At 35.4% G+C, this 70,103-nt stretch overlaps 6 protein-coding genes, 3 long non-coding RNA genes, 1 other non-coding gene and 1 pseudogene across 17 annotated transcripts; 4 read left to right on the top strand and 7 right to left on the bottom strand.

Annotated features, from left to right (window-relative positions):
* Positions 1 to 2,535: 2,535 nt before the first annotated feature.
* LOC140012831 (germanicol synthase-like) lies at positions 2,536 to 7,599 on the top strand. Its single transcript, XM_072061154.1, has 6 exons — positions 2,536 to 2,777; positions 3,257 to 3,442; positions 5,759 to 5,848; positions 6,373 to 6,570; positions 7,373 to 7,457; positions 7,577 to 7,599. Exons 1-6 carry the CDS (start codon positions 2,580 to 2,582, stop codon positions 7,597 to 7,599), a joined length of 780 nt encoding a protein of 259 aa, XP_071917255.1. The 5' UTR covers positions 2,536 to 2,579.
* A 660-nt stretch (positions 7,600 to 8,259) lies between these two features.
* On the bottom strand, positions 8,260 to 12,197 carry LOC140012909 (uncharacterized). Its single transcript, XR_011819876.1, has 3 exons — positions 11,153 to 12,197; positions 10,623 to 10,761; positions 8,260 to 8,609 (listed from the first exon to the last, which is right to left on the bottom strand). It is a non-coding gene; the product is annotated as an uncharacterized lncRNA (long non-coding RNA).
* A 100-nt stretch (positions 12,198 to 12,297) lies between these two features.
* Positions 12,298 to 15,684, bottom strand: LOC140012908 (uncharacterized). Its single transcript, XR_011819875.1, has 2 exons — positions 15,443 to 15,684; positions 12,298 to 15,300 (listed from the first exon to the last, which is right to left on the bottom strand). It is a non-coding gene; the product is annotated as an uncharacterized lncRNA (long non-coding RNA).
* A 208-nt stretch (positions 15,685 to 15,892) lies between these two features.
* LOC140012907 (beta-amyrin synthase-like) lies at positions 15,893 to 19,877 on the top strand. Its single transcript, XM_072061443.1, has 3 exons — positions 15,893 to 16,191; positions 16,580 to 16,663; positions 19,670 to 19,877. Exons 1-3 carry the CDS (start codon positions 16,168 to 16,170, stop codon positions 19,784 to 19,786), a joined length of 225 nt encoding a protein of 74 aa, XP_071917544.1. The 5' UTR covers positions 15,893 to 16,167; the 3' UTR covers positions 19,787 to 19,877.
* Positions 19,878 to 23,912: 4,035 nt separating this feature from the next.
* On the top strand, positions 23,913 to 28,187 carry LOC113706170 (receptor-like protein 7). The gene is made up of 2 exons (XM_027228062.2): positions 23,913 to 27,005; positions 27,960 to 28,187. Exon 1 carries the CDS (start codon positions 23,913 to 23,915, stop codon positions 26,949 to 26,951), a length of 3,039 nt encoding a protein of 1,012 aa, XP_027083863.2. The 3' UTR covers positions 26,952 to 27,005; positions 27,960 to 28,187.
* Positions 28,188 to 31,260: 3,073 nt separating this feature from the next.
* LOC113706169 (cyanogenic beta-glucosidase-like) lies at positions 31,261 to 35,212 on the bottom strand (annotated as a pseudogene).
* A 9,114-nt stretch (positions 35,213 to 44,326) lies between these two features.
* LOC113705500 (thioredoxin-like protein CITRX, chloroplastic) lies at positions 44,327 to 47,989 on the bottom strand. 2 transcript variants are annotated; one of them, XR_003451896.2, is made up of 5 exons: positions 47,441 to 47,989; positions 47,073 to 47,195; positions 46,415 to 46,512; positions 45,098 to 45,178; positions 44,659 to 44,770 (listed from the first exon to the last, which is right to left on the bottom strand). XR_003451896.2 is itself a non-coding variant. In XM_027227364.2 (4 exons), the coding sequence occupies exons 1-4, from the start codon at positions 47,672 to 47,674 to the stop codon at positions 44,654 to 44,656; spliced, it is 555 nt and encodes a 184-aa protein (XP_027083165.2). In that variant the 5' UTR covers positions 47,675 to 47,957; the 3' UTR covers positions 44,327 to 44,653. The 2 variants fall into 2 exon arrangements, 1 of the variants encoding a protein (XP_027083165.2); XM_027227364.2 differs by lacking the exon at positions 46,415 to 46,512 and having other exon boundaries at positions 44,327 to 44,770; positions 47,441 to 47,957.
* Positions 47,933 to 48,004, bottom strand: TRNAW-CCA (transfer RNA tryptophan (anticodon CCA)). The gene has a single exon. It is a non-coding gene; the product is annotated as a tRNA-Trp (tRNA).
* A 947-nt stretch (positions 48,005 to 48,951) lies between these two features.
* LOC113706961 (DNA repair endonuclease UVH1) lies at positions 48,952 to 55,306 on the bottom strand. 3 transcript variants are annotated; one of them, XM_072061627.1, is made up of 10 exons: positions 54,613 to 55,299; positions 53,715 to 54,019; positions 52,415 to 52,635; positions 52,083 to 52,162; positions 51,794 to 51,958; positions 50,591 to 51,388; positions 50,268 to 50,375; positions 49,934 to 50,194; positions 49,637 to 49,860; positions 48,952 to 49,330 (listed from the first exon to the last, which is right to left on the bottom strand). In XM_072061627.1, exons 1-10 carry the CDS (start codon positions 55,168 to 55,170, stop codon positions 49,120 to 49,122), a joined length of 2,931 nt encoding a protein of 976 aa, XP_071917728.1. In that variant the 5' UTR covers positions 55,171 to 55,299; the 3' UTR covers positions 48,952 to 49,119. The 3 variants fall into 3 exon arrangements, with proteins under 3 accessions (XP_071917728.1, XP_027084868.2, XP_071917729.1); XM_027229067.2 differs by having other exon boundaries at positions 52,083 to 52,159; positions 54,613 to 55,297; XM_072061628.1 differs by lacking the exons at positions 48,952 to 49,330; positions 49,637 to 49,860 and having other exon boundaries at positions 50,054 to 50,209; positions 54,613 to 55,306.
* A 490-nt stretch (positions 55,307 to 55,796) lies between these two features.
* Positions 55,797 to 62,628, bottom strand: LOC113706318 (uncharacterized). Of its 5 annotated transcripts, none has more exons than XM_027228199.2 (9): positions 62,478 to 62,628; positions 61,672 to 62,031; positions 60,313 to 60,474; positions 59,525 to 59,608; positions 57,972 to 58,064; positions 57,756 to 57,899; positions 56,714 to 56,821; positions 56,429 to 56,480; positions 55,797 to 56,345 (listed from the first exon to the last, which is right to left on the bottom strand). In XM_027228199.2, exons 2-9 carry the CDS (start codon positions 61,996 to 61,998, stop codon positions 56,311 to 56,313), a joined length of 1,005 nt encoding a protein of 334 aa, XP_027084000.2. In that variant the 5' UTR covers positions 61,999 to 62,031; positions 62,478 to 62,628; the 3' UTR covers positions 55,797 to 56,310. The 5 variants fall into 5 exon arrangements, with proteins under 5 accessions (XP_027084000.2, XP_027083998.2, XP_027083999.2 ...); XM_027228197.2 differs by having other exon boundaries at positions 62,384 to 62,626; XM_027228198.2 differs by having other exon boundaries at positions 61,672 to 62,045; positions 62,462 to 62,626.
* Positions 62,629 to 65,146: 2,518 nt separating this feature from the next.
* Positions 65,147 to 67,124, top strand: LOC140012518 (uncharacterized). The gene is made up of 2 exons (XR_011819675.1): positions 65,147 to 66,061; positions 66,570 to 67,124. It is a non-coding gene; the product is annotated as an uncharacterized lncRNA (long non-coding RNA).
* The last annotated feature ends 2,979 nt before the right edge of the window (positions 67,125 to 70,103 follow it).

Raw genomic sequence — 70,103 nt, 5'->3', positions numbered from 1 at the left:
CCGATCCGATTCTATGTTAGGGTTGACCATGCTAGAAAATCGGTCAAAAATCGATCCAACCGTGATACCGTCGAAACCGGATTGAACTGGTTTTTCCCGATTTTCGAGTTTTTTTTTCTTTTACATTTTGCAAAATGTAGCTTTCAAGATTTGAACTCATAACGTTTGTAATAGAAAACCAATATAGTAACCGCTGCACTATCACATCTTATTAATTTTTTTTATAACTTATTTATATAAAACAAACACTCATATTTTTTTTTTCCATTTTTCTTACAAAATCTCATCCTCTCATGGCTCTTTCTTTTTAATCTTCAACTCTCTTTCTCTCTCTCTCTCTCTCTCTATCCTCTTTTCTTTTGTCACTCCATTTTTAATCAAACATCTTTATTTTTAATTTATTGATGTTTTCTTATATCTTTTAATTTTATTTTTGTCCATTAAATTAAAAAAGTTAAAAAAGAATTATTTTTTTAACTCAAATTATTTAATACCACAACCACTTACTTTTATCTCATTTTTTGTTTCTTATCAAGTTTGCATTTCTATTTTCGATTCTCTTGACTTCTTTCTAACTTCAAACTTTTTTTTTTTAAATTGCAATATCTAAATCCCAAAACGTAAATTAAAATTTAAGTTCACAATGTCTAAATTCTCATAGACGTGAATTTTATATAATTTCAAAATATTGTGATATTTTTGGGTTGGATTTAAGATTTTTTGATAGATATACTTGAAATTGAGATGAAATTTATTTTTTTTAACTTATAATTCAAAAATAAATAATTTGTTTTTAAAAATCCAAATTATTCAAAAATAGTAAACTTTTCATCATGTAAAGTATTAAATTATTCAATTACATGTCTTATTTTGTGCATATATATATTTATATAAATTATTTTTAAAAAAAATTCATTGAACCAAGGTTGAACCGGTCCGACCGCTTGAACCTCGACCCTTTCACTTCAACGATTCAATTAACGGTCTGGTTTTTAAAACATTGGTCCTCTTCTAACTATTGGATCAATCCCAATGATTTATACTCGACGCCACCATTTCTTTCATGTACATTAATATCCTGCCAAAATTTGCCAACTCTACCTGATCAATAAAAACCCCTGTATTAAGTTCATAAAAGGTCTTTTATCAGCCATTTGATCATCTAAACACATATACCTTCTGCTGCACGCCTTATTCCATTTTTTTTTCAGTGGATTTAAAACCTCAGGTTTCATGTTTGGTCAAATAGCTACTAACCAACTCAGTCCAACTGAGTCGGCCACCAGAGAAAGACTTAAAGCTTTCTCGGACGATGCATGCGCAAAGACCATATACGAAATTATTTTGCAATCTAGAAACTAGGATTCAATTTAAACATGTATCTCACAAGTCAATCTGTTTTTCCTCTAGCTAAGCCAAGCAAATTAGTTGCACCGTCGAAGCCCATATAATCATATCTAAACTAGCGCAAGTTAGTTAAATGGACTAATTCTACCTTGCATTTCTGAACTTGTATTACTTTTTATTTTGCATCATAAATTTCAATTTTGAACATTTTACATTATAAAGTCTTAATTTCAGATGCCTTGCACCATAAAATCTCAAGTTTGTCCAATTAATGACTATGTTCGCAAAATTAATGAGATAAAGAGTGGTGAAAATTAATGATAATGTATCATTTTATTCTAATAGCGATCCCTTAAAATTTTTGACCACTTGTATTACATTATCCTGAATTTATAAGGTCTCAATTACTAATATTATTAACAAAATTAACGAGATAAAAGATGGTATAAATTAATGACAATGTATTGTTTTATTTTTTTTATTATACCTTGACACTTTTTGACTACATTCGACATATAATCAATGATTTGTTGGATTCTCTATGCTGTTAACTTTGATAAAGTTGTCATTTATTGGACTTAAATAGAGCAAGCTTGAGAGTTTAGGGTGTAAAGTGTCTAAAATTAAGATTTTAAAATGCAAAGTGACTAAAAATTAAAGTTTAGGGTGCAAAGTAGAAAAGTGATATAAGTTCCGAGGTGCAAAATGTAGTTTTGCCCCAGTTAAATTTCACTGCCAATATATTTCTTCTCAGCTTCTTTGCTGTATAATCCTTGCTTTCCAACATATATTATCAAGGTAGCTTCTCTGTGGTTAAAGTGCATCAGTTGTCCGGCCGTTAACTATAAATTTTGATTTTAAAAATTATTTTGCTAAAAACAAAATCCCTGGATTTTATTGTTGCTATCCTCGAATCTCACCTCTATTTTCCGTGCTTAAAAATTCAATTTTCTTTTTGAAAAGTCTAAACGCTAAACCTTTCTGCATCAGATCTCTCACTTTCATAGCTTCGCACAAATCACTAACATTATGCAAAATTTCCAGAAAGGAAAAAAAAAGTCCAAGTCATTTATTCACCATGATATTGACAATGAAGTTGATCTACATGTTTAAACAATGCCATGTTGCTTATATAAGTGCAGTTGGATGGTAGTAAATTGTACCTTTCAAATTGGCCTAGTTAGTTTTTCTCCCAAGTTTTGGCTTAGGATAAACAAGATACCATCTCAGAAATGTGGAAGCTTAAGGTTGCCGAAGGCCATGGACCGTGGTTGTTTAGCACCAACAACTTTCTTGGTAGACAAATATGGGAGTTTGACCCTGACCTCGGCACCCCAGAAGAACGAGCACAAGTTGAAAAAGCTAGAACGGATTACCAGAAAAATCGATTTCAAGCAAAGCCCTCTGGCGACATCCTTAAGCAAATGCAGGTAAAGATATACTAGTAGCTTTGTTCCCGTGTTGCCCAAAAAACGAGAAAAAGAATTAATAGACACCTGAGATTTTGAGGTTTCTGTTCATTCAATAGAATCTATAACCGGACGGTTCCCCCCTATGTCGACCTATTAAATAAAAAGCGAGCCTTGATTTAAAGAGTTGGTGAAACAGAAGAATTACTAAACAATGAAACGGTGAATTAATTAACTGGTCTTTTTTTTTTTTTTCTTGTGTTGCTTGATCAAATTCAAGTTTAGTTTTTCTCATACAAGCATAATGGACCTGTTCCTTTTCTGTTCCTTCCTTCCAACCCGTCGCCGCCAAACAAAATGTTGCAATACCTAAATTTTGTAATCAGGTAGAACCAATCGAAGTATCAAACTGGACTACCTTAATTGCAGAGAAAGCAATTTGCACTAGACTACCTTAATCTTCCTAAAGTCGCTGTTTTTTTTTCATGTATGTGTACCAGCTTATCAAAGAAAACCAGGCAGATCTAAGCTTGCCAAACATACGGTTTGAGAGAATAGAAGGAATCACCAGTGAAATGGTTACAAGTGCTTTAAGGAAAGCCGTGAGATTCACCTCAGCTGTCCAAGCACAAGATGGACACTGGCCTGCTGAAATGTCTGGGCCATTGTTTTACCTGCCTCCTCTGGTAAGCGTCTAACTAAGAGTCCTCTATGGTTGTGTTCACGATTACAGCTTTGATTCAAGGATAAGATCTTGCTGTAGTTGATGTAAACTCATATGAGCGATTCAAATCTATTGTTCAAAATTCAATAAAAAAGGAATTTATAGTTTGAAATTAACAATTTTAATGATCAAGCCAAGTCAATAGCAATCCAATCTAGATCACTAATTGTTTAATGTGTTACACTTGCAATTGCAGACAACCGCTTATACTCAGGCTCTGTTTGATAATATAATTCAGCACTTAAGTTTAATGGATTCATATCTTAACATGTTCGAACGTGTTTGATAACAAAAAATTGAACAACTGAATTAATTAAATGGTACTAAATTTCTTGGGTAAAACTTGTTTCAAAAAAATAAATGATAAATCATTCACTTATCACTTAATGTGATATACACTCAAATGTTTCATATTTAGTACTTAATAAATTAATAAATTTAGATTCCAAGTTTCAATTTTCAAATCTCAATTTTATGTGACGCATCTTAAGTAGTTTTTGGACAAAAAACTGTGTAGATAAACTCGTAAGCCAAGTGGCGCAGGAAACTTCCACGTCATCGAAGTAATTGAGATTGAAATACTCAGAATTCCTTTGCCTAGCTAGGAACGCTCTGCACTTTGGTCATTTTCTCAATTTTTTCTTTTCGTTTCGAAATACAAGTATTAGTACAATTCAAAATCCTATTGCAACAATCTTCCAGATTAGGTTTCCTTTTGCCTTATTCCACAAGCTCTGTCTCACCCTTCTTGTAAGATCTCCAAACCAATCTCCTTCCCCACTATAATCTTCTTTTTATTTTGGGTAAAATACAAAAAAGTTACCTGTGATAAACCTAATATACAGAAAAGCTTCTCGTGGTTTCAAAATATACAACACGACACCTCGTACTTTGAACTAAATTGTAAAGGTGACGGAATCCGTTAAACTTAACGGAAATGACTTATTGGAATCTAAAAAATTTTTTTATACCTAATTTCTAACAACTATACCTGTTCTACCCCTTAACCCTCAATTCTCTCTATCCAGAGAATAGAACAAATAATTTTTTTAGTTGTCTTTTGCTTAATTATATCAGGGCATTTTGGTCATTTCTTTCATTTCCGTTAAGTTTAACGGATTCCGTCACCTTTACAATTTAGTTCAAAGTGCGCGGTGTCGTGTTGTATATTTTGAAACCACGAGAAGCTTTTCTGTATATTAGGTTTATCACAGGGGATTTTTTTTGTTTTTTACCCTTTCATTTTTTGTAATTTCTGGTGTAATGTTGGGTTAACATTTGGGGTTTTCTTCAAAATTTATTAGTTGAACCAAAAAAAATATTAAAACCATGATCTTAATTTTGTGAAAAGAGGGAAAGAAGTCATGGCAAAAGAGATCTATTGGGATTGATTGATAATAGTGATGGTGGTGGTGGTGATACCTCAGGTGGGAAATGGGGGAGGGGGCTAAGAGGAGGGATCTATTGGGATTGATGTCTACAAGTGAGTCCGTAGATTGAGTCTATACAAGTTCTTGCCTAGTTTTAGATGCTCCGTGATAGATTTGCAAAGTCCCTACCGCAACTAATTACATCTCTTATTTTCATATTCTTAATTTTTATACCTAATTTCTAACAACTATACCTGTTCTACCCCTTAACCCTCAATTCTCTCTATCCAGAGAATAGAACAAATAATTTTTTTAGTTGTCTTTTGCTTAATTATATCAGGGCATTTTGGTCATTTCTTTCATTTCCGTTAAGTTTAACGGATTCCGTCACCTTTACAATTTAGTTCAAAGTGCGCGGTGTCGTGTTGTATATTTTGAAACCACGAGAAGCTTTTCTGTATATTAGGTTTATCACAGGGGATTTTTTTTGTTTTTTACCCTTTCATTTTTTGTAATTTCTGGTGTAATGTTGGGTTAACATTTGGGGTTTTCTTCAAAATTTATTAGTTGAACCAAAAAAAATATTAAAACCATGATCTTAATTTTGTGAAAAGAGGGAAAGAAGTCATGGCAAAAGAGATCTATTGGGATTGATTGATAATAGTGATGGTGGTGGTGGTGATACCTCAGGTGGGAAATGGGGGAGGGGGCTAAGAGGAGGGATCTATTGGGATTGATGTCTACAAGTGAGTCCGTAGATTGAGTCTATACAAGTTCTTGCCTAGTTTTAGATGCTCCGTGATAGATTTGCAAAGTCCCTACCGCAACTAATTACATCTCTTATTTTCATATTCTTAATCATTCAATACGACATGATGTCAATGAACTTTACCTCTTGCTACATGCAGACCATGCTCCTGTACACTAGCGGAACCATGAATGTGGTTCTATCAGCAGAGCACAAGAAGGAGATTATGCGCTATATTTACAATCACCAGGTACTCAGAAAATTGGTTGTGTACAGATTGTGTTGGTTCCATAATTCTCCGACAAAGCTAATTTAGTTCCGTAGGTTATCAATTTAACCCCGTCGATGTACATTTGACAATGTTTGACTCAGTTTCACCAGGTTTTTGAGATGTCCCTAATTGGTAGAAATTTAAAAAAAAAAAAATCATAAAGAGACTAGCTTAGTTATTTTTCAAATGTTACACACCAAATTAGTCCACATGCATTTGGATGATAGCTGACTAAACAATTTCATAATATTCGTTTTTCTTCCTCTTGTTCTTTTGTGTGTGTGTGTGTGTGTGTGTTTTTTTTTTTTTTTTTGCTTCCAGAAATAAATAGAAAAGGTTAGCAAAACATTTGTAGACTTTTTAATTGCTAGTAAAGAATTTTTATTTTATGCATCACATCACGATAAAAATTCTTAATTTTGCACTTATTTGTGGCGAAGGTTCAAATCCCTCGTAAAACTTTTCGCTTCTTTGTTAAACACTCGCTGTGCTCAAATCCGCAGAATGAAGATGGAGGATGGGGATTTCACATAGAAGATCACAGCACCATGTTTGGGACAGCAAATAACTATGTCGCTCTTCGTTTGCTTGGCGAAAACGTCGATGGCCCGAATGGTAATGCTCTTTCAAAAGCCCAGAATTGGATATTAAATCACGGAGGCTTAACAATGATACCATCCTGGGGAAAGATGGGTCTCTCGGTAAATTCCTATCCAAATTTGTCCCGGATATAATTTCCGATAAGTCCACAATTGGCTTAAATGTTTATAATGCCGTCCTTAATTTTACCACGTACACAGCTTATCACAAACTATACAAAATTTTTATTGGAGGAGGAGGAGGATCTTGACATTCGTCAAAAAAGAGAGGAAATAGGTCGAAGAATCGAGAAAGGAGTTTTAGCAGGGAAAGAGAGAGAAAAAGAGAGGTCATGCGTTCGAATTTTTCCCTAGACTTGAACCCCTCTATCTAATTTGGGTGCGTCGTGGGGGGCTACAGCATATTTCTCGATTTGGTGTGTCGGCTAGAGTTCTAAGTGGCTCGAGTCGGAGCATGTTCTGCGTTATCAAAAGATAAAAAAAAAGAAGAGAAAAAGAGAAGAGGTGCAGAAAACAGAGAGACTAGAGAGAGACAACCAAAAGAGAGAACATATTCTTCATTAACAAACTTTTGAGCTCAATTCCATACACATCAACTGATTAATAACCGTCTTTTCTAACTAATCGCTAGTAAAATGATGCTGTTTTAGTAATACTTGACTCTAATTGCAATACAATTATGATTTACACTGAAACGACATTAACAACATACAAAAACGACAATTTATAACGGGAGTTGCTTGCTGACACTGTAATGCATGTGTTTATGAAATTTGCACTGATATATGGACGGACACAGCAGCTAGATCGCAGGTTTGGACGGCTTAACTCCAAAGTAGAATGACACTTTCCTCATTGTCTTGATTTCCTTATATATTTAACGAAATTTCACTCTCTTAATTAGCTGATCGGACTGTACGACTGGTCAGGCTGCAATCCCATTCCTCCAGAGTTATTTCTTTTACCTTCCTGTCTGCCAATACACCCAGGTACTAATTACTTGTAGCTTGCCATCACTATTAAATTACATTTTGCTGATTTTTTTTTTCTTTCTACCAAATATCAATTTCTGAGTATTCATTCTTTATTTGTATGGATTGCACACCAGTTTCTCACACGGAGACAGTATAAAATTATTTATTCATTTGAAAAACTCAACATTCCTGCTGCTAAAGATTAATTATCTATCTAGAACGTTAATCATTAATTTACTGGCATTAAAAAAATTTAGAGGGACTAATTTACCTGCTAATTTGCTTTTCCCGGTAAGCATGAGCTGAGCATGTTACTACTCAGACCACGTTATCATTGTTTATATTAACATTAAACGGACTGTAGAATTTCCTTATGATTTATGGTGTAGAAGTCTTCTTTTGAGGGTAAGCATCTGCACGTAGGCTAAACCGTGGAATTGCAACCTCCTTTTGATCCACGAATTCGTGCAAGCGCACAGGGTCAATCGTAATAATAAATAACCTGGAGTATTCCAGGATCGAACCTACAGAGACGAGTTAATTTTTGCTATTTTAATTATTCTAACAAAATAACAAAATTTAAATTCAAAGAATTGTATTTTTTAACTAAGCAATAAAATAATAATCAATTCAAATAAAGTAGTGGTGAGTCTAGGGTTTTAGATTTTAATCCAGAATTTGAATCAAATAGATGTTGCATTTTATTATCGAGGACCTGTAAATTTGTATTATTTACTTTTTTACCCCTTCCTCACATTTAAGACAACATTATTTTCAATGTTGGAGATAAAATAAAGAAATAATAACAAAAAAAGAGTTGAAAATGAAACTCCCTTGTGCTAAAAGTCAAGTGGGGTGAGAGAAGTTGCTAGTTACTATCCAATAGTCAAGTTCAAGAAGCCATCCTACCAAACTATAAAAAGACTAGAAAATACTACAAATAGGAGTTAAATACACCACTAAAACCCAAACTAGAAAACAATAAAATTGTAAGGAAATATACACTGCCATTAATCCCAAACAAAAGGAAAATATTAAATAAATTAAAAAGAAAGTCGGGTTGCCTCCCGATAAGCACTAAATTTTATGTCTTCAACCGAACAAGGATAGATAAGGTCATGGAGGATGAAATCGTTCAGACTTTTGCATATCCTTTAATTTATGTGCCTGCAGTATTGCATAACTGTTCGCATCAGCATTGCGTTTCCAGACCGCGAACGAAGAATATGAGTGATGATCATGCAAAGGCATTAATCCTATGTCCTGTTCTAAAACATATTTTTTATCATACAACTTATCAGTAGCAGCAATAAAAGAACAAGACTCCTCATACAAAGGGTATTTAAAGGGTTCAAAAACATTAAATTTTTCTTTCTCTTTACCAACCCTTAAAGTTAATTTTCTTTCAAATAAATCTATATTAGCACCTCCTATAGCTAAGAATCTTCTACCAAAGATAAAAGGTACAGAAATATCTTCCTCCATATCAAGAACAAGAAAATCAGTAGAAAAATAAAATTTACCAATTTTAACCAATAAATTCTCTACAATGCCTATTAGATATCAAACTGAATGCTTAGCCAATTGTAGAATCACTTGAGTAGGCAGTAGGTTGGCAAATTTCAATTTCTTGAAAAATGATAAGGGTATCAAATTAACACTAGATCCAAGATCACATAAACACTTCTCAACAAGAATATGTTCAAATTGACAAGGCACTGGTAAAACTCCCTGGATCTTTCATCTTAATTGGAGACAATTTTGAAGCACTGCACCATATTCCTTAGTAAGAGACACCTCTGTAAAGTCCTTTAACTTCTTTTTATTAGACACTATCTTCTTTAAGAACTTTGCATAAGTAGGGATATTTGCCAAAATTTCGGAAAAGGCACAATGACTTATAACTTCCTAAACATATCCACGAACTTCTGATATAGCGTATCAGTTGCCTTTTCTTAACCCTTTGCAGGAAAGGAATATGCGGCACATAAGCTTTAACTTCAAGCAATTTTATACATTGATTATCTTCATGACCATGTTTGCCCAAACCATCATGCTCATCCTCAATTTTTTTACTTTCATCATCCACTTTAACCTTATTTTTCTTCTCAAGTACTGGCTTTACTTTAACTCCTGGATCATCCAACACTTTGTTATTGCCATTGTAGCTTTTTTAGGATTCACTTCAGTGGTGCTAGGCAGTTTATCTTGCCTCCTTTCAATTATTGCCTTCGCCAGTTGGCCTACTTGTCTCTCCAAACTTTGAATAGAAGCTTGTTGAAATTGAGCTATTTGCTCCAGTTTCTGCATATATTGCAACATCATGTTTTCAACACTTGGCTTCTTTTCTTGAGTAGGTGGAGGTAGATATTGAGATCCTTGTGGCTGATCTGGGAACCCAGATTGTCCAATAGGGGTGACCCCTTAATTTCTTCATGATAAATTAGGGAGATTTCTCCACCCCTCATTATACGTATTAGAAAAGAGATCATTCATTTGAGAACATAGCCATGAAAACTGAGTTTCGTCTTTTAGCAATAATTGGATCCGATGCATCTGACGACTGAATTTGGCCACTTGTGAACCAAAATCCTTAGAAGTAGACACTTTATGTACACTTATTCTTTTACCTCAATTTGCTTTTTGTTGAGAGTTATTAGCAAGTAACTCGTACATTGCAACCAATTCTTCCGAAATTTTATCACTAATATACCCTCCTGCTGCAAAATCTATCATATTTTGAGTCGTGAAATCCATCATAGAAAAACTACATTGTAGAGCCAATGGATACTGGTGATGAAGACATTGACTAGTTAGTAACTTAAATCGTTCCCAAACTTTGTGAATGGACTCTCCTTCCATTTGAGCAAAGTAGCAAATCTTGTTCCTTAGATCAATAGTTTTTTGTGGAGAGTAGTGCTTGGTCATAAAGATATTGTAAATATCTTCCCACGTTCTTAAGGATCCCGCAAGTAAGTTTAGCAGCCAAAATTTAGCACGGTCCTTGAGTCAGTAGGGAAAACACCTCATCTACAGATCATCTTTTAATATCCTACTCAATGGAAAAGTCTACACCACCGAATAAAATTTTCGGATAAAAGATAGCAGTTCTTCATTAGTTAAACCACGAAAAGCAAGAAGCATATTAAAATGCAATGTCTTGGACTTGTAATTCCTAACCTTATCATTTAGCCGGATATAATGTGGAGGAAGCTGTTATCACAGAACGTTAGATGTCCCTCAGATGAAGTCTAGCAGGTGGAGCTGGTGGTGGATTCTGATTGGTAGGAATGTCCAAAGCCATCATAAACTAAGGTACCTGAGCAAGAAAAATAAAAATAAAAATAAAAGTGAAGAAAAACTTAGTGTCGTCCTCAGCAATGGCGCCAAAAACTTGATCGACGAATTCTAACATACTCTTGTGATTAGGTTAAGTATGTTTATCTATCTAGTACATTGTTTTATATCTCTTCTTAATTTAATACAAACCCTAAGAGTATGTCTATGGTGGCCAAACATAAACACGTAATTAAAATTGATATAGATAAATTATAGCAAAAGGCAAAAAGTTAAATTAGAAAAATTAATCAAATTCCTTTATAAAAACCCTAAGTCTAGCAACAATTTAGTTCAACATGATTAGAAAATTAAGACCACGAATTCAAAGAGTTACTACAAAGATAAGAAAAAGAGTAAGAAAACTTCTTAGCTGCTTGTTTCAATCTTCTCCTTGTGCGTTCCTTGATTCACCTCTATTTGATCTCGATCTCTCAAGATTAAACTATGAAAAGATGTTAAAACTAGTTTAGATTAATGTTTTCCACCCTAAAATGACCTAAAGAATCCCTATTTATAGCTTCTTGAACATGTATTCCAAACAAGATAGGAATAGGCTTTATTGAATTTGAAAAATCACATTTTTGCACATTTTTCTGATTAAGACCAGCCCAATGTCTGGCGTCGGTCTTGGATCCGTCTGCGGATCAATAGGGATCTACACGTGGATCAATTTTGAAGCCCAAAACTCCACCAAATATGTCGAATCAGTTCTTACTCAAAACATAAAAGTTGTAGCTCTTTGAATAACCTTTCCAACTCTATAAGAACCAAGTCATTTGAAGGTTTGAACATTGAAATATGCCTAAAATACTGAGACGTGGTTGTAAGAGAATTGCAGCGCAACTATACTTTAGTAATTTAGATTTTTGACCATGAAAACGTAAGAACCAAACTTTGATGTCTTCATAATTGCAACTCGAATCAAGAATCATCTCAATCTGTTTTGTGTAGCTCAAATTATCACCAAAATATTGAAACATGTCAATCCTATCAAACCTATTTCTCTTGACTTTTTCCTCTTTTATTGCTTCTTCACCCACTTTTTTAGTCCATTTTCCCTCTAATTGGGTTTTTCACCTATTAGAATAATATAAGAGTAAAATTAAGTAGTTCCACTTAAGATAAATATCAAATAATATAATTGATTAGCAACTTATGCATATAAATGTACTACAATTGACGCCCTATTACCTTTCTTCTTTCAATATAGGAAATTTGTGGTGCTATTTACGGGAAACATATATGCCCCTTGCATATTTGTATGGGAGGAAATATGTTGGGCCAATCACCGATCTGATACTGTCACTGAGAAATGAGCTCTACAATGAACCTTATGATACAATCAATTGGAATGCAACACGACATTCGTGCCTAAAGGTAATTAAGTTGCGACAATGAATAACCCACCCACACCACCCCCCCCCCCCCCCACCAACAACCCCACACCCCGGGCCCCCTTTTTCTCTGGGCAAAAGAAATATGCTGTTGTTGATTTGTGCAAAATAACTTCACAAAGTCTCTGTAATTTCTCCCATGCACACTCAGAAAAAGTGCATTGGAAGAATAGATGCTAAATCGTTTCATTTTCTTGATTGCACAGAACACAAACTACAGAGAAATTAGCTACTCTCTATCTAGCAAGTCTGTCATTGGTCAACAGTTTGTGTTGTAGTGCTAACCTCAGCAGTCAGCACAAATCTAACTTTAGTATATTACAATTCCCCCAGAGAAGCTTGAACCAAGATACCTGCGCTCCTGCGCGGAACAGTTTTTCCATAGCAGACTTAACAGAAAATACTCCATTAGCAGCTGCTGCCCATCAAACACAATCCTGCATATAAGATTGCAGTAAAGTAGGAACACTGCATTTAAGCTCTTGCTCCTTAGCATTAAAACGTCTTCCGGTAGGCCAATTCCGTTCTCCATTCTCCATTCACAATTCCATTCTTTGCTTGCTTCAATACTAGCTAGCAAGCAAGAAATTCCACACTAGAACGTTCATTCCATCGTTCGAGATTCAATTTGGGCATTTAGGTGCCTTCTAAGTTTCCTCAAGCTCCTTATTAAGTTGTCCTTCTGAATTAATTATTTTGCATGCATGAACAAGACATGAAATGTAACAATTCTCAAATGCAGGACGATCTCACCAGCCCTCAACCTTTTATGCAAGATACAGTTTGGGACATCCTCCATCACGTTGGAGAGCCAGTTTTAAAGCTCTGGCCCTTCTCCAAGCTAAGAGAAAATGCTTTGCGAAAACTAATGGCACACATTCATTATGAAGATGAAAACAGTCGATATGTTAACATAGCATGTGTACAGAAGGTAAATCCAGAAACCTTGGCCCTTATCTCACCATTAGAATCGATGTGCTTCATTTACATTTTCCAATAGCTAACGACTATTAATTATCGTTTTCGTTCTGATAAAACTTTTATTGCACATTGAGTTTTAGACATGATAGACAATATGAAAAGATGGTAATATATGGTTCAGATTTCACGTTTTTATCGCAGAAATTCTTTACCAATAACGCCAACTGATGCATTTGAACTCGAAAATTTTTCTTATTACTATTATTTTTTCAGTTTTTATAGTTCAAAGGAGACTCCAAGGCATACAAGAGGAAGGAGAAATGAGAAGGGTTTAAGAGTCGAACTAAACACTTTACAGCCACCTAACAGATGGATCTGATGTGCAAAAGACTTCATTCTCCTTGATTTGAAATTTATGTTCCAATATGGCTTGTCATTCTGTCAACAATCAAGACAACATATTGATTCGACAATTTTCATAGATAAATTCCGTTTAAAAAAAGGTATCATATACACCATAAGATAAATTGTCTAATCTTTGCAAGCTTATTTAAACAGGTACTCCACATGATGGCCTGTTGGGCAGAAGATCCAAATCCAAACTCAACCTTTTTCAAATGTCATCTTGCCCGAGTTCCTGATTACTTGTGGATTGCCGAAGATGGGATGAAAATGCGGGTCTAATTTTTTATTTGAAAGATCTCATTACTGAATTTGACTTGAATTCGATTAATTCGAAATTGGATCTTTCGATTTCCATTCTGAATTATTGAACTATTCAATTGAAAATTCTGGATTCAATTCGGATTTGAGCGGTAAATCGGAGTTTTTGGATTTCTACATTTCTAGCGGGTAGTTTGGTGTCACATATTTGCGTTGTCAAAATGTGATGAACTGTGTCAGGTTTTTGTGTGCAATTTGATAAGCGATTGTGTTAGAAAGTTAGATTTCTAAGGCTAACAGCATAAGTCCAGGGAATTGGCCACAACTAAGCAAAAAGTTTAGGTGAAAACCATGCAATGCTCAAACTATTACCACTTGCAATAAAGAGATAATTATCAACATGTATGGTGTTAAGAAATCTAGTAGAACAAGAAAACAAAGATGCAACAATGAGTAAATAAAGGTTAGGTAAAAAAACATTAGGCCTCCAAATTCAATCAATTGGCATGACAGTTGATAATAACCAATAGCATGGCTAATCATCAAACTGTCAAAAAAGAACACCAACGGGAAAGAAAACTTCTTACCTGACAATATAAATTAGTAGACAATATAAAATAGAGGAACTTGAGCTCAGCAGCAAGGACCAAAGACAGACTGGTAACTTCTTATTTTCAATTACCGTCTCTATCGAAGTACAGCAAGGAGAAGAGAAGGAATGATGCCCTTCACTATCAAAAAGATTAGCGAAGCAAAGGAAAACGGTAAGTGGCAAACAAACATTTGAGTTTTGTAGTCTCAGTCCTACAAAAGCTTAATAACTTCAATAAGAAAGTTTACCTTGTTCAATTATATAAGCAAATACAGGTCATCAACAAAGAAAATGAAATTTTACTTACATAATATGCAGCGGCTGCAAGTCAAAATTTGATAGATGTTCCTTCCTATTATACTTTAATTTCCATTCAATAATTCAACTATTTGAAATATTTGACGAAAATGATTAAAAAAAGGTGGCCAAAGTTTGAAGAAATTGAAAGACCTCCCCATAGATAGCTTTATGGATTCATCACCCTCACATGACAGACAAAAAATTATGGGAAGAGCTTGTTTGTGAAGAAGGTTTTGACCGCAACATGCTTTCAGGAAACACATTCAGAAGAAAGAAAACAAGTGCTAAAAATGCAAATAATCAGAAAAAGCAAATCAGAAAAAGCAAAATAAAGTTGCTACAGAAAAAGGAAGAATTACAACATGACTAATCTACTTCAAAATTTGTCAAAAACTTATATAATACAAGAATAATCAAAAGAAAACATACCAATTAGGAATGGAAGAATAGGAGGATTTGTGATCAGAAAGCTTTGTGGAGAATGAATTGGGTGATGACCTTTAAAGAGCCATGGTTTGTGTGTGACGGATCAATGGATAATTCGATTGTAGCAATCTCATTTCTCAGCGCAAGCTCTGTCCGATAGTTAGCAGCTAATTTGGGGCTTAGAAAACTTGTATGCGTTTTTAGTGACGCGCATCAATGATTCCTGGAGATGAAATGTTAGAGATAACAGTAACGGCCTCTTCATAATTTTCGCAGTTAACAAACAATAAACTACGGCATTAGCTAACTCAAACTGAAAGAAAACATGCGTAAAAAGTACAAGAGCACAAGAATGAAGGACTAACTCTTGCAGCTACTAACGAACGCGGGCGTGGACTAAAGAATCCATAGCAAGCTTTGTATAGAATGGCCGCAAGAAAAACAAACGATAGAATAATGTGGCGTGAAAAGAGAACACGACACGTAGTTCATAAACCTTGCATATCATGCACGTAGCTGTACAGGTGTACTACAAATAAAAACACCTGGCTGAAGTCCATGCAAACAGCGAACAGCAGCTAACGCACCACCTACATCGCTAAGAATCATCGAGCACAAAGCCACCGGGCGGACAGCAGCGAACAAAAGCCATGGAGACAGCTGATGGCAGCCAACGCATCACCCACAACAAAGCCACGCAGACAACATCGAATTTCCAAAAGCCATGCAGATAGCTGATAGCAACAAACTCACCGCTCACAACAAAACCACGCAGACAGCATCGAATTTCCAGGGCCATGCAGACAGCTGATAGCAACAAACTCACCGCCCACCACAAAGCCAAGCAGCAAATTTCCAGCAAAGCCACTACCACTTAATGACAAAAGACCAACCTGCCCCTCAAAGTCACCACAATCGCATGATAACCAGCCCAAATTCACTGTAGCAATCCGAACTCCCACCTTTAGTATAGTAAAGATTCATATATAGTGAGAACTTCTGGGCTTATATTTCAAGATATTATTGTTACCAGGAATACACAAATTTTGATGGTGAAACATCTCATTTGGTACAAACATCATGGGCTCTGATGGCACTTATACATGCTGGACAGGTTCGCTATCCTTAACCTCGAGATGATATGTGGCATTTTTTACTGTATTTTTCGGCTCACAAGCTAAGCAGTACGACCTAAATGGTGCTTACAAAACCATCGTAAAACTAGTACAATGGAGTATACGTTTCATGTAAGAGGCAAAAGTAATATTTAACAATGAACTAAGTCACCCCTTGAATTTGAATTTCAAAAAATTAATGACTTTATTGTTTTGATTTGATCCAATTTGTGACTTGCTATCCAACCAAAGTAAAGTGAATAACTCATTTCTTAAACACATTTCATATGTTTGTCCTTATTACGCATTCATGGATGTTTTCCACAACAGAACTATTCATATAAAATGGCATTGTAGTATACAATTAAATGTCGTATTGTTTAACAGGCAAAGAGAGATCCGATACCTTTGCATAAAGCTGCAATGCTACTAGTCAATTCACAGATGGATGACGGATCTTTTCCTCAGCAGGTACATTTATTGAGAAAGTTGTCAATAAAATTAGTTTCAATTACTTGTAATCCATGAATATTAATTACATCATCCAGGGTACGTTTGATAAAATTGAAATTTGAATTTATTAAATTATTAAATTGTTAAGTATTAAATCTAATACATTTGAGTGTATATCATCACATTAAGTGATTAGTGAGTAACTTATCACTTATTTTTTGAATTAAGTTTTGCCTAAAATATTCAGTACCATTTCATTAATTTAAATACTTTATTTTTAGTTATCAAACATGTCTGAACATGTTAAGATCTGAATCCATTAAATTTAAGTGCTGAATTAGTTTATCAAACAAGATCTAAGTAAATGTCCATAATCTGTATAAACTGATTTAGTTTCTTTATTAGTATATCTTGGTTTTTTATTAGACTATCACACAATGATCGGGGAGAAATGCAGTTTTTGTTCCCAATGATTGGTCTAAGTGCCAAATTGGTCCTTAATATTTTGGCCAAAATAAATTTTGTTCCCAAAGTTTGTGATTTTAGATAGATTTAGAACAACTAAAGGAAATGAAACAATGACTAACGGTCAATATCAAATTGCTCTTAGTCAACAACTTTGACTTTGCACTTTTGATCTGCAAAGTTTGTGATTTTTGGCTTTTTTATGGCAACTAATGGAAAATATTCATAGCTAACGATCAACAACAAATGGCCCCTAAAGTTTGTGAATTAAATTAAATATTTGACAAATATGATCCTAAATTTCTATAAAATTTCATAAAACACTTTATATTGGCACAACATGAACGTAGCCTAAATAGTATATATATATATATATATATCTTTGTTAATTAAGTTATAAGTGGATTATAATATACCAAGAATAAAGAAAACATAATATAGTGGAAGAAAAAGAGAATTTTAGTTTTATAATTTAAGTTTACTATAGTTACTACTACAAAAATTGTTGCATGTCTTGTGCATTAGGTTTCAAATTCTTGTAACTAACCATTGTACTTATAAAACTTGTGATGGTAAGTATCAATGTGAAGTAATTATAGGAATTCCTAAGAAAATTATTTTTATGTTTTGTTGTCTTTCTTACCAATTAAAATCTAATGTTCCAGTATTGTAGTTTTAAAGTATTTATTTTAATGTTTATGTACCTTGATAATCATTTAATGGTTAATACAATATGCATAGAATACCAACTTCATTTCAAACTCAATTGACAACCTGTTAAAATACCAAAAAAAAATGATCAACTTAATTTAGAAAGAGTATAAATTTGTTAAATTTTAAAGTAATATTTAATTAAGTTTTTAAATTATCATAAGAAATAAAAATAATAAAACTCATAATTAATTAATTATTAATAGTGAGAAACAATAATATATACATATATATGTTATGCTGAATTTGAGACTAACTATGCAAAAGAAAAGAAATATGTGATATATTATTAGCATAAATAAATGAAATAAAAATAAAAAGAGAAGACAAAAAGTTTAATTAGAATTCTTATTGCCTATTTAATACAATTTCATTCTATTTTGCATCTCAATTCATGTTAAAGCCATTAATATCGCTATTTAAAATTTAGAAAAATATAATGATTTAATATCAAAACCTTGGGGATCAAAAGTGTAAATTCAAAGTTGTTAACTAATGGCAACTTAATGTTGACGGTTAGTCATCGTTGCATTTCCGTTAGTTGTTCTAAATCTGCCTAAGATCTTAAATCTTGGAAACTAGATCTGTTTTGACCAAAATATTGAGGATCAATTTGGCACACAGACCAAATATTAAGGATCAAAGCTGCAATTCTCCCCAATGCTTGACCATTATGTTTTTTGCATCTATTTTGAAAATTTACCCCATAATTCTTTTAATGCTTCTCTTGTTGATTTATCTCAGCGGTCGGAAAGGTCATAATATTGGGTAAGTTAATAAAGCAACCGCTATCTTATTATTACAAAAGAAAACACACGTATCACTATAATATCAGGGAGGGTTTTGTTTAAAAAAGATTTAACAAATTAAAAGAGGAAAGAGAGCTATCAAGGAGAGACTTAAGACGTGAATGCAATTTTGATACAGCGAATTGGACCATAATTAGTAGGTGCAAGAATTCATTCAAATCAAGTAACAAGACTTCAGCGCTCTCACCCGTGAATCTTGAGGTCACAAGTTCGAGTCTCCGCTCCGCTGGATTCCTCCGCGCACTTAACGCGTTTGGGCCGGGTTGGGGCGTCGGGCCCGGGCCGCAGGGAATTAGTCGGGCCCTGTAAGGATTGACCCGGACACTCTTGTGTCGACAAAAAAAAAAAAAAGTAACAAGACTTGGGTCAAGTGACTATTGTGTCATTCAATGAATTGACACCATAGACCAACCAATTGATCACCATTTAGCTTACTCTCTCTCTCTCTCTTTCTACTGTTGTTTCACCTATGTATTCTTTGTTATGACAGTGTATGTAGTTCATACTATCCTTTCTATCATCGAGAACTTCCATTGCACATTTAAAAAAGAAGGGATATTCTTTTTTGACCTATTGCTGTATTGGTAAAGTGATTATATTATAACAAAAACATAGAGATACACATGCTTTGGAAATTATGGTATTTTAGCTAGGCGTTATAATTTTGTTATCTTGCAGAGATGTGCGTCCTCTAATTCTTTGTATCAATGTAAATCGTATGTAAATATATTCCATTTTATGTTGTGCCAAAAGAACAGTCACTTAGTTTAGCGAAAACTTCTAACTTTCAATTTATTGCTCAAAAACACTGTGATTGGAAATGTTTCCAAATGCTTCCCATACATCAACAATTTTCACAATAGAAAATCGAATTACAAAGACTATATTTATATTTTTTAGCAAAATATTGTCATACGAATTGGATTGTTTTTTTTGTTGAATCAAGAGATTATTGTTCCCATAGCGCTGTTATGAGACAACTACTTGCTTTGTGCGTAAGAATTTTTGATATCACAATCTTTTATATATGTTGCTGCAGGAAATGACCGGAGCATCCATGGGAAATTGCATATTACACTATGCTGCACATAGGAATATTTTTCCATTATGGGCACTGGCAGAATATCGAAAAAATGTTGTACCCTATCTAGCTTGATGACTTTTAATTGGTTTTATCTTGAAAATACTTGATATGTTATGTACCCTCTTGACAATTAATATTTGCAGCCTTCTTGAGGATGACTGTAGAGGCCTGTTGTTGCTTCATTTTGTAACTAATTTTAGCACCAAAAAAAAGTTGTTTTTTAGATATAATACGTTTGGCTACGGGTGGTTGTGGCCGTCGTATGAATTTAGTTTGTGAATTTTCCCCTGTAATACTAGAGGGAAAGATTTCTCAATTTTGTTGAGAGTCACCAACTCACTGCTTGATGGGAAAAAAAATTGCAAAAAAGCAATATACCAAGACATAACAGTGGCTTATACCAACATATATATGGACAGAAACAAATCGTATAAACTCTCTATAAGGACAATCTTGAAAAAGGAAAAAATATATGATCGCATTGAAATTTTTTTTTTTTTAACTCTCAATAGCACTTAGACTATGTATCCACTATAAGGGCAGACAGAACTCAACCGGATTGAAATAGGGATTACAAGAAGAGGCCTATTTGGGTGCGGTGATATACCCTCCGAAGATTTTTAACTACTGGATGCGGAGTTTGATAGTATTGATAAAGATAGATTATTGCCTCTCCATGCTAATATCTTGTATTGTCTCAGCTGCTGTTGCATCCCCTTTGGAAAGGAAACAGAGAACGTGATCGCATACAGGTTTTCATGCTCTAGGATGCCAAATTGGTGGATATTAAATTCAGTTAGCATCCGCTTAAATTGATGGATTTGTATTTGGTGAAGGATTTTATTTGAATGAATTTGGTATTTTAGTTAATTTCGAATATGGTCTCAATTTTGAATTTTCTGTTTTTAGTTAATTCAGATCTCAGAATTGGTTTCGTATTTAATTGGCGCAGATACAATTTACTCTTTAAGTACTAAGCATCATTAAGTGCGAAAACTACTGCATCATCTTCTTTTTACAAGACAGACAAATTAGGGAGCACCATCAACTATAGCCCTTTCCTCTTGCAAACAATCCGCACAACCCGGAGGACCGTACTTGCTTTTCTCGGGGAAGAAAACACCACCGCTGCCAACAACGGCCCTTCTCTCAAATGCACCTAAAAAAACTCATGACTATGGTTAGCTGTCCATTGTGTCTTGTCCACAAGTCATTGTGCTTATCATGACTATGGTGTTGTGATGGAGGGACTGTTAGTTGTCCATTGTGTCACGTCCATAAGTCATGCCCAATTGCAGGGACCTTAGTCCTCTTATGCTATGAAGACTTGGAAAACTTCCTCCATAACTTCCAAGCTAGACTTGGAAGTCCATGCAAAGCATTCCAATTCACACTCATCAACGTGTGCCATGTCTTGCAGACAATTTAACAAATGTTAAGTGGGATTTGGATTGATGGGTCTTTTTTCTGTAAACCTAACACATTGACTTGGAAGTCTATGCAAATTTAAGTATTCCAATTCGGACTCATCAACTTGTCATGTCTTGCAAACAATTTAGCAAATGTTGAGTGGAATTTGGATTGATGGGTCTTCCACGGATTTGCATTAATTGGTCATTTGCTTGCAAACAAAGTCACGCTAGAATCTATCTGTTTCTGGATTAACTTATTCTAAAAGGACAAAGAAAAGTTAGAAGCAACAAAAATTTAACTTTCTGCTCTCACACGTAATAATAAAATAGTAGAATTAACATTAAAAGTCTTACTGCATTTAGTGTGATTGTTACTATATTTAGTGTAAACTCATATAGTTTTTGTTAGTGCAAAAATTCACACAGCGGAAATAACATTAAAATCTTACAAACAAAATAATATAAGAAATGCATGGGAGTAAACAAAATATTTTACTTCAATTCGCTAATTTCCCTCAACTACGAACTTAGGACTCAAAGTTCTTAAATAGAGACAACCATAAATTCTATTCTAATTATAATACCAAAATATAACTCAATCTATTTCCTAAATCAATTTTGACATCAATTCTAATCTAGTTACCAAATAAAAAATATAATTCTAAAACTACTAAACTTGTAAAAAGTCTTGGTTTAATTTTTTTAGTTAATAATGGCTCCCTTAAACCAAACTCTTGATGTTGTCTTTTCTAATGCCATCACGAGATTCAATCGTCATTGCAGCCTTTGTAACAGTATAACTCACAAGTAACTCCAGTTTATTTTTTAATTAGGAGTAGGACATGCTCGTACTTTGCACGCAATTCAGCAGCCAATTTTACTTGATCAAAAAATTTATCCATATTGACCCATTCACCATTAGAGCCTCCATATCTTTTTGGACAATAATAATTCACACTACCTTCAAGCAATAAATCATGCCTTTTTTGTTGCAAACAATTGCCAATGGATTCATCCACCCCACAATTACAATAATTTCTTTTATTGACAAATTCTTCTTTATCAAATCATCCCAAACAAAGTATACAAATCATAATTTTCAAGCACATCAAAAATTTCAAAAGCCTCTTTATCAACAAATATATTTTTTTCCAAATTAACTTCCCATGTTAAACCACGTTTTGACTTACGATCAGACTCATAGTCAAACTCTATCAAAAATATAAAGAGTTTCAATAATATTCTTCGGATTTCTGCATAATCCTGATAAAAAACTTTTGGTAAACAGTAGAAAGAATTTACTTTAAGAATGTCACTCAAACCACACCTTGTGAGATATTTCTCCATTATGTTCTCCCATTCTCGTCTTTCTTCAATAGTACTCAATGTATGCAAATTTTTTAATTTTTTAACATTAACAAATTCTCTCTCCATGGCAATTTCAAACAATTTACGTACCTTAACAAAAATTTTTCCTCCCTGGCTTTAGGTTTGATCAAACTCCATGGTAAACAATCAACAATTTGGTAGAACCTTTTTTTTTTTATCATTGCACAACACCAACAATCTTAATAGAATACCTCTTTTTAGATCTTTGTTCATATTCTTTTACTTTGCAATTATTCTTTTTTATTCCATTCCTATTCTACTTTTTCATAAAAGGGAATTTTAACCCGAATTTCCACCGGTATCATAGAATTACTAGGTACCGAAAAAAAAAGGAGAGAGAGGGATTCGAACCCTCGATAATTCTTTGTTCAAAACTATTCCGGTTTTCAAGACCGAAGCTATCAACCATTCAGCCATCTCTCTGAGGGTCGCTTTTCCCTAATTCCAATCAATGATGGAATACTCCAAAACCAACCTTGTGGTCCAATTCTTCAATATATGATTACTCTATCACAACCTCTATACCTTTCTATAGCACATGCTCCTCTACCACAAATTCTGCACACCCTTCAGACACTACAGATACCCCAACATCAAACTCTTGAATCTAGGGCTTTAATACCATTTGTTAGCACAAAAAATCACCCAACGGAAGTAACATTGAAATCTTGCAAACAATAATATAAGAAAAGCACAGGAGGAAACAAAATATTCTCAACTACAAACTTAGAACTCAAAATCCTTAAATAGAGAAACATAATCACAAATCCTATTCTCATTATAATACCAAAACATGACTCAAACGTATTTCCTAAATTAACTTTGACACCAATTCTAATCTAGTTAACAAATAAAAAATATAATTATAAAGCAACTAAACTTCTAAAAAGACTTGGTTTAATTTTTTTTGTCTAACAGTTTTCTAGTTTACAGCAAAAAAGTTGTAAGAATTACGTCAACTGTTTTAATTAGATATAACTCAACTTAGAGACCCTATTCCCATGTCTTCTCAGCTTTTAAAATATGCTTCTCATAAATTTCTCTAATACGGAGAACAGGAGCAAGCATGTTAAGTCTTCCTCCAATGCGTCATGGAAGACCTGAAGGAAGCCATGTCAAAGACTCTGCAAGAAATTTAAGTCAAGTAATTTTGTCACTATTCGTTTAGTCAAGTCTTCCAAGTTAATATTCCATCCACAAATTTTCCCAAGTTGAGGGGTAAATTACTAATTGGGTTTGGAGCATGGTGTCATATCTTTCAAAAGTAGGTGATGGATAAGAATTTTTGGTCATTGCAAGCAGAAGAGTGAATTCGTATACTAATTGGTTGAAAGTTGAAACTCAAGCTCTATAAAAGACTCATTTTCGCCCTTCTAAATTTTATCAAACAAACCCAAATGGAGAAGCAAAATTGGCGTTGTATAATATCAGTTCACCTTCTCATACTGCATATTGCAATTGCATCCTCTTTTTCGGTGCATCATTTCTGCCACTATGATGAAGCTCTTGCATTACTTCAGTTTAAGGAGCAATTCAAGATTAGCGCATCCAATGAATTTTCTTCCGACTGTAGTTACTTTGGTCAGCATCCTTATCCAAAGATCACATCTTGGAACGAGAGTACAGATTGCTGCACCTGGGATGGAGTCACATGCCATGAGATCACTGGTCATATAATTCAATTGGACCTCAGCTGCAGCCAAATTGAAGGAGTCATCAGTCCTAATAGTAGCCTCTTCGGCCTTTCTCAACTCCAGAAACTAAACTTGGCATACAATGATTTCCAGCAATCGCGAATTTCGCGCCAGTTCAGTGGATTAACACACCTGACACACCTCAACCTCTCAACTTCAAATTTCAACGGCCAAATTGCATCAGAAATATCTCACTTGTCAAAGTTAGTTTTGCTTGATTTCTCTCTACATCCCCCAAGCTCCGCAATTTTAAGACTTCAAAAACATGATTTTCAAATGCTTCTACGAAATTTAACCAAGATAAGTGTGCTTTGTCTGTCTGCTGTACACATAGCATCTGAGGTTCCATTAAATTTTTCTTCATCCTTAACATATCTAGATCTTAGCAGTACAGGAATGCATGGTAAGCTCCCAGATCATGTTTTTGAGATACCGAACATGCAGGCGCTTGTATTAGGTAGCAATGAGAACCTCACCGGTATTTTACCTAAGTTCAACTCCAGCATATCTTCTTTGGAAGTCTTGGATCTCAGTTCTACCAACTTGTTTGGTGAACTTCCTGTTTCAATCGGCTGCTTGAAATCCTTAAACTCCTTGATATTATTTGGCTGTCAATTCTCTGGTTCTTTACCCGAATCCATTGGCAACCTTTCAAAACTCACTGACTTGGTACTGGGTTCCAACAATTTTGTGGGACAAATCCCAAGGAGTATTTCAAATTTTGTGTCGTTGAAGACATTAGACCTTTCAGGCAATGGATTTCAAGGTCCAATTCCAGATTCTTTCAACAATCTCCAAAAACTAACCTCTCTATCACTTTCTTATAACAGTCTAGCTGGTCCATTGCCACCTTCAGTTGTCAACCTTACAGCGCTTGTAGACGTAGACATCAGATTCACTTTGCTATCTGGTCCACTTCCTGCGAATGCATCTGGGCTCCAAGAACTCATAAGTTTAAAGATAACCCATAATTTGCTCAACGGCACACTTCCACCATGGTTGCTTCACCTTCCAGCAGTGATTTTCTTAGATCTTGCATTTAATCATTTCACTGGACAATTGCCAGATTTCACAGGAAATTCTTCATTGACTTTTGTCTTTTTGGATCATAATAAATTGCAAGGTCCAATTCCCAAGTCAATATCTACACTTAGGAACCTAATATGGCTTGACCTTTCATCAAACAATTTAAGTGGCATTGTTGATTTGATTATGTTCTTGAATATGAAAAACCTTGTTTACCTTTATCTTTCCTCCAATAGATTAGCATGTAGGATCGACAACGATGTCTCACTTCTCAACCTTGGACAGTTGGGATTGTCATCTTGTGGGTTAAAAGAATTTCCAGGTTTCATTCAAAACTCTAAGAGTTTGTCATATTTAGACCTCTCCAGCAACAACATTCGTCAAATTCCCAGTTGGTTGACTTCCACGGCTTGGGATTCACTAACTTACCTAAATCTGTCTTATAATGCTATATCTACTCCTTTCATACCACCTTGGAAGAGTATTACTGTATTGGATGTTCGATCAAATCAGCTTCAAGGTCCGCTGCCAATTTCAATATGCAATTTAGAAGTCCTCTTCTTTCTTGACATGTCTGAAAACAAATTCAGCGGTGAAATTCCACGTTGTTTCGGAAACTTCAGTAGCGGACTGGCTGTGCTCAATCTGAAAAATAATCGCCTTCAAGGAAGCATTGGTATGATCTTTGCACCGAAAAATGGTTTGAGATATCTTGGATTGCAGGGCAACCTTTTTGAAGGGCAGTTGCCAAGATCTTTGGTGAAGTGTGAAAAACTGGAAGTCTTTGATGTAGGGAATAACAGAATAAATGACACATTCCCTACGTGGGTGGAAAATCTCAAGGAGCTCAAAGTTTTGGTTCTGAAATCGAATCGATTCTTTGGAACCATAGACAATAATTTCAAAACAAAAAGCAAATTCAAGAAGTTGCAAATTATGGATCTATCCAACAACGAGTTCACCGGTGTTGTACCTATCAGGCTTCTAACAAGCTTGAGAGCAATGATGAATTCAGACAGAACTGAATCAAGGGCAATGTACTTGGACGCTGGCTATATCTTTTATGACAATGATTACAGATATTCGTTAAGCATATCTGTGAAAGGGCTATCAATGGAATTGCCCCAAATCATAACAACTCTCACAGCCATTGATTTATCAAGCAACAGATTCAGTGGAGAGATTGACGACGTCATCGGTGACCTGGTTGACCTCAAAGTTCTGAACTTATCCAATAACAGATTCTCTGGCTATATTCCCTCCTCCTTTGGGAATTTGAGTTCCCTTGAATCACTGGACATCTCTTGCAATCAAATTGATGGAGAGGTCCCACAGCAACTTACAATGATGACCTCGCTTGAATTCTTAAACCTCTCACAGAATCATCTTGTGGGACGCATTCCTCAAGGTAACCAATTCAATACATTTTCCAATGATTCATACAAGGGGAACGTGGGACTGTGTGGACTCCCACTAACAAAGAAGTGCAGCGAATCTGATTTTGAGGTGCCACCACCACTTCCTATAGATCAAGAAGAAGAGCAATCAGATTTCTTCAGTGGATTTACATGGAAACCGGTGATTATAGGGTATGGTTTTGGAGTTGTCCTTGGACTCGCTTTGGGATGGCTAATGTTTGCAACAGGAAAGCCACAATGGGTCGTAAAGTTTGTTGAAGAAGCGAGGTATCAACGGAGAAAACAGAAAACTCGTTAAAGATCCAATCCAACTACAGTAATGGAGCAAAGCCTTTCTGTATGTGCGTATCAGGTATTGCACAATCCGCATCTGGCCATAATTTTATTTAACTAGAATAATAGTACTCACTTGGAGCTAGTAAAAGGGTTTTGGTCCGATCATCTAATTAATTCTGCATGTCTCTTTCATTTTGAAAATAATTTAATCTCAAAACTGTTTAAGTTATTTGTTTCACCAAAATATTGGTAAAAGGATGTGAAACAATCATCTAGAAAAGTTATCAAGAAATATAACATATATTAGTACTAACGTTGATTAAAAAAATAGAAAATTCATCTTGAATCGACAATGGATAAACCTTATTTTCTTTTTTTTTTCTTATTTCCTTTTGAGAAATTTAATCGTTTCTCATTTATTATTTTTTTTTTTTAAACTCTTTCTCGTCTTTTCTTATTTCCCCATCTCTATGAAACAAACACAATGATACTAGAAATAGGGAATGCATATTGTAAAAGTACTCAATAAGCTAAACTGTTGAAGTTATTTTGAGGTCAATTTGATTAAATTCCATTAAGCAAGTTCACATACATTTTTAGATATGACTATACACTTTCCTAAGGAAAAGAAGTAGAATTTCCACACTAGTTGATATTTGTTGACAATGTCAGGCCATTATGTGTCTTTTTAAGGTTTTTTTTTTTTTTGAGCATCTTTTCAAATTTTAATAAAGGAAATAAATACGAGTTATTCATGTGAACCCTATGACTTTCAAAAGTATTTAAAATCCATGAAGATTTGGCCGTTTCTCATGTAATGGATGGTGACATGGAGAACTTGGATGGTGTAGTTGCCATTGGAGTAAAAGGAAAGAGAATTTTCCTGAAGTCCCTTTTGATAGAGAATTGCTCTAGCAGATGTACTATTTGAAGTCCATGAATATGCATAATCCACAGCTCTTTCATGAAATGGGGAAAATTTTGAATATTGGCTTACTCGAGATCTTAAAGCCGTGCTGGTTTCTTGCAGGAATGGCTCAGGATAAAGGAGAATTGGAGCTAGCTTGCTGTTGAATGGGGCATAGAGTTTTAAGTGTGTTAGTAGTGGTATAATATCGTTTTTCCTTTTGTGTTCGATTTGTTGGCTTTATAGTTGATTGATGTACTTAGAAGTGGTCTACGTCCGTGTGTAAACTCTCTGTTCTTATCAATAAAAGTGCTAAGAAGTTGCCACCAAAAAAAAAAAATTGGCGTTCAATTCTTTTTTTTTTTTTTTTTTTTGGGTGGGGGATGGGGTTTTGGGTTGGCTTGGGGGTTTGCACATTCCTTGTGAACGAGATAAAAAGGTTTCATTGATAGTTTTAACTTGCAATGCCTATGTTTTTGGATAAATTACTGATTGCCTCCTAAGGTTTCATCTATTAATACAAGACCGCCACTTTTACATTTTAAAATATCTGTCGAACATACTTAAAATTTTATGTAAAGTGAAATTTTGATAAAAAGTAGTCTCCACAATGTTATTAGTTAAAATTTCAATCTTACCCTTACTACGTATTGAATATAACAGGGTTGGCCGCTTTTGTATAAAATCATATGAGGATTAGATGGATTAAGTGAACATCGTCATTTTAGTACACTAACTTATGTGCACGTCTAGTTTCCTTTTTACATAAATTCATAGATGGATTATGCAGTAATATGCGAAACCACAGTGGATAAATAATAATTTGATCCTTTTTCTTTTCTTTTCTTTACTTTTTCTTTTTATATTTTCCAGTAGGGTAGGAGGTTGGGGATGGGTAGTTGAACACTTCACTTCATTTTCTCCCTTTCATATTCTAGGGATCAAAGTGGGACATATTTTATACTTTAAAAATTGAAGTATCCCACTTTGAAACACAAGAATCCAAGTGAGAATTTAAGTATAATAGAAAAGTGTAAAGTATAATAAACCCAAAAAATATATGAAAATAACTTCAGCATCATGCAGACCTCTCATGAGCAGGGGATATAAGTAACTTTTTTTTTTTTTTTTTTTTGGGATTTAAGGAGAAACTCTAAGCTTTATAATGAAAAAGAGAAAATAGGAGGATTTGAGAGTCAAACCAAGAATAATCTCTACTTACCAACTAAATTGCGCCTGCCCCAAAACAAATAACTTTCATGAAAAAGGAAATCCTGCTCTTGAATCAATGCGACTTCTCTTTGTTAACGTGAAGAATAAAAGTACAAAGACTGCAGGTTACTACACGAATTGCATGCAAACTCAGTTTTAACCAGTTGAAGGTACGTAGTACTATGACTGAACATCATTAAGTGATAAGTGAATATTTTACATGTGTTTCATATGATTACATGTAAAAGCTTTTCGTGTTTTTAGGTGTTCATAGCCACGTCTAAGCCCTTTTTGGTGTAAAATTGCTTCAAGTGTTACTTAGTGAGCCAAATGTGCAAAATAAGTGGATTAATGCATAAATATGTGATATTTTGTAGGTTATTGGTGCATGAAACACTCACTTAACTTGAAGAAGATGCAATGTGTATCTTGGAGGATAACGCATAAGTGAGACCAGAAGAGAAAGTTGCACGACAAAGGAAGGAAATTGAAACTGGAAACAGGGGAATTGGATCCGACCTCGGATTGGAGTAGAAAACCAAGGATCCAACCTCGGATAAAACTTCTGTAATCAGAGGCTGTATCCGAGGCCATGATCCGAGCTTGGATCCCTTCAATAGAGGCCTCGGACCTTGCATGCAAAATATGTGAAAATTTGAAGAAACCTTACATCCGAGCTCGGATTAGCTTGGTACCCCTTGAATCCAAGGGTTCAGATATTTCTCTCTCCTCAGCAATTTGTAGAACAATTTGTATACATTTCACACTTACTTTTTTTACTCTTGTTTCACAACAAATTTCGATTGAAAAGTTGGCAAAGCATCTTGTACACTTGAAGAAGGAATATTGGAGATTCCAATGAAGGGCATTTTTGGAAGAAGAAGAAAAAAACGAGTAGAAAAACACATTATAAAAAAGAGAGAAGGGAGATAGGAGGGGATAGAGAAGGGAAGATATAGAACTTTTCTGTCTTTTCTCTCTAGCTTAACTTAGTGATAATTTTAGATCAAGTTTTCATTTCTATTGAAGAACTTAAAAAACTCTTTATGTAATCATGTATTTTTTATAGCAATGAAAATGATGGAACTTGAAGATCATGTTTCTTCATTTGAATGAGCATTTCTTCTCCTTTACTCTCTTTACTTGTTTCACTAATACTTTGTTACATGGAAGACATGAGCTTTATTGTTAAATTTACTATGTCTAACTAAATCTTCTTGTTCTAGGGATAGATGAAACTATTTGTGCCTTAACTATGGTTGAATAAAGTTAATTATTGCTATATCTTGCATTTGCTAGTTCATTTGTTCATGCTTTAATACTTGTAAATGCTTGATCACTATTTACTAGCCACTTTAGTTGTTGTTAATATATGAAAATAGTTGACAATAATGAAAAATGAATGAAGGAGTAGACACACGAAAGTAGAGGTACATTTAGGTGGATATTTATGACATTTTTTGTCCTTGATATAGTTTAAACTAGAGATTTCACCACGAAAGTAGGGAAATTCTAGTATAGACTAAGTTTGGTTCATTGGCAAAAGCGAGTTCCAATGGTTTGAGTGAAATGCATCCTTAGCAAGACAAGATCATGAGTGATATTTAGTTAATTTATCCATGATTAGGTACATTTAGTGGATTCTATACCCTAGGACACTTGTGTTGAGTTACTTCAAGTTGTTAACTTGCATTATATTACTTTTTGCATTTTGCATGATTAAATTAGTTAAAATTCTTGATAAATTTAGATAATAGAGTGAGTTAGAAACCTTGGTAGTTGCAAGTGATTCCTCGTGAGATCAATCCTAATTCCTGAGTACTACTAACTACGACCTGTACACTTGCAGTGCACGAGGGATTTAGGTCAAAATTTAGAGTGTAGGTTTGGGCCTCATCATTAAGCAATATAAAGAAAGATAAGGATTTTTTAGATGATTAAACACGTTATTAAAGAAATCTACACTGGGTGTAAAACCAACAAATATACACATATGCACGCGCACTTAGAAATAATCAAAGGTTTGACAAAGGCCTTATTAATTCATGACTGAATACTTGCATGCACCAATGAAGAATACAGCACAAATGGTCTTCTGTGTAATCAATTCGAATTGTATCATTTATGGACTCCTCTTTGGTTAGTGTGTCATTAGTGCATACACCTGCAAACAGGCGACCGAAATTGATGAACATATGATCAATAAATTACCTCATGAGTCATAAGATGTAGAATCAACATTGATCTGAAGAACAGGGCATATATGAGTGATTGGTTGATTACCATTCTCCGTGATGTAGATTGTTGGGTTATCATAAACCACTTTCGTGTAGTTCAGAAGGTCTCTGATTCCAGGAGGATATACTTGAAGCCAAAACACACCAGCCTACTAGATTTTTTGAGAGTTAATTGATCATTTGATTTAGAATCAAACTCAAAAATCACAAAATAAAAAAATATACTAAGTTAAGATTTGGTGAAACACGTTGAAATTCTAAAATTTATTTCATTAAGAGAAGAAAACACACACTAGTATTCCTTTGTTCACTCTAATTTAAAAAGGCTATTAGCTTACATCTCTAATAATAATTGGATGGGCATTGTGGCTGTCAAAAAATACAGTAGAAAAGATATAACAATTTTTTGCATGAAACCCATTGACTATGTGATAAATGCATAACTTACCGGTCCAAGACCAAAGGGATTGCCCTCACTATCAGTTTCTGAAAAATAAGAGAAGGAAGTTAATCCATAGACAGGAAATGATATGTCATTCAATATACACGCAGACCAATATAGTGATCGCAGCATTTTTTTTTTTTTTTATATTTCTGCTATTTTTAATTTTGACACATTTAGCAATTTCCAAAGCACAAGGTCATTTGTATGTTTCAATGTCAAAATCAGCCAACGTGTTATGTGTATATATTCGTACTTTCACCATGCCCTTAGTCCCTCAAAGGGTGGAATCTCAAAGACAAAATATAGAGGGAAAAATCATCGTAGTGAGGGAACAAATTGAGGGACTCCAAATCATATATATATAAAAAAAAAATTCTACTATTTAGGCTATGAAACTACACATGAATACATGATGTAGGTTCTTTTTATATTTTTTTGTTCTTTCGGTTACTAAAGAATAAATTGGAATTCACCTGTTGCATTAACTCCAGAATCTGTGAGGTAGCTTGGATATGGTGGTACATAACCTTCGTCAAGGAAGTGGGTGAATGATCCAGTGTAATAATTCAAACCAAGAAAGTCGTACGAACCCTTTAGCTTTCTACTCTCCACTAGAGTAAAACTTGGTAATCTTTCGCCTACTCTTTCCTTCATGGTGTCTGGATAGTCACCAAATGTGACTGGACGCATAAACCTGTGATGATCGGCACGAACTGTAAATTTGTTTCATCTTTTAAAATATGTAAAGCCCATCTGATGTTCAATATCAAGAGCCAAGAGGTCAGCTAGTGATAGCTATCTAAAATATATCTCTTACCATCCAAACGTGAAATCGAGTGTTATTTCTGCTGCTTTCAGGTCATCTTCATTTCCATCCCTAAATGGTAGAAACCATTGGCTATTGAGTGTGATTCCTATAATCCCACCTTGGAGTTCCTGCAGAATAAACAACATCAGCTAATATATTAATTTCTCCTCCTAATAGAACCTTTTAGGCTTCTTGTTTGCTAAATTTTCAATTCAAAACTTGTAGAAGCCATGATGAAGACCACACATGCAACTTATATCAATGGTGTGACCTGATATTTTTGCCTATACAAGTCAACAGCAGCTGCATGGGAAAGAAGTTGGTGGTGTGTCACCAAATACGGTTCTATTCCATCGTCTCCACCTGTGCAATCAACGTTTCCCCATATAGTGCATCGACCAGGTGCCAGATATGGCAAAGTATGTCCACTTTCACTTAAAGACAATGGTTCGTTGAGTGTGATCCAAAACTTAACCCGATCGCCAAAATTCTTGAACAGGATGTCAACATAGTTTCGATAATTAATCCTCCCTATTTAAGAAATTAATTATGAGGAAATCAAAACTGGAAGGATACCCTAAGCCTTAGGACCACATAATAATTAACATCGAAGAATTAATTAATATAGACAAGAACTTGGGCTACTTACACTATTCGGGGACTCAGGAATCCACCATATAGAGATTGTAGAGCTTGGGGAACATCCCAATGAAAAGTAGTCACACAAGGGTCAATTCCTACACGATGGGAATAAAAGGCACATTTACCATATATATCATGCGCTTTTAGGAACTTGAATTTAGTGAAGGGGAAAAAAAAGAATTCAAAAAAATCAATTAACTGTGAAGGGGAATAAATAAAAAAGAGACCAAATTAAATAAAGAATGAGTTGTTCAATAGTATACGAAACTGTTTTCCATTATTTAAACTTTCAATTACATTTGAAAGTTTTAAATATACAAGGAAATGGGAGAAAACTAATTATCATTCATGTTTGTCTTTCTATATTGTATCTTGTAAACCTTTTGCTATGAGAGCATTGATGAAAATTATTGTAGTAGTCAATTCCAGCTTGATTCACACCATCTTTTAACTGTCCACCTGTCCAGTAGTAAGAATGAGTGCATAGAGAGCGTTAGAAGTTCGAATGTGAGAAATCAAAACCTTAAAATTGAAATTACTACTGCATTTAGCAAGTAATGATCACCATTAACTTAATGAATTTTAGCTTTTTCCACTACCAAATTAATCCATTTCACTGAAAAGCTCTGATGTACATATGTTTTGTGTGCATGTGTACGTGTGTGTGTGCCCTGGGAGCTTTTTAATTGTAATTTTAAGTAGAAATTCTCGTAGAAATATGTAGTGCATAAACACAGGAAACTAACTTGGCAATATTCTGCTCCATGCGATTGAGAATCGATAAACATCAAGACCAAGATCAGCGATGATGTTTACATCACCCTGCATTATAAATTAATTAGAAAGTTGTGACTGTATATAATACTTATGTAGTCCCAACCACATATAAAACCAGAAAAAAAGGGCAATTGATTTTTTTCTATACCTGGTAAAGATCATAAGCATTAGTAGCAATGTCCCCATTTTTTCCATCAAAAATCTTGCCTGCAATTTCAAAGTAAAAAAAGAACCAAAAAAAAAAAAAGGGACTGCATGGCACTTGCAATTTCCTTTTCATTTTTTTCTTCTAATTGCTAGACGAACTAATTTGTTACTTGCTATTCCCTTTTCATCTGTTACTGCAGTATTTGTTGGAAAAAAAAAAGCCATATAGAAAATACTAATGCAGTGTTTTTTTCTTTTTTACTAAAAGCTAATGTACTGTTTGAGGATGAAATTTAAGTATCTTGTTCACAACATTCATCTATAGTTACTGCCAGAAGAGGGCAATGTTAATAGTGCTGAAGCAGATTTCTAGTTTGTTCAAATCTATAATCAGCTGATGATCCGAGGGTATCAAATTGTATCGTTTTCGAACAAATAGAGAGATCAAATGCAGACCTGGATAGAGATGAGTATGTGTGTCCCAGATACTTGGTCCTTTACCGTCACGATTCCATGCACCTTCAATCTGGAAACAAAAGAGAGAACTCATAACGTGCAATCATCTTCCGCCAAGATTTTTGGCAAAAGTAAACCGAATATTACTATAGAAACTCAAAATAGAGGTTAGTTAGCCAGCTAGTGGCTGACTGATTTTGCTTGATTAAGATGCAAATGAAAGCAAATTCTTTGAACTTTGCATTGATCTCTCCACATCCTTCACGATGCATGCATGCGCAAAATAACTTGAACATCTTATTTTGAGGTACCAAAAATCTTTATTAACTTATTTAGGAATTTTATGTCCCTCTAGTGTATGTACTTATGTGCTATGGGTTTGAGGGGAAGGAGAACACTTCAGAAACTGGTAAGAAAGTTGATCTTTCCCATTATCAGTAGGCAGCTTCGCCAATGAAGGCAACTGATTTCCATCAATCTTATTTGCAGATAATGCTACCTGATAGGCAGAGCTTGCTGCCCCGAACACGAAATCGCTCGGGAAGCTTTCACGCTTCACTGCACTGCAGTTACACTTGTAATCTGAAGTATCAGCAAAGGCAGAATGAGAAAAAGCCAGAAAACAAAAGAGGAGAAAAAACTTGGTTGCCATGATTTCTAAGTCGAGATGGTGCAGAACAACTGCCCTAGCTTGGGCTTATATATGGCAGAGGTGTGGCAGGAAGTTTCGTTGAAGGTTGCATTACCATGTAGGCGGTTGTTGCTTTTCATCAATCTTATCTCCAAAGAATCAGATATGTAAAGCAGAAGCAGCAGCTTTTTTCAAAATCCCCAGTAGTTGATTTTTGTAGGGGAGCTTCAGCAGTCATTTACGTGTCAGGACCATGCAATTGTTCTGCGAAGTCTGATGTAAGTTCAAGTCAAAGGTGTAAAAATGCAGATTAAAAGTGCATGATCTCGAATGTATCTAACACCTCTAGCATATGCAGGTACGTCTATACTCTTCCTATGTACATTCTACCTCTACAACTATACAATGTCAATCTGCCACAGTTTTAAGTTTCCAAATGCATGCGAGGAATTGCAGTTTCCTTCGTGGATGTCCAATAGGAACTTCTTCAATTGGTTAAGTGCATTTTTGCTAATGATTGTTTAAATCATGTCCTAAGTAGACGTCTAAAGTTCCATAGAAATCATTAGATTTCCTTTAACTTTAAATTTGAAAATTGTCCCTGAGGCCGAAGTTTAAGGGTCAAGTTTGAAATCCCACAATTTAGAACTTCTGTGTTCAACTTCCATTATGTTTATGTGAGTCATTAAATATAACTATACGTTTAGTATTTGTCCTACCATTTATGAGTTAGTTTGTAATTTTACTCATTTCTAAATCAATTTATATTGGTCCCCTGGGCTTGTTGTAATCTTTCTAAAAAAGAAAAAAGAAAGAAATTTAGACAATTAAGCCAATTAAGTCAAACTCACCAGTAATTGACGAGAGAATAACACAGTTTTTTTTGCCCCTTTCCTAGCCTATTCTTTAAGAGGTATGCAGATTGAAAATGTGTAGTTATCAATGGTTTCTAGATAAAACCCAGATGATATACGAGGTGATTATTTCCATCCCAAAGTTATGAATTTATATCCATGCGCAATTTGATCGGGTTTTCTTTCCATGCTTATAGCTTGATTAAACCTGTGTTTTGAAACTCGGACTGGGTAATGACTCGATAGAGTTTAGGGGTTAGGGGTCAATGGGCTCGACTGGTTAAGTTTGGGGGTCGAACCGAATGATGTTATAAATATATATATATTTTTTAATTATATAAAAAATAAAAAGAATAAATATGTACTCATAGTAATTTTCAATCTTTCCCCATATGTCCTGTATATTAAGAGGCGAAATGAATGATAAAGTATACAAAGTACTTTGATGAAACTTTTTTAAGTAAGATATAATAACATTAATGAGTCTCTAATTCCATAAGATGATGAATCCAGAATGAAAATATACAATCATTGTAAAAATGCAAAAAGTAAGGTTGCAAATGAGTAATAAAAGAATTCCATGTGTGTAATTATGATTATTTAAAATATTGAGGGGTCAAAGTATAATATGAGAAAAGTTTTTTAACTTGTAAAGGATTCTTCTTGTTTCTTCCTCTCGTTGCTTCTTCTTTGCCAGTCCACCGTCAAAGCTTTTCGCCTTCCAGTCCCGCATCACAATGTCCAGATCATGTGTTTGCTTTGTGCTTTTTTTTTTCCTTTTTCTAATGGTTTCTTTTTATTTCTTTTAAACTCTCTTCCTCTTCTCTTTCGCTTATATTCCCTTCTACCATTTTTTATTTTAGATCTTTTCAGCATTTCTCATGTGAGATTTCTTGATCTCTTCTTCTTTTCTTCTCATCCTTTCATACATGTTTTCTTTTATTTTTTGTTTGATTTTAGATTTGTTAAAAAGAGTTGTTGTGTTGCTATTAGTCATTTAGGAAAATATAAAAAGGTCTAAGAAAAAAATTAAAATTCAACAAAAATAGAGAATAGCAAAAAACCCGAGTTTTTTTGGGTTTTACCTGTTCATGGTCAAACCGGTCTTTTGACCGGTTTTGACCAAGTTTTCTTTCGTCTGGTGGTTTTGTATACCAACTCGGACCGAAGAATTATCCGGTTCTTAGTTCAATCGGTCGAACCGGCCGGTCCGATCCTAATTTAAAAACAAAGGATTAAACCCAATTCAAAAGTCAAGAAACAGCATATGATTTCCACAAAACTAGTTAAAGCACCAAATTGGTCCATGATAGAAATGTTGGGGAAGCTATTGTGCTAAATTAGTCCTGCGTGCTGATCTTTTACCGGCTCATGTAACAAGAACTTCAAAGAGCCACGAAGGACTTAGATTATTTCAATACATTACAACTCAAGAAAAAAACACTCCCGTGCATAGAGTTGAAATATGAACTAAAACTACTTAATACTCAAATTGAATTCAATTCAATTAGAGATAATAGACTTTAGTTTGCTAACTAATCAAACTAAATTTAAACAACGTTTTATATTTGATAAACTCTCAAGCTTGGCATGAGTTTGATGTAATTACCATAAAGTTAGAATTTATAGATAAGAAATTCAAACCACTCGAGTTCGATTTGAGTTTCACTTCGATAAAAATTTGTTAAGAGTTCGATTCAAGAAATAAACAAGTCAAAATTAACTAAGATATCAAGTTCATTAAAATAATCAAATAAAGCTGAACACTAGAATAATGATTTAATTAGACTTGTTTACACTCCTACTTGTCTAGAAGAATCTTGTACTCCAAAGGGTTTCTTATTTTGACAAGAGGAAGTGGGGAAAGCTGATATCTCCCTTTAAAGTTTGGTAAGCTAAAATCCAAATTTAACTTAGAACCCTATATTTTTTTCATTGTCCAAAAACCAGGAAAAAAAAAAAGTGCCAGTACAGTTGCATTATCTTAGAATCGTAGTTCATTGACCAATCTTCGGTAATATACGGTACTTTATCATATCACTTCGGAAATTTGCATCCATAATGAAATAATTTTATATACACTATACATTATCAGAGTTTAGATAAATAGCGACTATGTATATACATTATCAAGTATAAATTAGTAGTGGAGCCAGCACAATTTGCACTGCATGCATAGTTGCCTAGCTCTATGAATATTGATTAAAAACGAAAATTGTGAGATTCATGTTGCATGTAATACCTATTATTTAACAACTAACATACTGAGATGTAGGAAAACTATTAATGCCCTACAACTCGTTAAAATGAAAAAACGAACTTGTTTATCAAAATACTCACCACCAATCTAGCTCTTTAAAATACCAAGGTTATGATCGCATCGCCTTACCACAATCTGGTGAAACAGATTAGGAGCATGGAGAGCAGAGATTGGTCTTGCAAGCTGCAACATATCTGGAGGGAAGGAAATCGATGTGCAGACTGGCTAGCCAAGGAAGCAATCCGTTTACAGTCAACAGGCGGAAGATTAGAAGAGCCACCGGAAGGACTAAGGGAGTTAATAGGAGCAGATATGATTGGGGTCACAACCCCACGTTTAATACCATGTTAGAAGGCAGTGGCCTCTCCTTTGTATTCAAAAAAAAATACCAAGGTTATACTTGTAATCATCAATTACAGCGATATAATACATATACTACTTGTTTTTTAATTAACAGTTGTAGTCAATTTTCTTCTGTGTCAACAAATAATCCCAGAAAAAGTAAAATTTTTCTAAAACTGAAAACCTACAAAAGAACATTTTAATTTGGTCAGTAGGGACACAACTGTAAATTGCTAGGGTACAAGTAAATTTTTGAAACAAATTTATACCCAAAATTGGAATTTTCCTTTGGCTGGTGAGAACAGGTGCCCCCACTGACCAAATGGCAGCTCCACCCCTATTTAGATATGCATGACAATTAACCTTTTAAATTTGAGATTTAATTTTTATTTGTAACACAAAATTCAAGAAAATATTAAAAAAAAAAAAAAAAAAAACCATCTCGGTCAATGGGTTTCCAGCTGCCCCGGTGGCCATGGCCAAGATACGATCACGTACTTTAACTTAGCTTTTGCATGTCCGGTTCGGATGTTGATAGACGTATAAGTTACATTTGGCATCTGGTTCCTTACTGATAAGAAAGTTATCCCAATCAAACCCGGTTGATGCTCCTGCACAAGTGAAAAACAAGATCATGATCATTGTTATGGTTTTTAACCTGCTGTTGTTTCTTGACAATTCTTTTCAAAAGGAAAAAAAAAGCTATGCTTTCTGTTTCAATTATTTGTTGACCCAATTTTTGACACCATATTTTAGGAGTTCTTTTTTTTTCCTAAAATGTTTTTATTTGTCAAGCCTTGTATATATAGCCATGCCCTTTCACTTAAAGGGGAAAAAAAGGATGGAACGATTCGACAATTCAAATATTTGGGGTTAGAGTACAATGGAAATAGCCCCTAAAACTGATAGATCGATATTTTGTCGTCAATTCTATAATTATTTCCCTCTCTTATCCTACCAAATGTTGCGTTAATTGGCAGATTCTATTTTATTTACTTTTGCTAATTTGTGCTGATCGCAAGGAGTTGGAACAAAAAGTGATAAAAAAGTACAAATTTTTCACTACACTTGCTATTCGGCGTGGTGGCATCATGCTCAAGGTTCAGCATGTTCAGAAAGCTCAAGAATGATGCATGACATCCAGTGTTGCAAATTGAGGTCACAAATCTGCTAGCCAATGGAATTACCGACTCTATATTTTCGGTTAATATAGGATTCACCAAATCAATTTATTTGGCAATTAGTAGGAGAGTTTTAGTAGTAGTAGGAAACAAGAGACCAATTGGGCAAGTTTTTCTAATCTATTTTTGAACAAAAAAGTCGTCAGACTAGTGGGAATGACCGAGGATCTTCTTTTTCTTATTCTTGGGAGTTTTTTTTGGGAGAAGGCGGCAATCATCAGGGACGGCTCGTTGGTTTTCTTTTTCTTTTCTTTCTTTTCGGATTATTGTAGTCTCTAATTGAGAATGCCTTCAACCATTAATTCTGCAATTTCGCGTGGGGTTATTTTCAACAGAAATGAACTAAATCTCTTTTTCTAGTCAAGAAACAACGGAGGATTTGGTTCAATTTAAATTGTGAGATCAAATTGATTTTACTTATTCCTATTATTTTCTGGTATTTATATAATTCCTGCCTTATGTTCCTATTGTATAGTTGTTCCTGCCTTATGTTTTAGACTAATTCAATAATCTAAAACTAATTAGAGGAATTAAATCAGTAATTATTTAATTATTCTTAATTAGTGGTAACTGGCATGATTAGATTTGTGTCAGGGAAATATACGGGTTAATTTGAAACAACTCTCATAAAGTGTTGTTTGGTTAGAATAGGGTTTTTCTAATTCTTAAAACAATTGGAAAATTGAACTCTACGGTGGTACCTAGGATTATTTCGCAATTAGGATAATAGCTAACGGTCGTACCTTGGCTACTGATAATTTAAGGAGAAATTAACTGTCATCGCTTGTTTGGCAATTATAACCTGTTTATCAGTTTATAAGTGAAACTATTATTGCATCGATGATCAATTGAGTAAACCATTTCCAAAGTTAGTACTAGGGTTGCAAACGAATCGAGCCGCTCGCGAGCAACTCGAGTCGAGTTCGAGCTCGAACTCGAGCTCAAAATATTAAACTCGTTAGCTCACGAGCTGGTATATATATATATTTTTTTTATTTTTTTTATTTTTTATTTTAAGTATATATTTTTTTTATTTTTTATTTTTAATAGTAAAATTACATATATATTCTTAATATTTTATTATTTATTAAGAAAAAAAATATTATTTTATTTATTTTTTTAAAAATAAAATAATTATTTTTTATTTTTTCGAGCTCGAGCTCGAGCTTAAAATTGTCAGCTCGTCGAGCTCGAGCTCAAGTTCGAGTTCAATGAAATTATGTCGAGCCTCAACTCGACTCGGCTCGCTCGTTTGCAGCCCTAGTTAGTACTTGGCTAGAGCTTGTCCAATATTATTTAAATCTTAATAATTTGCTATTTAATTTTTATCTATTTATTATATTCAAGCTGTATAGTTTATTGTCATTTTTATAAAATCCCCCGTATCCTGAACTCTAGAAGAAATTAAATTCTCCCGTCCTATTTATCACTAGATTTAGAATTAGTATTCAATTTGTGCAAGTATATTTATTATTGTCCGGGCCTGACAGGTTGTCAAAGACCCAACTGAGCCGGTGAAGATTTTATCTAGGCGACGACGGTATATGTCTCGTTCAACTTGATGTAAGTCCACATTCGTCACATACCCTACAAAGTTGTTTCTGTTCAAGGAATATATGTCAGATTTGGAAAAAAATTATATAAACTGAGGGTTGGGCTGAATACATCATGTAGATAATTTCATAACTTTCCATTTTCCTCAATGGATGTATCATGGTTACACAGTGAAATCTCAAATCTTGTTTCATTGAGTGACTGCACTTGTCTCTTGGCCATGATTTTTCTAAGTAATATTTGCTGGGCTCTTCCAATCTGTGTGTTTAGGGCACAGGGAGAAGTGGATCCAATCTCTGATTGTTGCAAATGTTTTTTATTTCTAGGCTAAAGGATTCACCATTCAGGGGTAGATAAATAATATTTGGAACTTATAGTGAGCCCATTCTTCTTATTTTGTATGCTTATATTGTGTCCTTATATCACAAAATATTTTATAAAAAAACCATTTAAATTTAGTAAATAAACACAAAAAAAAAGTCATACGAAAGATCTTAAATTTACTCCTCATAATTACTATAAATATTTAGACTATGAATGCACGTACTAACAATTATTACCCTCCTTATATTTATACTTTTCCCTAATTAATTTTACTTTTTAAAAAATTTAACACCTGCCTCCTAGACACTCGTCACTTGTCACAGAGACCCTTATTTAGACTATGAATGCACGTACTAATAATTATTACCCTCCTTATATTTATACTTTTCCCTAATTAATTTTACTTTTTTAAAAATTTAACACCTGCCTCCTAGACACTCGTCACTTGTCACAGAGACCTTTTTTTTTTATTTTCAAGATAGCAAAATCACTTGCACAATTCGAGGGACTCAACCACCATACACATTTTTCAAAAGTAGGAAGAAATCCCAATGGAATATGAACACAAGACCTCTAAATCTTAAGATCTGAACCTTAACCACCAAGTAAAGATTTCCTCGACTCGCTATTTGTTTTGGATACCCAAATTATTCCAAATAATATTTCGCTTGCATCATAAACACATTTCCCAACCTACCTTTTTATATTCCCAATCACCTTTTTATCTCACATACATCATATCACAAAAAGTGCTACAGTAATTATTCCAAATAATATTTCAAATAATACACTATCCAAACAAACCCAAATTAGCAGAATGCAAATCATGAAGGTCTTTTATCTTAGTGAGAAGATGATTGGAATACTACCTTCATTGTGGTTATACACATAATCGACCCAAAATAATATAAACAAGCTAGCCGGTAAAAACTAAGCAACTTTTTTCTTTTCTTTTTCACACGAGCAATTTTCTTTTTCTCAATTTCAATATCACAGGACCTTACCACCATGGGTCTGTGAGGGAACAAAAGAACTCCTCTGCTCCAGTTGGAAAAGCTAATAGTATGAAAATAGAATCTTCTTTTAAAGTACAAAACCCCCCAAAAGTAGAATCTCTTTTAAAGTACAAAAACCCCAAGAGCAAATTTAACTTGATTCCCATATGTATACTTTTTCATGGTCCAAACAAAAAAGCAAGTAAATTTGCATTCTTCAAATTGTTGTAGTCAATTTATATCAATCTTTGAGATATACTGTGCTCTATTATTACAAAGCAATGAGAGGGACAGATCTCGTTCATGAGTTGGAACAGTTGAGCTCTCCTAAGTCAATTGCAAAATGAGTTGGAACAGTTGATGAAATTACGATTTTTTGCTTGCTATATACTAGTTACAGATTCTGTTACTAAAGTTCACATTTTCGTTGGTTTTTCTTCTTCGAATTTAATCGTCAACAGTTTGCACGTCAAAAATAAATCTAAGCAGCATTTTTGCAGTGATAAACTTGAAAAAAAAAAAATAATTGATGAATTACAAATAATTTGTACAGCTTCTAATCCATGGGGTTCCCAGCTGCCCAAGCGATCAAATATGCATTCTTTTTTTTTTTTTTGGTCATCAATATGTATTCATGACGTGTTCTCCATGGTTTCGTATGATCCAGGCCGAGTGTTATAGAAAACCCTAGTAGAAGTTGCTTTTCGGCCTTTCGGCATCTGGTTCCTTTTTGACAAGATTTACAGAAGCATATGAATGAAATAGCTTATGAAAATGACGGTGGTCTTTTGCTGAGGGCCTAAGGCCGGCAATAATGCAAGTGAATAAGCAGGACGCTTATTCTCCAAAATTCCTTCTCGGGGCAACATCTTTGCATGTTAGGCAAGATGGAGAAGGGAGAGGGGCAAGAACAGTTCTCAGTGAAATTGTTGCTAAGGGTAAATCACTTTTTAAACTTATCGTAGTTCATTGTAAATTATCTGTACAATTTCTGATGAAGATGTGAAATACATGGTTCAATTACTGCTCCATGTGTGCAAATTGCTCAAAAAGAAGCCAAAAAAAAAAAAAAAAAAAAAGGGAACATTATGTAAGCAGTTTAAGTTATAAGGGAAAGGAGATTCTACATACATACCGCAAATCTCATGCTAAAATTATATCACTACGAATAAAAAATTTCAAGGTATGTTAGCCTCGATTCGAAATTTTGGGCTTAAATTCAAATTTGAGCTCAGATTCTATACGAACTCAAAATCTAAACTCGAACACGATTCAAGAGCTCGAAACTTTATTTAATTCTTGAATTTTAATATTAGATTATCACTACTACATATATAATATCTCTATATAATAAAATAAGAAATATATAAATTTATATAAAATATTAACATATATTTTAAATACAAAAATTAAAAATTATTAGAATTAAATCGAGTTTTAACGAGCCGAATATCTATAAGTTCGAACTCAATTCGATACTATAAATAAATTATAATTCCCATTCGAATTCAAGCTCAAATTCATTGAAAATCGAACTCAAATCGAGCCCTTAACGAATCGAGCCTGAACTCTTCGTTAAGTGCTCGATTCATTTACAGTTCCGCGAAACAATCATAGCAGTAGACTTATAGTAATATCCCCTTGCACTAAATTTCCCGGGAAAGCCTAATCCACAAGACTTCCTCAACACAGTTGAAAATCACAATAATACAAAAGACCTGGCGTATTGGCCATTTTCCAGTACACAGTTAACAGCTGCAAACAGCAGGGTTCTTCAAGACCACTAGCAGCATAGCACATCAAGCTCTAGATGATTTTGAACTATACGTGGCTACAAAATTTTACTACAGCACGATGACAACAATACTAATGGAGCAGTTTAACAATGTTTCTAGAAGCCATTGACGCTTCTTTAGACTACATCATCCAGCAGGTCCTTAATTAACCTGCATTCAAATTTCGTTCTCAATAATATCCCGCATCATCTGTATAGGGATGAGCCCCTCAGTTCTTATTGCATCTTTGCGCGGATCTGGACTGATGAAATATAATGTCGGTAACCCACGAACCTGACATCACATTATAAATCCGTAATAATTTTGTTAAACTAAAAGACTTGACATGAAAAAATGGAAAATTGTAAACTATTCCTAGAGCAACTTCACAACCAAACCAGGTATGGTGGCATGCACTAAGCTTCAAAGCTCTGGAAAGGACCAGTTGCAATGAAATGTAAAGCAACCAAGATCTCACTATAGAAATAGTAAAAGAATGCAGCACAGGAAAACAGCAAGCACTTTCCATATTGTAGCTTATATTATGTATTTAAACAATAAAAGGAGCTCATGAAAAGCAGATAAAAGTGAAGAATCCGAAACAGAAAGCCTCGAAATTACCTGCATGTCACGGGCAAATTCATATTCATTATCTGTATCGACCTTCACAATCAGCACATTGTTTTCATATTCTACGGCAAGCTGCAGCACGACAATACAATAGAGCTCATTAATTATACTACTAGTTGACTGAGGCCACCCAGACTTTGTATGTGAAAGGTAAAGCAGAATTGGTGGAGATTGATTAATGCTATGGTTAGCCACAAATCTAATGGTACATCCTTTGGAAAACATGCATGAAAGGAACCCAAGGGAACCAACTTGCAGAATTGAAATTTCACCACAGCCACAAATCTAATGGTACAGCCTTTGGAAAACATGCATGAAAGGAATCCAAGGGAACCAACTTGCAGAATTGAAATTTCACCACTCATACTACGGACAGAATTGGCTATGATAGATTAATATGACGTCTAGCAATGTTTTATTGCAAAAGCTTTATAGACATCCCTTGATAGTAGATAGAATGAAAATATCGAAATAAAACAGAGTATGGATTAATAAATGTCCCCACTTTTAAACTTGATGGAAGGCAATCATACTTGCATGGTTACATAAGTACTGAACTCAATCATCAAAAGACACCAAATTCACCATTTTAAGTCTTTGAAATAAGTCTCCTAGCTTTCTTTTGACTTTCCAATTAGCACATCAAACTTAATCCAAGAGAGTTGAGCCAAGCAATAATTTACTAATGTGCTCCCTAACTCATTATCTACACTGGAGCAAAATTTAGATTATCTAACATCAAGAGTTCAACTCAACTAAGAAACAAAAATGATTACCATGTAAACTAACCCAATTAACACATAATCCAATATATTACTATATAAGCTATTAAAATACCAACATGTGCCAATCAATATGCTTTGATACACCTCCTCTCAATTCTTTCAGGAGGAGAAATCAGGTCCCAAGAAAGAATTCTTGAGAAAATTAGCTAAAACACATAAAACAAAGTTGAGAGGAAATCTATGCCACATCACACACTCTTCTCAAGCAAATATAAGTTAAGCATCTGAAAACTAAAATCACCTAAACATATTACAAATGCTTAATTTGACATCCAGTTCCAAAAAAGTTACATTTACATGTGCACCATTTGAGGGAAATGCTGATGCCTAATTTGAAGTTGCAGGATTTAATCAAAGGAGAATGATTTATTATTGGCTCCATAATAAAGCTGAAAGTTGGCTCCTTTCAGATGATTGAGTGCAAAGTTCTCACACAATAGCTTCTGGGCAGGTTTTATTTTTCTTTCTTTTTTTTTTTTTTAATCTTTTTTGCAATTTCACTGTTCTTAAAATAAGTATATACTTGTAATATAGATGCCATGGAAGTATGGTCTTTGTCAGCATTCCAGATACAGCAACATTTTGAAGAGAAGACTTTTCATAGTTGCATTTACTGGCTCCCTGCAGATGGTGAATTAATCAGAAACAATCATTATAACTGAATTTTTTTAGAAATCTTTGCCAGTAGAAGTTTTCCAGCAATTTTGTTCAGCACTAGTTTTGCACTTCTCCATTTCAAAATCTTTATTAAACCAGTCTAAAAGCAGATAAACATTCTGTAGCTTTCATAGATGCATCAGTGAAGATTAGGCTGCAATAACAGGGGAGTTTATACTAATGCTAAGTCCTCATCTGGAATTATTTCCACTCTCAAGGATAAAAACTGGACTGAATTCCATGATTTCCCTCCATATTTATCAGAAGTCATGATGTTTTCTTTTTCGTACACGTAATCATGCTGACGTTTCCAATTCTAGCAACAAATTTGAATTCATAATCTTATCATGACAAGCACAATTAAAAACATTTCCGACTTGAGTGAACTAGTTTGTGAAGAAACATTCTACTACAGATTCATCAGGATACGAATCAAGAAAGTCAAGGAGAAAATTTTAAAAAAAAAAAAAAAAAAGAAGTGGCATTGTGCTAACATATAAGTTGAATCCAATTACTATCCATACCATTTCAAGTTCTTGAGCCATCAAAATACAGGGACCACACCATGTTGCGTAGAAATCGATTATTAGTGGTACATTTCTCTCCCCCTTCACCAGATCTTGAACTTCTTTAGCAGACAATTTTTTCTACACAAAGGAAGCAAAACAAAAAACCCCCCAATAAGCCTCTGAAAAACATCGAAAAAAGCTTCCTTTTTCTCGCAGGAAAAAAAGAGAAAAATGAAAAATATACTAGAAAAAACACTTTGTAGTTGTTGCATGCTAAACAATGAATTCTTTGCACCGCCTAATCCCAAGAAACCAGCCACTAACAGAGCAGTAAAATAGCAGTACTATGTAATCAGCTACAAAAAAAGAGTACCGAATATTACCACAAGATAATCCTCTCTGACATACTTGCCAGAAGATGGTATGCAAAGCAACTTTCTTGATGGCTGTTGAGTTGAAAGCAAAGAGGGCCCGTTGGCTGTGGAGATGGGATTTCTGTTGGGGATGGGGTTGAAGAAGAAAGAGCTGGAGTAATGGGTTTGTAGTACATTCATGCCAGAGGGACCAAGACGTGGCGGAGCATGAAAGGAAGAAGAAGAAGAGAGAGCAGAGTGCATTTTTTTTGCCCGCCCGCCGTCCGTTTTCCTCCTTGCCTGGTGCTAAAGAGAGGAAGTCGGAAAAAAGGAACTGCCACCTTATCTGATGTGCGGCATTTCCAGCAGACAGGAGGGGGGGAAAATGGCGCAGAGAGACAGACGAAGAAAATATTGTTGAGATAAAACGACGTCACATAGGTGCGGAGCACAATTAGTGGCATGAATTTGACGCGTTGAAATTGAAAGGCCAAAAAGAGGATCCGTAAGGATCGGGGGTTTTGAACCCGACGTGAATCGAACACGCAACCTTCTGATCTGGAGTCAGACGCGCTACCATTGCGCCACGGATCCGTTGGTGGTGAAACTCTCTTTCCTTTTCTTCTCCGCAAATTTCTATTCCGAAATGACGCTATAATGAACTTAGAAGTTGGCATCTAGAAAATTTCCCTATGAAAATTCTGAAATCACCTAACGAATCCCAGCATAACATTTTACATGGTATTGGCTCCACTAAAGAGGGCATAGCTAATTGCAGTAAGAATAGTTCCGGATGGTATACCAAGTTTTGCACAACTTGTTCAAAATAATACACATATTAAACAATGAAAAGCAACATGAATTTGATTCCAATTGATGTTCGGAGAGCCTGAATTTTTTTTAGAGTTTTTATAGAAAAATGTATTGTAACGATTTGTTATATGTAAGAAAAAAATGATTAAAAAATATGTTCACAGAAAATATAAAAATTTTTTGAAGAAAAATGGCAATCCAAGGTGATGCTCAAACTAATAAATTTTTCTTAAAAAAATATATTGTTAAAGTAAAAAAAAATGCAAAGAAAACAAGAATTTTAAGGCTGTGGACTACAAAGGTAAGAGGGTTGGGGCATTGATTAGAAAAGTATCTCTTATCTCACAGCTCTATGATTGCCAGAAACTTCCAAGCATATTTTTCTGATGCTCTAATCTCACCTCCCTGTAGGCGAGTTAGGCGTAAAATGCAATCACAGTTACAAGTTAGAGGTTCCAACACCCCCGAGGTAGGGGGGGGGGGGGGGGGGGGGGGTGTTGGGTGGGGAAGAGAGGAGGGGAAAACTTCCTGAGCACATAGATCAAGTTAAGAAAACATACACATCAGTAAGTCAAAGCATGAGGTGCTGCTCAACAGGAAACAAAAAACAGAGAGAATTCCACTCAGACGACAAACAGAAAAAGCTAATGTGCCCAGATTTTTTTGCTACCGTAATCTATTGATTGGAGAAAGAGGAGCCGAATTATAGTTTGGTTACTTTGGTAGTATACAGCAGAAAGCAAATCTCATTGAAGGTAAGATCCCTGCATTCCAAGTTACAATGTAAAGCAATATCTTCAAGAATGAATGAATTACATGAGTTGAGAAGAATGAAAAACAATAGTTCCCGCTTGATTATTGACTCAGTATTACAGACAGTTAAATCGAACATCGCCTTAGATCAAGGTTGGATATTTAGCATCTAGAAAATCTCTCAATGATTTAGCAGCTTTGTGACCTCCCATTAAATCCACTAGCCTCTCCACCGGAACAAGGGCAAGTTCTGCCAAGCTATTACAAGCATCCATTATAGCTCTGTAGTTGGAATCTGTCACACCTGGGAGCCGCCTCAGGAACTCCACTGCTGCCGTATTGTAATTCTCAGCTCTAGTCAAGGGAAATTATCAAACCATTGATACATGTTTTGAAAAATTTAGAATAATCTTACTGAGGAAATGATCTCAAAGGAAGAAGTCTCGATCCTACAAAGTTATGGACAGCTTCTTTCAACTCGTGATATATGATGCATATGAGACTCTTAAATATAAAGCAGGATATCAGGTTTGAACAAACTGGAAAATCAGAGGTCAAAAGAAATATGCATCTATATAGTAGAGATGCGCAGGTACACGCAAACTATACGTGACTGTGTATAGATTGATTGACATCACAGTGATAGAAATTAACGCTTACCTGACATCATTTTCCACAATACCCTCTTCTGACGGTACACCAACTCTAATTGCTTTGGCCTCATCAGGTTCATCCTGATTTGCCTTCAAAGAAGCAAATATCTCTGCAGTAGCATGCAAACTGCGAGACCAGACAATGCGAAGACGAGGGAAATGGAGAGCAAGCAAAGACAGCTTAGATATGATGTTATTTGGCGTAACATCATCACCAATATCACTAGCAGACTGCAAAACAAATGTAACTAAATCAGATCCAAATCCACCTCTAACCCAAAGAAATCCAAACCTCGAGAGCTACCTGAAATGAAAAGCTTTTGTCTTGTGAAAACTCAATCAGTAGAACTGGAATCCGGTAATAGCGGGCCATCATTTCCACCTGGTGGTAAAGACGACCAGATGCAAAACTACCAAAAAGATCTTGTATGCTTTTTCTTTCAACACATATCAAGGGTGACAGGATATAATCTCCAACTTCCAGTGTCACAGGGACTATGCGCATGCCTTTTTGGTGCAATACATTGGGGAGGCTGCTCATGAATTCCCTCATATCCACTATAACCTATGGAAAACAAAACTATCCTTTCAAATTCGATTGTTGATAAGATCAACTAAAAGAGGCTTTGGGCATATACCTGAGTTTCCTTATCAACTTCCTTTCTTCCACCTGCCTTTCGAGTAATCAAATTTTGGGCAATTATAGACTGAGGCTCAGCAGAAGAATCCAGCGCTAGAGATATATCCTGATTGTAGACAGAGGAGAGCCAACAGTGCAAAACTTTATGAGTTCTGAGGCCTTAATAAGGAAATTAATTGAAATGTATTACTACAATTAGTATCCTGGTAAACATGGTAAGAGCACTACAGGGAAGACTACATTGGGCAAAAAATGAGGTGGCACAGAGGCAATACATAGAGTTAAAATCAACAAATTTGCGAACAAGATTAGGAAACTCACATGATCAACAGGAATCATCATCATTGATTTCTGCCTAATAAGGGATTCAAATGCTCCATTCTCTCTACGTATACTTGCCTCAAACTTTTGCACCTCAGTAGATTCCTCATAGAAAAGAAAATACACTTTTATTACTTTTGAGGGATTTTCAGCTTTATATATTTCAATCTGTCTGACAAAAACCATGTCAGGATGGTATACAACAATGACAGATGGCTGCAAAATGTCAAGTATATGCTGATCAGTATCTAAGGGATGGAAATGCACTGGTGGAAACTGCTTATTTTTAATCGGCTGTTCAGCATCAAACCCTTGACAATGCTTTTGAAGCAACCATTTCTTGGAAGATGTAACTTCATTAGGCTGTTCAATTAAACCACCAGCAGCTGTTGAAGTGCATTGATTTTTTTGGTCATCATCTTCAGAAGAACATGCTTCAGATTTACTCTTTCTTGCAGACTTCTTGTCACTTTTACCAGGCTTTACTAATGTTTTCTTGTTCTTTCCTTTCCGTCTTGCTCTCTTGTGTCCTTCACTACCCTCGCATGTTTGAAGTTCATCCTCAGCAGCATTATTCTTTTCGGTTTGTTTATTAATTTCAGATGCTGCTGCTAGCAGCGCCTCATGCTCCAGCCTGCTTATGCTACTAATCTCCGCTTTTTGTCCAGATGCTGAAGGAATGACTCCATCAAGTATTCCAAAACCTTTAGGTTCTTTTGCTTTCTTTTTATTGCATTTTGGTAAAGCGCGCAGCTCTACTTTGCTAAGCAAATATTTTTTCCATTCCTCCTGCATAACCTTCAAAAGAAGAAAAACCAAAGACTCAACATTCTCCAACAGAATAAATATACAAATATAATAAAAACCAAGCTCAGAAATCAGTTGCCTTGATTCAACATTTTATCTCATGGAATGCAACTAAAAAGCAAAAGTTGTATGTAAATATTTTCTTACAACTCAGATACTCGCAAAATCACAAAGTAACTGACAAAAGCCAAATTGGCTCATTCGCAGTTTATCACCCTTATAAAGGATTTGGCCATTTTTCTCCAAAAAAGAAACTGTAATTGACCCTTGCAATAAATTTACAACAGAATGAACGTCTCACTCTTCATATTTTGGGAGATCCACGAAAAAAAACATGAAGTGAGGAGATGTTCATGATATGGGCAACACAATGAAATTTAAGGCAATAGGAAGAACCTTGTGGGAGCCCTTATTGATGCAATCCTCAAGCTGCATACAAGAGTGCTCATCTTTGCATGCTACTAAAACAATTCCATTATCATACGCACAATCTTCTGTAATTAGCTCCTCCCCAGACAAAGATTTCCTCTGTCTTTCTTCTTGTATCTCTTGAAGTATGTCCTGCCAAAAAAAGTCACATGCAAGATTCTCTTCAAGTCTTGAAAACTGAGATAGGTATCTACAAAAAATGATTCAACCAATCAACTTCAAGAATTGCAAAGAAAATTGGAATCCACTCACTCACAAGCAACACCTTCCATTTTGGTGGCTCCTCCAGGACTTCCTGTAAAACAGCACCATTATCTGCACTTGCTCCCACTACTACTAAGGCACACAAAGAAGAGGCTGAGAATCATAATCCTCACAGAAAGATATTTCATTAGCCTACTATTCAAACAGCTATGCTGCACGTAGAACTTGAACTGCAAAGTATAATAGAATATATGAATGAAAAGAAGCACAAATACCTAAGGATTTGCCTAATTCAACATTCATATGTTACCTCTAGAAATTGGCAACATAAGCAAGAAGCAAACAAATATTACCCCAAGAAAAAACCATGACCACAAAACTCACCTTCTTTCTCGCTGTTGCTGTCTTCTAGCTTTCTCTTCTTGGTTGCTGTAGTCTTACTTTGCCCAACATATTTCCCACCATCTAACCTCCCAAAACGAAAAACCCGCTTTTTTGCCAAATCAAAAATCTTGTAGCTAGATTCCGCAAATATCCAAACTGACCGAAAACTCTCTGATGCTCTGAGTGAATCTAGATATTTCAAATAAGTCACAGCATCATACCTATTCAGGCCACATGCCATGTCATTTTCTATTAGAGAAAACAATGATAGAAGGAGGGAGATAAAATGGAAAAGCTTCCCATTTCTGGACCCATAAAATACTTCTCTCACCCCACATTTTTTGGGTTAAAAGATCGTAAATGGTATTACACTCTTTTCTATAAGGTGGATGGATAAACTACATCTTCATCTAGCAGTTTCAGTTAAAATAGAACAGTAAAATTGAAACTTCATGGCAGATCTAAGACAGATGAAAGAATGTTACTCATCACATGGTAGATAATAAGACACCAAAAGAAAGTTAAACAACTCTGAAACCTCAAAGTAACACAAGAATGTGTCCTAAAATGTTTTCCCTGTAAGTTTTTATATTGCGGGCAAAATGCAAATGAAAAGTACAAGAAATCTTATTCTTCGTAGAATTCTCTTCGACTACTCCACCAAAATGCATGTCTAGCACCTTTAAATTTTAGCACTACATGTCAACAAAAATCCTAATGTTGAACAGAATCTCACCAACAATGGAAATGTAAAGCCAGCCTCGAGGATACAACACTATTTTCACGAGATCTTCCAGACAATGAACTAACTCTAGATATTTAGAGGTTGAACGATGTCAATATTTACCAGCTAGCCATTAAAAGAGAAACATACCACTCTATCCATCCCAGTGCTAAAGTCATTACAAGGGATACACTTTTTGTGAAGAGATGTAACCATTATTCGCCAATGAGGTAGCTGGATCAATTTACTGCTGACTCAAAATATTAACTAATTAGGAGTGCATCAGGATCTGCAAAGATTACTTTATCAAATGCCAAAATTCATTAAGTTACTAAGATTTTTTGGTAGACTTCTTATGAGTAACTTAATTTGAGACATTAAAAAAGGGAAAACATAATATGAACAATATGACCGAGGTCAACATTCTAACTGAAACAAAATTCAGGAGCATCAATATGTAAATGGGTAGAGAACATCAAGTGATCACCATCAAATATATATGAGGTAATACACACAGAAAGTCCATAAAAGGATTAATTTCAGATCAATCACCAATAAGTTTTACTTGTTCTGTACCTGACAAGGTAATCCAAAAGTTTCCTCAACGTCTTCAAATCTGAAACAAGCTGTTTTGTTTTTTTCCCTAACGTATGCCAAATAGGGTCCAATTGCCTTCTTACTATCTCATCGAATGACTTGAACAACCCATTCTCCACCGTCAAATCCTCCACATCAACTTTGTTAGTTTTCCTCATCTCCTTCAGACATGCATCCATCACCTCAATCACTGCCTTCTGAATCCCAATCATGTAGGGTGACATCGGCACCCTTATGTCCACAACTTCAGGTGGATTCCTCTCCAAATCTTGTGAAACATACACCTAAAAAACCAAATGAATATCAAAAGACAGGAAGTCCCAAATTTTGATGTGCTATATCTCTTTTACTGTTTTTGTTCTCCACAGGAATCAGTATTGGAGAACGGATTTGTATTCTTTCCAACAAAAGCTACATTCATTTAGGATACAGTTCAAATTCCAGCTCTGACAGAGAAACGAACACATCTTAAAGGTAAAATTTCAGAGCTGACACAGGAGCAAAGTTCCATATCAACTCGGAAGCTATAAGCTTTCCAAGAAATGATTAAGCTCACTCTACAATCAACTATACAGTCGGCAAATGTAGCCATCTCTAGCACAAGGAAATGAATCTAGCTTCTAAAGTCAAATCAGCAGGAGCAAGGTACAACTTCTTAAACGCAGTGTACAAGACATTAGCCATGAGTTATTACATAAAATTAGCATCAACAAAACGCATAAATCAATTTGAAAATTACGACTACCCAGAAAGGTTAAGGATGCAAATCTACATTTTATCAACAACCTAGGCAAAGTTTTGCATAAGTTTAGATAAACATTGCTCAAGAACAAAGAAAATATAAAAAATTTAATGCAAAAAAGGACTAATTAAGCACCTGAAACCTGGGCCAGAGGTGGAGTTTTCTGAGGAAAAGACACTTAAGTGTCCGTTCAGCTTTAGCAAAGCCCGAAACCATGGCATGGGGCCGGTCGGAGAAGGCCCGAACGAAGAGGGCTCGGTTTGAAGACCGAAGAATCCTAACAATAAAGGCCTCAGTGGAAGTATCAGAGAGAGAATGGGCATTCAGGAGTATAATTCCAGCGACGGCGGTGGTAGGAAGACGGCGGGCGAGCAGGTCAACGATAAGAATCCTAGTGGTGATGAAAAAGATGCCGCCGGAGGAGTAGAGGGAGAGGCGATGGTGGGCTGGGAGGTCGGAGGTGATTTCGGACGGGGTTTGTGAAGAGGAAAGGGTATTCTCATAATTTTGGATGATGGAGGTTTTCTGGGACGGGAAGGCGGATAGGATTAAGAGCGAGCCTTGAGATGGGTGGTGGAGGTGGAGGAGGGCGGCAATTAGCTTGTGGAGACCAAGCCCGGCGGAGAGGATTACTAAGCCACCTTGAGGGTCTTCCAGAAGGTCTGTAATTATGTTCTCGTGGAATTGTACCATTTTTTCTGAGCGGGTGGTATTGGGGCGGAGGGAGGCGTTAGTGGGTGTTACGTGGGTTGTGGATGGTGGCGGGAAGGGTGGCGGTTGATTTTTGAGGGATGGGACTTCAAAGTTGAAAGGAGGACTACTAATACTATACAGCGGTGCAAGTAGCAGATGAATATATTACCACATAAGTCCTTCAATTTTCAGAACATATCTACTCCAGCCACAAAACTTTATAGTAGTTAAAAAGATTTTGAAAGAGCAAAAAGTTTTAATTAAACCAAATTATTATAAATCCTTGTGCAACCGTATGATAGATTCCGTTTCAGGGCACAGTCCATTCCTTTCTTCATATTTTCTATTTATTGTGTCTTTTTCTTTTTAAAATTTTTTGATCCTAAGATGGTAGCGGGTGGAGGAGGGCTACAAATTAGCATCGGTTCTTAGTTGTGTTACTTTAATTCCGTGCACAAAAGGCCTAGCAAGGGCAAAGTATCAAAACACGATGATGATGGATGGTCTTGAGTTTTTTCAAAGACCAATCAAACATACATCTTTCAATAGAGTTTTCAGCAACAAGAAGATTATATATCTAAAAATATTTCCCCGTCTTCAAATGCTAAAAACAAGAACAAGAAACATGAGAAACAGGTTAAATTTATTCAATAGCAGCATTGATACATTTGCTGTTTGCTCTGATACTCGAAATGAAATGAGGAATTACATAGGAGAGCAACAGCAATGGATTCTGTACCATTTCAGAAGGTCAATCCTGAACTCCTCGGTTGGATTGAGCTCTCCAATTTCAATGCCAATGAGAACTGAAAACTCAATGCATAAAACCTCTATCCCATCTCGCACTTTGTACTGTGAATAATAGCTTACCCCAGACTACAATTTACATGTTTGGCAACAAATGCAATGAGAGATCTGCAACATTAATATCTAAAGTGCTGGCTTATACCAGTGAACAAACTGAAGTGAACCACAGCCTAATAGGGTTAATGTCTAAATCACGAAATATTATAGGGTTAATTGTTGCAGAATTAGGTTGGCGCTTAAGATGGAACCCTTTGGAGAAAAGAGTCAACATAACTTCATTCCAAGCCATGTATTTCGCATGGAGGACTCCATATCATATCACCTTATTGTAGGCTATTTATCAATTTCCTCCTCCTCAATTTGGCCGTCTGCAGCAACATGAAGATCAAAATAAATTCAGTCAACCTACAAGGCTAGGTGCAGGTGAGCGTCAAACACAGAAAAAACTGACCTGCAAGCTCAACGGCCAAGTTTGCCTGTTCATCGGCCTCAGAGTTCGAGTCCTTTCAAAATTACAAGATAGAACATCAGCACAATTTTATTTACAGTTCGTCATCTAGCAGAATATTATACAGAAAAATCATTGGCAAAATGTCAAGCCTACAGTTCCCAGTTATGTCCCAAAGCCACCAGAACACACACACACACACATATATATTATTTATATATGTATAAATATATATTATACCCAACCACCGAGATAGAAAATAGTGGACAGTGAACTTAATGAACTTACTCTCAGCACGTGAAAGATCTGAAATGACATAAACTTATCCTTCAATTTTTTTGCCTCCTCGTACAAGATGGCGATTTTGTGGTTTTTTACCTTCCATAAACCTTGAATCTATATCACAGAGCTAAAAGGTAAACTTTTGGAGCAGAAAAATGCAAAACACATCCATATATACAAATTTTAAAAACAAGATGTTACCACAAAGTAAAAGCAATATTCCTGGATGCTCCCAAGGGGGAAACAAAGCATAAAGGGTAGCCGCATTACACACAAATAAGAGGCACCGCATAGTTGTATCTAATGTAACATGATACTTTTCCTGTTTTTATGCCTGAAGTATCTGCCTGCCATATGCTACATTTAAAAACATCTACGTTGGCAAAAACCTTTACAAGGGCAGAAAAAATAGCCAGACATTTACACAGAAAAAAGCTACCGCCAAGAAAGAAAATTTGGAAGTCTTAGCTAGAGCAAGAATGCACCTTCTGGGGCTATTTTCAAGATAAAGCTTATTGAACATGTTACCAGAAGCTTCATTCCTCCTAACTACCCCAGATGTAATGTAGCACTGTTTTTTGACCTTAGATATTAAGAGCCATAGGGGTACGAAAAACCTTATTCAGGGGATTGCTTAACTGAATAAAACCCAAATTTCATATCAGTCAAGTATCATGACAAAAGACCAAGATAGGTTATTCTGTTTCCAAAAATATCTCATTAGCCTTGTGCCAGTCGGCACAACAAAATATCTTGTTCCTCAGCTCAGAAAGGATTATTGGTAAATATAGTCATGATGGGACTTTGCATAAGAGTATGCTACTTGCCTTTAAGATGTTACCAAATTAAACTTCCCTTCTTTCGATCACATGTCAAATAGAATTCGAAACTGTGGCTCCGCATAAAAGGGTAAACAAACCAGTGAATGAAAACAATGAAATGAGGATTTTATGAGCAAACGAGCCAAGCAGGTCAGTGATAAACTAATGATTTCAAAATAGATGGAGAAAAGATGGATCCACAAAAGATGTTTATGGATGTGACAAACCTGCATACAAACAAGCTTAGAGTCACCCCGAACACGAATACTTGAAAAACCTTTATCCAATGCATATCTCAGCCCTAAAATTATAGCTCGATATTCAGCAGCATTACAGGTCACTGTGCCTAAACCTTCGCGTAACCTACAACTCTGAGAATGAAAAAGGCAAGACATGAGTGTGCAATGAAGAAAATAGATATTGAAACTTAGCAAGGTGATTACCAAGCTTCCATCATCAGCCCGGAGTATAACTCCTGCACCAGCCTGCCCCGGATTTCCTTTTGATGCACCATCAAACTCTAGAGTGCAAGACCGCTGCTAACAAGTAAGCAGTTAATCAACAATCACCACTTAAAAACATCTAGCTACCAGCAGAAAATGGTGGCAAATACTAAAAAGTTAGCTTTTATGTATAGTTTTGCACATCTACTTAAGCTTTGTTACAGCCCTCTCAAATTATAGTTCAAACTCCTACTCATGATATAATACTGAAAAAATTACCCCATTATTTTTGGTAAAATTACAATGATCAACCCTGAGGCCAAAATAATGTTTCAAACCACACTGGACGTATCTGTACCTATGTCAAACCTCAAGAAGGGTCAGGGTACTCTGCCCTCTATACTCTGAAATAATGCCCTAAAATTACCCACTTGCTGGTGCATTTTACATGTTATGTCCTGCAAACTCAACTGCAGCTAAAAATAATAATAATAAACTAATAACAACTACATGTCCTACACAGGTCCAATCAACAGCAATTAGATCAAGTTTTAAGTCTACATACGCAGATCCAATAAAAGAAATCCCCGTCAACTAGACTACCTCAAATATGAGAAAAATAAAATTCTGCTAGTAAAAGGAAGAACCTTTAGACAATAAGGACACTCAGATGCGTTCATAGTTAAGGGGTATCCAACTTCCAGAGAGGAGGTTGACAGCATTGGTAGTTGGTCAGTTTGTAAGTAAGGAGCAGGAAGGTCTCTCAGGCAAGCTGGGCTGCACTACGCACAGGTATTAGGAACGGTGATGAGTGGACAGCTACGAGCTTTATGGTGGAAGTTTTGAAGATTGCTTGCCACAAATTGCAAAAGACCGGAGGGATGCAGTTGAGTGGGCTTTACGATGGAAATTGCTGCTTGAAGATCAATCATTGTGGGGGACCAACAAGATGCATGTGAGACGGGGATGGCAAGGACAGCAGGGGAAGAGAAGGACACCTTTGGCTTGGAGTGGTTCAATCTTAAGGAAGAACCAGATTGAGGGACTAGTGGGGCTGGTGGACTGATCAAGTCGCAGATTTTCTTTTGTTTAGTTCTCTCTCTCTCTCTCTCTCTCTCTCTCTCTCTCTCTCTCTATTCCTGGTCTTTTAGCAAATGAATTGGAATAATTCATCTAACACCTTTCAGCTTTTGTCAAGTCGAAGGGGTCGAATGCAGTTTCTGAAAGCACAGCAGATGTAGTAGCAGTAATCGTTTAACCAATGTTTAGGGGGAAAACAAACGTGACAGATGCTTAAATAAAGATGTTCTCTGTTTCTTAACATGTGAATCCACGTGCTAACCATCAGATGAATTCCAAATCACTAAAATATGAAATTAAGAGAAAATATTGTGGATACTGTAAGATTTTTTGAGTTAACAACTGAACTGGCTTACCATATTCATTGGTAACAGCATCAGGTAATGGGACAATCTTAAAACTTAAGTCTGTCCAACAAACAGCTTATTCATATGTAATAACTGAACTCAAACCCTAGTCATCAGCCAACTTACCCCAGATCCAGACCATATTGCATCATGTGGCCTCTTCCTGGACACAAGCTCGCTAGATGTTTCACCTCTAGAAGAAGAAGGAAGCTGCAAGAAAATAAGATTTTATTCAGAAACTGACAAAAAGCTGGAAAAGAACAAGAACAAGTCAACAATATCCCTGCACTAACATAGCAATCCAAACCATTAGCTATTCTCCAGCTAATGTGCATGAACCTTTAATTGGGAAAAGGTTAAGCTCAATGTTACAAACTCATGGACAATTAGTCCTACAAAGGAAAATTTTTAGTTACTATCTTCACAATACATCAAGATAAAAAGAAAAGAGAGTCAAAATCTTACAAGTCAAGCTCCAAATATTCCTAATAATTGCTTGTTTCCCCAATTCAATAGTTTTACTGATAAAGAGGAACCTTACATGTATATGGACTGTATAAGATAACCAACTAAAGTGGGCCTTGCAATTGCTTTTGTTTCTTGTTTTCAACTTCATGTTTCCAAAAGTTCACATTTAAAAGTTGTCTATCTTTTTTTATTTTGAAATACGTTCTTCAATCAAATTGAAATGAAAAAAGTTGCCTTCCTAACAACCAAAAACCTCATGTCACCATATTATCGCCGCCCAGCAGCTGCATCTAGGAAATGAAATGTGATAATTCACTTTAAAGTTTTTTGAATGACACTGGAATCACCATTTTCATAATTGATAGAATTTAGTAACTAGAACATCTAAGACAGAGAAGAAGAAAACACATCACAAAGTTTACAAAGAGCATGATATCATATCTCACCTGATAAGAGTGGCATGGTGAAAGAGGGCCAAAAAGTCCTTCAGTAAAATCTTCAGCTTTAAAAGAATAAAGAGCATTTTTAAGGCCACAAGATTGAAGGTATTTCTCTGCATCCTTGGGCATAGCATGACCTTTATATACACTTACAGGAGGATCACATATCTACAAGAAAATGAATGAGGAAGATCATTTCAATCATCCTTCATAAATTTCTAAAAGTTCCATACCAGGATGAAAAAATCTGATGTTTGCTATAGAGCAGTGATCTTGCTACGAAAGTGCATCCAAGCTAATAATGCACATCTTTTCACCTAAGAAAAGCCATGCTAAAAGCAGAAATCCTAATTATATACTTCAAACAATATCCTGACATACACCAACATAACGTCCAACAAGAACGCTACTGCAGAATTGAGCATTAAATCAAGAAAAAGCTTCAGGAAACAAATTCCACTCTTTTTGTTATCTTCCTATACCCTCGCTCTCTCACACTACATACACCTCGAACCTAAAAGTAGTTTAGGTACTGTGAAGAAGAAAAGGCATAGTTACCAAAGAGAAAAACATAATGATTTCATCCGATCACCAAACATAACAGTAGCTCCTTATTCAACATGAACACATGCAAGATGGTACTTTAGACGACGAAGAAGGTACAATAGGACAGGAAGATCCCATTGACTATTTAAGAAAGTGAAAACAATTTTTCAGAAATAGATGAAAATGTCCAACCATCTATGCTTCTATTTCTATATAACCAACAGGAAGCAAATAACTGCTACTACATACATGAGTTAAGACTCACCCAAGCATAGGTCAGATGCGGACTTCCCATCTTATCAAGCAAATTCATCTTCATCATACAAGGAAAAAAAAAAACCACATTCTGCTGGCAGCAATAGGAATAAAAGATAACTCTTGCACTTCCTCAACATGCAGAAACAACCGTTGCTGATTCTACCCGCAGTTGATCAGGCCAGTTGCAGAATGAGTTAAATGCTTCTAAAGTAAAACACTGACAAAGTGCACGAGTGCACCGACATGCGCATGAGCAGGTGTATACACATCCACATGCAGCAAAAGCAACTAAAAACTAGAGACATGCTTGAGAAATGACTAATATGTTAAAAGCCTTATCCAAGGGAATTCCTGGAAACATATTATTCAGTTTAAATTCAAAAGCTAACAATATTGTACATCCACCTATAGCATGATCTCCCATGCATCGGAAAGATGAGTGGCTTAACCATTGATTCACTAGTAAAGAGACCTATGTAGAAGCATAACAGACTGAAATCCACAAAAGAGCTTATATCAATCAACAAAATTATAAAAAGTACAGGGAATCAGATCAAATACCGAGGATCCAACTTGAGCCTGACAATCACTCAAACTCTTGTAGACACCAACAACATCCCCTTTCCTCACTACAAAGAACGCCTCCCTATCTTCCTTCATCACCGATTTCTTTGCAGACTTCTTCTTTTTAGTTGTAGAACTCTTAGATGAATAGCACTGGCAGCGAATTCGCGTCAACAAATGTTCCAAATTAGCAGCTCTAATACCTACATACTGAAAGCTTCTTTTCCATGAGGGCGACGAAAATCCACAAACTGCACTCCTCACAACAACCTGGCAAGCCTTTGGTAACAACGCCGAAAAATATGCATGAAACAAGCTGCTCATCACAGTCTACTTCCCCCCAAGTTCTCCAGGGATCTGAAAGAAGCCGCCTATCTTCATTTTCACAACGAATCCAAAACTAACAAGTGCCAGAAAAAGCTTAAATTTTTGGCAAAACTACTGTATTCAGAGCCTATAACAGCAAGAACATGAGAAGGGGTCCTAATAATTTGCAACTACAAGTGAAGTTCCCATCTAATTGAGTTGAACAAAATTAAAATCAGAAAATTGAATATCCAACAAAATAATGCAAGTCATTAACTGCAAAGCTTCTTAAAAGTTCCAACTTTATTAGGCAAAATGAATAAAGTTTCAATTTTAAGGAACCCAAGTCCTATTTAATAAAAATAGACTAAAGACTCTAGTTTTGAGGATCAAAAGGCTAAACCTTGAGTATACAATGCAGGAGACTCAAATGGATCATCCAAACAATTTATCTATAAATACTGAATATGATTGATCAAACCTCCAATTAACTCAACTGAAGAAGCTTTATGAACCCAAGGACAGAAGGCATCACTCGCGTGAAGAAGGAAGGGGGATGGGGCACATGATTGCCGGTTGGGGAGTTGGGGGCGTGGGGTGGTTGGGTTTGGTTGGGGGACTAGGGTATGGGGAGGGGTGGGGCTGGGGTGGTTGGGAGTGGGGATAGCAGTGCTGTAGTTATTGATGGCGCATAGTCGCAACTCGCAAAGATGGGTAAAACCCGGTTGAGGGTTTTACTTTTGGCTCCGGTTCAGTCCCTTGCCATGAACCCTGTCGCTTTGCAAGGGCAGGGTAGTCTTGGAATTTCATGTTACCCATTTGTACTGCAAAAAAATTTTGTAGTATTAAAAGGATAACCTTACTATTAAAGAGCTTGTTCAAGATTGATTTGTCAATTAATCAAACCAAATATGAATAACATTTTATATTTAGTATAGTTTTAAATTTTGTATAAGCTTGACTTTGATAAGCATGAAATTTTTAATTTATGTGTAAAAAGTCAAGTTACTGAAACTCGACTCGAAAAAAGTTTGTTTAAGTTCATCTCGATAAATAAATAAGTTAAAATTAAATACAATTTCAATCTCATCAAATTAATTAGACTTGTTTAGATCCCTAAAAATTCAGATCTAACAGTTTATAAAAGTGTATATACGTAGGATAAATTTTTATACACGTCAACGTATATATGAAGAATAATTTATCTTTTTTTCCTGTATAATTTTGATTTCGTGCTGGCTAATTTGCTGCTTGCTATTTGATCATTTTGGGATAGCTCAGCATATATATAAAATGCATTCTCCTTTCACAAAAACTAAATTAAAAACCCATCCAAAGCCTTCCACAGGATTATTATTAGCTCGAGTTACACGTAAGGTGAGTTGAAGTTGACTGGCTTGTAAATTTGAATAAAAATTATATGTTATGCAGCTAAATTGGTTACTGCAATAAAATCTTTACATTATTAGCATAGAAACATTGATCATGAACAAAAAGAAATGCTCGTGCTAATACACTCATGTCCCGCTTAAGATTATTCGAGAATTGAAAGATGAACCAAACTATTTAATACTTGAATCAAACTCGCTCCGGTAAGAGCTCGTTCCAACTTGGTTAACTAGCTAATCGAGTCAAGTTTGAACAACACTTTATATTCGATAGTTTTTAAATTCGATAAAAAGTTCGTTCAACCTTAGGTTGGCAAATAAACAAATCGAATTTAAATAAAATTTCAAACTCGTTAAAATAATCAAACAAGTTTAAAATATTTGATTTGATTAGACTCATTTACACTCTTGTCACGGCCACGAGCTATGGTGCCATTGTGTTGATCAGTGGAAGTTCTTCTCTGTCATTCTGTCCCCATCTCTTCCTTATTGTCTTATTGACATCCTTTCCCCCTATTTATGGTCAAATCTGTTTCCCGAAATTCATATGCCACTCCGAAAGATGCCAATTGCAATCCCAGTCTCACCAAGACACCGCCAGCTTCATCTTTAACTTGTGTTGGTTTCGACCCATGATTCACTAAAATATCCTGCAAGTTTTGCTGAAGCAAATACAAATACACATCGGTGCACCGGGTCAAAATTCGCCATTTTGTTGGCGTAGCAATTTTTTTCTGTTTCACCTATGTCATAGCAATTGTTTTTGTAGTACTTGAGAATTCTCACAAGAACTAATAACTCTGCTCTTTTTCTTTTATAAATCTTTACCCTATTCCATATAAGCTGGAAAAAAAAAAAGAAGAAGATAGAAAAGCATTATATGCTTTAGAGAATTCGATTACCTAATCAGATATCTTCATCCTGTTTTTTTGGATGGTTGCTCCCAATGGAATCTTTTCACTTATAATCAATCACCTCTTAATAATTTCTACTTATTTTCTTCTCCCTAATCTAATCCTTTCAATATTTTGGTATGAAATTTGTATCCATGTCGACATCAAGAAACTCCAATTTCCCAAAAAAAAAAAGAGAAATCAAAATTGCATGCTGAGCACGACTACATAGATTACTAATTTATGCTAGTACCTAAACAAGACAGGCTTATCTGGTGAAGAATAGAACAGGAACCGTTTGTTTTTTTCCGGATAAATAACATATGCAGAGGATCCCATCTCCGTCTTTTCCTGAATTTACATTTTTCTGGTCAGAAGTTTAGTCGTTTTCTTGTGATGGCATCTTCAAACGATAAATATGTAGTATCCTAAGCTGGCGTTTGGAAGTATACGGGGAGATGATAATAATACAGGTAACAGTCGACAGAAAAAACATCTCCCCAATCCTTCTTTCATCTTTTCCTACAAGAATGGAAGGAATACTAGCTAGCTGATTATATATTGCCGCAATCTGCCCTTGTCAAGACTTGCATGAAAGAATCTGTGGGGAAGATTTGTCTTACTTCACTTTTATTTATACATGTTCAGTCACATCCCTGATTTAGAGGTTGGGCTGTTACAAAAATTGCCTAATTTAGTCTTGTTTTTGTTTTACCAGGAGATTGGCTTAATTTAATAGAAAACGGACTGAAATCGTGTGCAAAGCTCGAGCGCCAAATGAAAGACTTGATTTAATAGAAAATGGACTGACACTCCGCGGGTAGCTCGGTCGGGAATGGTCGTCAGTCTCTACTGCAAGGTTTGGATTCGATTCCTGCATGGTAACTCGCTAGAATCTTTGGGTGGGGCTCTGCTAGCTTTAGGGAATTAGTTTAGCCAAATAAGGTTGAAACACCCCTAAGTGAAAAAATAATAATAATAGTTTGGTCGAACAAATTTCTAAATTTCCCTTAGCAATAGTTATGAAAAAATATGCAGTCAAATAAAACCTTAACTATTTCTTGAAAGCATTTTAGATTTCTAAATTTTTATAACATAGATTCGAAACACTTCAGCAATTTCTTTCAAAAAACTAGTGCATCTTTAAATTCAAATATTCTAGGGGCATCATACCCTCGACTTCTTTCTAGCTTTTGGTTTTAGTCATGTCAGGTATATAGAGATGCATCAGACAATCTTGGGGTTGGAATAGCGACCAAAGGCGTTTTCTTCTTTAATACAATTCCAAACTTCTCAGCCAGGTCTATGTTGTCACCATCAGCCATTTTCCAGTCAAAAGAATGGACCAAGGAAGCAAGTGAAAACATGAACATCCTCTCAGCCATAGCTGTTCCTGCACAAATCCTTCGTCCAGATCCAAAGGGGAAATAATTAAAATCATTTCCGCTATAATCCCACTTGCTATCGATAAATCTTTCAGGCCGAAAATCAGAAGGGTTTTCCCATATACTAGGGTCCCTATGAATAGCCCAGACATTGATGAAAACTCGAGCACCTTTTGGGATTGTGTAGCCTCCAACGATGCACGTCTCGCTGGGGCAATGAGGCACCAGAAGTGGAAGGGCTGGATGCAAACGCAGTTGTTCTTTCATGACTGCATATAAGTATGGGAGGTTTGGGATATCAGACTCTTCAACCACCCTGTTTTTGCCTACTACTCTGTCAACCTCTTCTTGAACTTTTCTCAGAACTTCTGGTTTGTTCATCATCTCAGCCAATGCGAATTCGACCGTGTTCGAGGTCGTGTCACTCCCTCCCACCACCATATCCTGTTGACAATCATGCATACATACCATAAAATAAATAAATAAAAATTAAGGACAGCAATTATTTATTTGAGGAGTTGGAAATTAATTATTACCTTTTGTTAATTAAGTAGTATTGGTTTATGTATATTTCATCCTTGAATAGTACTTAACAAATTCAGTTTTGGATAGGTCCTTCACCAACAGATGCTAATTAAACTACTAACAGAAGTGGTTAGATTCGTTTATGTCATCCTTGAAATAATTAATTTGAGATCTAAGTTATTCTTAATTTTGCCAGCAGACTAGCTATTGTATCTTTTGAAAAAAAATTCTGTGATTTTGGGCATAATTATGACCAAAATGATATCTATGCATAACATGGAAATGTGATAGGGTATAATTTGTTAGTAAATTTATTATTGATTTCCCCTTCTATCCCTGACAAATATTGTGTTAATTGCTGATATTTACTCATATTTGGTATTTGGAATCAATTTTAGGAGTGAAGCAGAAAATTACCAAAAAGGAGGGACTTGTATGGAAAAATGCAGACTTCTAAGGGCTTCAACCTTTAGGTCCTTGAGTTGGTGGGGACCACAAGCTAGTGCAAGGCATTTAGTCATTTGGGCTTTTCAAAGAAAGCAACGTAGAGAGACTTGGAACAACAAGTACTTGGGAGGCTTTGTCCACATGTGCGGGGACCACGGATAAGAAGCATGAGTCATTTGGACTCTAGGAAAAGAAACGTACAAGACTTTGAATTTGGTGTAGGGACCACTAGAGATAGCATTAGACTTCCTTTTGGCTTTAAAAAGGGGGAAACGTACAGAGAACTTTTATCAATCAATCAATAGTTTTAGTTTAGAGCTTTTTAGCATAGTTTAGTTTTCTTTTCTTTCTTGGTTTTTTTTGATGGCCTGGACCTCAGTGGAATTACTTGAAGATTTTCTCATGAGGCGTGGCTAAGTTTGTCTAGTCAAGAACAACGGAGGATTTGGTTCTACTAAATTTGTGAGATCGAATTAGTTTTTATTTATTCCCATTATTCACTGGTATTTGTCTATCTTCTGCTTTATGTTCATATGGTTGTTTTATTATTCGATTATCCAGGGCCCGGATTCTAGATTAATTCAATAACCTGAAGCCAATTAGGGTAGTTAAATCCGTAATTGTTTAATTATTCTAAACTGGTGGCAACTGGCATGATTGGGGTTGTGTCAGGGAGATAGGCAGGCTAACTTAAAGAGACACTCGTAGCGTGTTGATTGGTTAGAATTAGGCTCTTCTAATTATTCATGCAATTAGGGAATTGAACTTCTATGGTCGTACCTAGGGTTATTTCCTGATTAGAGAAATAGTCAACGGTCGTACCTTGGCTATCGACAAATTGAGGAAGAGTTGGTTGTTTATCGCGTGTATGACAACTATAACTAATTTATCAGATAGTAACTGGAATAATCCTTGCATCTGTGATCGAATTAAGTGAACCATTTCCGAAGTTGTCTCTTGGCTAGAGTTCGTCCATTATTATTTTTATTGTGATAATTAGTTATTTGAGTTGTAGTTATTTTATTTTAATTAATTTATTCCAAGTAATTTAGTTACTATCATTTTCAAAACCCCCCATATCTGGAACTTGAGAAGAAATTAAATTATCCCCACTCCCTGTGGATTCGACCCTGCTTACCGCTATATACAGAATTTGTATTTTATTTAAGCAGGTATTTATTATTGCACAGGTTTGACGCCTGTCAATTTTTGGCGCCGTTGCCGGGGACTGGTGCCTGATTAATTTGTTTCTTTTTGAGTTCATTTTTTTTTATTATTTTCCTCTTATTTTTTTTTATATATATATATAGTTTATGGCTGCTAACATTCCGTATTTTGGTGATAGACTGGATTTTATTTCTAGAAAGGGTTATGAAACTTGTGCTTTTTCTAATGATCAATGGGCTGCTGCAAATTGTGGAACTTATTTTGCCTCAGATCATTCAATCGACATATGCCATGCATTTCAAGATGGTCTAAGTGCTCCAATAGATACTTTTGGAAATTTTTCGCCTCAATATCAAACATGGTATGACCCTATTTCAAACGGGTATGATCAAGGATGGTTGGATGATTCCAATTTTAATTATGAACAAAGGCCAATAGATTTTCAACAGCTAGAGTTTCAAGAACCGTCATCCATGTCAGGTATGTCTGTAGACACCAAATTTTTGGTGTAATTTCATTTTTAGTTTTTTATTTGTCATGTTCATTTTTAGTTTTTAGTTTCCAGTTTTATTTTTATTTTTAAGTTTTATCATAGAATTTGTTGAAAAAGAAAAAAAAGAGAAAAGAAAAGCATTCAAAAAAATATGATTTAGTCGTTTGTAATTTAAATTCAATGCTTTCTTGAAAGAAAAAATGAAAAATATGAAAAATGAAACAAAAAAGATGGAAAAATGGCCATTTTTGTTGTTTTTAGTTGTTTAGTTTTTAAATTATTTTCATTATTATTATTATTATTATTACCTGGGTTTTGGCAATTTGTTATTATTATTATTATTTATATTTTATCATTTCTGTATTTATTAAGTTGAAAGTTAAAAAAAAAAAAAAAAAAAAAAAAAAAGAGAAACGCGACTTGCAAGCTGCGTTTTTGCAGCTTGCAAGGGAGGACTTCGGGCAGCCCCTTGGGTTGTAAATATAGAAGAGCTGGCTGAAGGTTTAGGGTTGTGGTTCCTAGATATAAAAGGAAAGCCGCAAGACAGCCGCAGAGGGGAGCTTGGTTAGGGAAAAGAAAAACAGCAAAGGAAAAAGAAAGAAAGGCTGCGGGCTTTAGGGAGAGAACCAACAGAGAGAGCTTCATCGTGGGGAGGGTTTTGCAACTAACGGGAGCGGAAAGAAAAAACGTGAAAAAACTGGACAGAGGGGAGAGCGAGGAGAGGGAGCTAAGCAAGGTGGCAGCTGAGAGTTTGAGAGAATAGAGAAAGGGAACAGCAAAAGAGGGGTTCTTTGGGTTGAACGGCTGTGAGAAAAACGGAGAAACGAGAGAGAGAGAGAGTCGAGAGTGAAGGGAGCTTAGGGCAGCGGAAGGAAGGAAACTAAGGGAGAACCCAGGAGTGCCCGCAAACCTCCAACCACCAGTCCGCATCTGCTGCTTCTACTTACGTGGACTTCATCACCACACTTCACTCCAAAGCCCACTGGTGCAACCTCCATCGCAGCCACCCACAACCACAACCTTTCTTCTCCAGTGTAACCAACAAGTGGCCAGCGGCTTGCCGAAGAACCGGAGCCGCCATCGTTGCTGGAACTGACCATCATCCTCTTCATCGAAGGAAAATATCATTATTGTAAGTAGTGTCCTCTTTTAAATTCCAGAATCTCTTAAAACGCAGACCTTTAAAGCTGTCCCAGCCTGTATGAGTGTGGTTGGAATTTGTGAACCTAAATTTGTTAGTTTTCGTGTTTCTTTTCTGTCATAATGAATGAAACGGATGTCATCTGTGGTTGGTTTTTTTTTATGGCTCAAAGATGCTGTCTTTTCGCTGTTATTGTGTATGATGAGGCCTGAAATTTAGTTGGTATTGATTGTATTTCGTTCCTAGGCTTTAGTTTAGTAGCAAGATCCTAGCTTTACCTGGTCTGTCCGTTTGAAATGCTACATATGTTGCAAAAATAGAGTGGCCTGCTCATGTTCTTGTTGAATCTGTCCTGGCTTGTGCAAATATTGGAGTCTTGTTCTGGCTGCTGCTGAAACTTTTAACGTGATAGAAATCCCATCTATGAGATCTCTGCGATCTAAAATAACAATCAGTAGCAACGTAGGCCTGCTGTCTTTCGTGGTGATGTCTGCATTTTTCTTGTTCCTATTCGTTCAGTTGCTTAAATAGCTGTCTTCTTACGACTCTGAGGAGTCTTGCTCAAGAGCACGTTTGAGAGATTTTGATCTGCTTCACTATGAATCAAGACTTCCAATGCTGTGTTTCTTTTCATAATGCCAATCCAGCATGAGTGTTTATTTGGTTAAGTAACTTCCCCTAGGT

The sequence above is a fragment of the Coffea arabica genome, chromosome 8e, assembly GCF_036785885.1.
Source record: "Coffea arabica cultivar ET-39 chromosome 8e, Coffea Arabica ET-39 HiFi, whole genome shotgun sequence".
NCBI classification, from domain to species: domain Eukaryota; kingdom Viridiplantae; phylum Streptophyta; class Magnoliopsida; order Gentianales; family Rubiaceae; genus Coffea; species Coffea arabica.
This window is presented reverse-complemented; position numbering and strand designations above follow the sequence as displayed.

Coding starts and splice junctions, on each gene's coding strand:
- LOC140012831 (XM_072061154.1), top strand. CDS start 2,580: ATGTGGAAGCTTAAGGTTGCCGAAGGCCATGGACCGTGGTTGTTTAGC. Junction 3,443..5,758: donor TGTTTTACCTGCCTCCTCTG/GTAAGCGTCTAA, acceptor TGCTACATGCAG/ACCATGCTCCTGTACACTAG. Junction 7,458..7,576: donor CTGTCTGCCAATACACCCAG/GTACTAATTACT, acceptor ATTGCACACCAG/TTTCTCACACGGAGACAGTA.
- LOC113705500 (XM_027227364.2), bottom strand. CDS start 47,674: ATGCACTCTGCTCTCTCTTCTTCTTCTTCCTTTCATGCTCCGCCACGT. Junction 47,196..47,440: donor TCAGAGAGGATTATCTTGTG/GTAATATTCGGT, acceptor TCCTTTGTGTAG/AAAAAATTGTCTGCTAAAGA. Junction 44,771..45,097: donor AATTTGCCCGTGACATGCAG/GTAATTTCGAGG, acceptor ATGTGATGTCAG/GTTCGTGGGTTACCGACATT.
- LOC140012907 (XM_072061443.1), top strand. CDS start 16,168: ATGGCACTTATACATGCTGGACAG. Junction 16,192..16,579: donor CACTTATACATGCTGGACAG/GTTCGCTATCCT, acceptor ATTGTTTAACAG/GCAAAGAGAGATCCGATACC. Junction 16,664..19,669: donor ACGGATCTTTTCCTCAGCAG/GTACATTTATTG, acceptor ATGTTGCTGCAG/GAAATGACCGGAGCATCCAT.
- LOC113706318 (XM_027228199.2), bottom strand. CDS start 61,998: ATGAGCAGCTTGTTTCATGCATATTTTTCGGCGTTGTTACCAAAGGCT. Junction 56,481..56,713: donor AGATCTTTCACGTGCTGAGA/GTAAGTTCATTA, acceptor TAATTTTGAAAG/GACTCGAACTCTGAGGCCGA. Junction 56,346..56,428: donor CTTGGCCGTTGAGCTTGCAG/GTCAGTTTTTTC, acceptor ATGTTGCTGCAG/ACGGCCAAATTGAGGAGGAG.
- LOC113706961 (XM_072061627.1), bottom strand. CDS start 55,170: ATGGTACAATTCCACGAGAACATAATTACAGACCTTCTGGAAGACCCT. Junction 52,636..53,714: donor CTTTTGGATTACCTTGTCAG/GTACAGAACAAG, acceptor TGGCCTGAATAG/GTATGATGCTGTGACTTATT. Junction 51,389..51,793: donor TCAATAAGGGCTCCCACAAG/GTTCTTCCTATT, acceptor CTTCTTTTGAAG/GTTATGCAGGAGGAATGGAA.
- LOC113706170 (XM_027228062.2), top strand. CDS start 23,913: ATGGAGAAGCAAAATTGGCGTTGTATAATATCAGTTCACCTTCTCATA.